General features: G+C 43.1%; 2 protein-coding genes across 6 annotated transcripts in view; both read right to left on the minus strand.

The window, feature by feature from the left end:
• Positions 1 to 39811: 39811 nt before the first annotated feature.
• Positions 39812 to 54372, minus strand: ZNF621 (zinc finger protein 621). 4 transcript variants are annotated; one of them, XM_082725212.1, is made up of 5 exons: positions 54217 to 54372; positions 53440 to 53525; positions 44040 to 44166; positions 43370 to 43474; positions 39812 to 41612 (listed from the first exon to the last, which is right to left on the minus strand). In XM_082725212.1, the coding sequence occupies exons 2-5, from the start codon at positions 53461 to 53463 to the stop codon at positions 40552 to 40554; spliced, it is 1317 nt and encodes a 438-aa protein (XP_082581338.1). In that variant the 5' UTR covers positions 53464 to 53525; positions 54217 to 54372; the 3' UTR covers positions 39812 to 40551. The 4 variants fall into 4 exon arrangements, with proteins under 4 accessions (XP_082581338.1, XP_082581337.1, XP_082581336.1 ...); XM_082725211.1 differs by having other exon boundaries at positions 53915 to 54372; XM_082725210.1 differs by having other exon boundaries at positions 53804 to 54372.
• Positions 54373 to 59860: 5488 nt separating this feature from the next.
• The window catches only part of ZNF620 (zinc finger protein 620), a 13733-nt gene continuing 1504 nt past the window's right edge, over positions 59861 to 72089 (minus strand). Inside the window, exons 2-4 of one of the 2 annotated variants that reach the window (XM_082725220.1) lie at positions 65284 to 65410; positions 64685 to 64763; positions 59861 to 62433 (exon numbers count right to left, since the gene is read on the minus strand). In XM_082725220.1, coding sequence (XP_082581346.1) covers positions 61439 to 62433; positions 64685 to 64763; positions 65284 to 65304 — 1095 coding nt within the window. In that variant the 5' untranslated portion in view covers positions 65305 to 65410 and the 3' untranslated portion in view covers positions 59861 to 61438. Of the gene's footprint in view, positions 62434 to 64684; positions 64799 to 65283; positions 65411 to 72089 lie in introns of both variants that reach the window. The other variant, XM_082725219.1, reaches the window with a different exon arrangement.

A 72089-nucleotide genomic window follows, 5' to 3' on the forward strand; every position in this document is an offset into this window, starting at 1 on the left:
GGGGGCTGGGGTAACGGCCTGATAGTATTAAGGAGGGCATGTGTGGTGGTGAGCACTGGGTGTTATTCACAACTAATGAATCATTGAACCATGCATCAAAACCTAATGACATACTACATGCTGGCTAATTGAACATAATAATAAAGAAATTTAAAAGTAAGAGTCCTTATATTTTAGAGGTTTATATCATCATCCTATTTATCCATGGATTCTATATTTGCAGATCACCCCTACTCAATAAAATTTATTTGTAACCCCCAAATCAGTGATGCTGGTTTTTTTATGGTCAATCATGGACATGGGCAGAGCAGCAAAAGTCTGAGTCACCTGACATGCACTTTCCCAGCTCAGGTTGGACAAAGGGATGCTCTGCCTTCTTATTTTAGTTCTCATACTGTAAACAAATACTCTTTCTGTGGTCTATTTAACGTCACATTTTTTTATGACTTTTTTTCTTTTTGTAATTTCCTGTTTAAAATGGTTACGTTAAGTGCTGGTGTATAATCTAGTGCTCCCAAGTGTAAAATGCTGTGATGTGCCACATGAAGAAAACACACCTGTTTGGTAAGTCTCATTGAGGCTCAAGGTATAGTGCTGCTGTCCATGAGTTCAGTGTCAATGAATCAATAATCTATATTAAATACAGTGTCTTTAAACAAAAGCACATGTAAAACAAGGTTATATATTTACTGGTTGAAGAAAATGTGTCAGAGGCTTGCAAGAACCTTGTGGACACGAAGGTATCACACACCTTCAGTACTCAGAAAGACAATATAGAACATAACAAATAACAAGAATTGACCTACTAAAATAGTAGATTAGGGCAATATAGGGCAAGAATACTGTGCAGTGAGAGTAAGATATGTCTCCTGGACCGGATTAGGTTTACCAGACCCAGTTCTTTGTCTCTGGTCTCTTTCCCTTCCCTTAAATAGTGCACAGAACAGAATCTTTTCCCTTTCCATCATTCCCCGATTGACAGACATTTGAGTTGCTTCCAGTTTTTCACTGTTAGGATCAGGACTTCAGTGAACATCTGCACAGGTGCAGAAGTTTCTCTTGAGAAGACGTGAAGAAGTATAATTGCTGAATCACAGGGTATGCACATTTTCCATTTTAAAAGACGCTGCCAATTTGCTTTCAAAGTGACTGTACCAATTAATACTCCCACCAACAGTGTTTGCAAGTCTGGGTTTCCCACAGTCTTGCCAACGCTTAATTCCATGAGTATTTTTGGAATCTGGACCCTGTGTGAGGCACTAATGAGGTTATGGGGGGTGGAGAGGAAGCAAAGCAGCATACAAGCTGCAGGAGACGTGATGTCCCAGCACCAAAGACAAACTGCTCATCCTCCCCCAAGGGCACAGAACAGCACGATGGAAACAAAAAGCAAGCAGAGAATTTTCAAATCTCATCCAGTGGCTCACTTACCTTAAACAATAATCCACAAAAATTACTTGATTAGCTTTGGGGTGATAATTTGTACTATAATATGACAGGTAGGTCTAGGTCCAGCCCAAGACCATATCAAGGGCAAATCCTGTCAGCTTAATTTTACAAATAAATTACATTTTTTCCTTAGAATAAAGATGTGGATATATATTTGGCTGTGTGCATCCAAAAAATAAATAAGTAAGTAACCCTTAAAATGTCCATGCTATTTAACCAAGCAATTATTTTCGGCATATTATCTTAGGGAAATTAATCTGAAGAATTTACAAAAATGTAAGTGGAAGAATAGTTATTCCCAGCATTGTTTAATATCCCCACAAAAGAGAAAACTACCCAACTGTTCAAAAATAAGGAATGAAATAGTTAAATATTTTGAAGATAAAATGTTCAATAAATTGAACCATTGGGAACTCTTATGCGACGCTCAGAAATGATTTATTTGTCGTTATGGAAAGACATTTGGAAAGTAGTATTGTTAAAAAAAAAAAAAAAGGCCGCCAGCATGCGCACATTTGTTCATTCTCTCACCAGATATGTGCCGTGCACCTACTGTGTGCCAAGCACTATGCAGACAAAGTCATAACAACTGCAGACGGAGTCCCTGCTCTCCAAACTGAGCTGTCTTTTGCTTCTCTTGCCTGTTTTGTGGACTGCATAGACAGGTTTCTCCAGCCTGGATCTGAGCAAACTACTAATTGTTTAAGCTCCTTGTGATTTCACAAGTACTGATGGATTGCTTCTGATTCTTACACCATGTAGGACAATGCCCCATTTCGTTAAAGGGTCTTTTTTATAATATCATCATATATAGACCAGTGGGAAGAGAGTCTATCTTACCCACAGAATAGCAGAGTATCTGATTCCTCTTCCCAATGCCATCCTCTGAGGGAAGGTTCTAGAACACTGGAAATACCGTGGCTCGGCAATGTCACAGTGCTGACTCAGGATCCCTGTTTTGCTTTTCTGGCACCTGACTCAACATCTTCTGGCTTCAGTGCACCCACCCATACGATGAATGCCACAGGTTTGATGTGAAGTGAGGCATGACCACAGGATGATGCCTGGTGCACAGTGGCACAGGCTCTTACCATCCTCTAGTCTCTTGTCAAAGATTGGTTTCTTTATGGAAGTCATTAGTATGAAAAGCAGAAGGATGCAGTACTTCAGCTGGGATGTTCATTTTCTTCTTTTTTTAAAAAAGATTCCTTTATTAGGATGCATGGGTGGCTCGGTCAGTTAAGCATCTGCCTTTGGCCTAGGTCATGATCCTAGGGCCCTGGGATCCAGCCCCCACTGGGCTCCTTCCTCAGCAGGGAGCCTGCTTCTCCCTCTGCCTGCCACTCCCACTACTTCTGCACTTGCTCTCTCTCACTCTCTCCGACAAAGAAATAAATAAAATATTTTTAAATGCATTTATTTAGTCATCTATACACCCTACATGGAGTTCGAACTCACAACCCCAAGATCAAGAGTCACACACTCCACTGACTGAGACAGCTAGGCACCCCTGTTCCTTTTCTTTCTATCTCATAACTTTGAGGGAGAGCAGTCTGGCTTATCCAGAGAGTCTCTGGAAATGTTCACCAATATGGTCTGATGGTTAGCAGGTGATCAGATTCTAGAGGGACAGATAAATTGAGCCTCCTTGGACCCTTCTACAAATAGACAGACACCAGCACATACACATGGGCAAGGGTCTGCCCTATCTGCTTTTAAAACTCAAAGCCCTTATCCCTGCTTTGGATCTCTCCAATAGAGACAGTGGAGTGAATGGGAGAAGTAGAACAGGGGTACAGAAGAAAAACTGAGGGAAACCACAGGCATGTGACCCAGGACTGGTCAATCAGACCCTCTTGTCCACCTGGCCTCAGTGGTGGCTCAGAGGGGTGAAACCCAGGCCAAAGGTTTCCAATTCTGCGATGTTCTTGAAACTATTCACAAAAATAATTTCTTTCTGCTCAAGTAGTATTTTTTTTATTTATTTAAGTCCTAGGTAGTTAACATACAGTCCAATATTGGTTTCAGGAGTAGAATCCAGTGATTCATCACTTACATACAATACCCAGTGCTGTGCTCACTTCGGCAGCACATATACTAAAATTGGAACAATACCCAGTACTCATCACAAGTGCTATCTTTAATACCCAACATCCATCTAGCCCATTCCCCACCCGTCTCTCTCCATCAATCCTCAGTTTGCTTTCTATAGCTAAGAGTCTGTTAGGGTGCCTGGGTGGTTCAGTTGGTTAAGCATCTGCTTTCAGCTCTGGTCATGGTCCCAGAGTCCTGGAATGGAGCCCTGCATTGGGCTCCCTGCTCAGCAAGGAGCCTGCTTTTTCTCCCTCTTCCCATGCTCATGCTCTCTCTTTCTCACTCTGCTCTCTCTCTCAAACAAATAAACAAAATCTTGTAAAAACAACAACAAAAGCAAACAAACAGAACAAGGGGTGCCTGGGCAGCTCAGGTGGTTAAGAGTCTGCCTTCATCTCAGATCATGATCCCAGAGTTCTGGGATCAAGCCTGGTGTCAGGCTCCCTGCTGAGTAGGGAGCCTGCTTCTCCTTCTCCCTCTGTTCCTCCCCCTGCTTTTGCCCTCCCTCTCCCTCTCTCTCATTCTCTCTCAAATAAATAAATAAAAATCTTTTTATTTTTAAGTCTGTTTTATGGTTTGACATCTCTTCTTTTCTGTTCATCTGTTTCATTTCTTAAATTCCACATATGAGTGGAAACATATGGTGTTTGTCTTTCTCCGACTGGCTTATTTCACTTAGCATAATATTCTCTAGATCCACCCACATCATTGCAAATGGCAAGATTCCATTCTTCTTGATAGCTGAGTAATATTCCGTTGACTATATACACCACATCTTCTTTATCCATTCATCAGTTGATGGACATTGGTCTCTTTCCCTAGTTTGGGTATTGTTTATAATGTTGCAATAAACAACAGGGTGCATGTACCCTTTGAATCTGTATTTTTGTATTCTTTGGGTAAATACTTGGTAGGGCAATTTTGGATGGTAAGAGAGGTCTATTTTAAGATTTATTTGATTATTTTAGAGAGAGAGTTGGGGGGCAGAGGGAGAGGAAAAGAAACAGACTCCCCACTGAACACAGAGCCCAGCAGGGGATAATGAGATCACAACTTGAGCCAAAACCAGCTACACCACCCAGGGACCCCAGGGTAATTCCATTTTTAACTTTTTGAGGACCCCCAAAGTGTTTTCCAGGGTGGCTTCACCAGTCTGCATTTCTACCAACAGTCCACTGAGGTGTTCTAGTTGGGAGAATGTACTCCTGGGTGTATTGGGAGCATTGTGCTGAGAAATTCTGCCTGGGGAGAAAGCCCAGCCCCGTGACAGGAAGAGAGACCAAGTCCTAATGGTATGGAATGAGTGCACTAGGTCCAACCTTACCTGAAACCAAATCTATGCCTGGATTCCAGTTATATGAGGCTAAATCAACATTCACAGCCCCCCTCTCTCCTTCCTCTTCATTTGAGGTTACTGCTAAAGAAGACCCTGAAATAAGGATTCATGTGCAATAAAGAGTTAATGTGAGAAGCAATCCCAGAAAACACCCGCAGGGCAATGGGGAGGTAAAACCAAGAAGAAAAGGTACATTACTGAGCAGATAACCACTAAAGGCCAACTTGGGCTGAGTCCCACTCAGGAACTCCAGGACATTTTTTTTAAGTATTTTATTTCATTTTTAAAGATTTTATTTATTTATTTGTGAGAGAGAGAGCACAAAAGCTGGGGAAGTGGGGAAAGGAGAGGGAGAAATAGGCTCCCCATTGAGCAGGGAGCCTGACATGGGGCTCGATCCCAGGACCCTGGGATCATGACCTGAGCTGAAGGCAAATGTTCAATGGACTGAGCCACCCAGACACAGCAGGAACTCCAGGAACACCTTGTGGAGCACACATTTCAGAGTCATCCTGCCCAAGGGGCAAGGTAGCTGGGATATTGACACCCCCCCCACCCCCACCCCACCTCTCCTCCCCCCTACCACTGTGTCAGGTTACTCCCACAAGGCATCAATAACCCTTCACTTTCAGCCCACCATGAGAATGTACAAAGCAGACCCTGGCGGGGGAGGGGGTAGGGTGTTGCTGGCTGTCTGCAAACTGCTGTGTGCTGCACCAAGGGGCAATGAGGGAGATACAGTGCTCTTGTATTTTTTTTTTTAAGATTTTATTTATTTATTTGACAGACAGAGATCACAAGCAGGCAGACAGGCAGGCAGAGAGAGGGAGAGGAGGAAGCAGGCTCCCTGCAGAGCAGAGAGCCCGATGCGGGACTTCATCCCAGGTCCCTGAGATCATGACCTGAGCCGAAGGCAGCGGCTTAACCCTCTGAGCCACCCAGGCGCCCCTCTTGTATCTTTTTTTTTTTTCCCTGCAAGGGTTGCTGAGGTCAGGGGCAGATTAAGCTAGACTTCCTGCCATTTGCAAAGAAAAATATCCTGACTAATATATGTGACCCTTCCACCCAGGTCAAAGGAATCCTAGAAAGTGGGATGAAGTAGCCCCAGATCCCTTCCTTCACTTAACCCCATCCCAGACGTGACACCACCCTGGTTACAGAAGGAAGATCTTACCAATGATAACACTGATGACCTGAACCCACACTGGCATGGCCAGCATGTCCCCTGAGACACGACAGAGTGGTAGAAGTGGGTTAACCGCGTACACTTCCAGAGTGAGCAGGCCCTCAGGGAAATTGTACCATGTCCCGTGGTTCTCTGCTGCATCGGATATCCTATATACCAGGCCCGGACCCCAGCTCGGGTGACCACCCTCAGTTCCCCTAACAGGCCCCTAGCAGGCCCAGCAGCCCCTTGGCAGCTGCCCAGAGCAGCTGTCATGAGCTTATATCTTCAACATGCTTCCCACCAAGAGAGCCAGAGAAACCCAGGCTCCCAGCCCTTCTGTGGCAAAGGTTGGAGGGTGAGAGCCAGGAACCCAAGCTGTAGTCATATCAGGCCTCTCCTCCAACACAGAGGGACGCCTGGGAGGAGGGAGGAAAAGGTAGCACATGTGTCTTCTCCTATCAGTTTGCTTCACGGTGATAAATACCTTTTGTTTCTATTGTGAACAAGATCTTTCTTTTCCATTATTTTTTTCTAAGTGGTTACTGTTGGAAATAGGAAAGCTATTGATTTTTGTACATTTATTTTGTGACTGGCTGCCTTACTGAACTCTCATTATTTCTAATAGTTTTTCAGTTCAATTCTCCCAAAGGAGAAAAAAAAAAAATGTAGACGATGTGACAAAACTGACAAAAAACGTGTGAAATCGGCCACCATTCTATTTGTTCTGAGACACATAAAAAAATCTAGGTAGAAGCAAATTCCCACTAGTGCTACACAAGAGTCATGTGTTCCCCCTCCCCCCAGCCTCCCCTACCATTCCAGTGCCCCTCTACCTCTCCACCCCTGGGGAGAGGCCACACTCTCCTGTGTGATGACAGTCTTTGAAAATCAGACTCAGAAAAGCCCTTTTTTGGGGCAAATGGCCAAACCCCATGCCTGCCTGGGCTGTCAGCCAGGGGCAGGTGTCCTAGCTTTGGGGAGAGGCCCAGGACAGGGCTGGCTCTCTCAGACTGCCCCTAGGCCGGGGTCCCTCACTCCAGCCCCTTGCCCAGCTTCTACTCAGCCCCCCTGCAAGCAGCCCTCAGCCCTAACTGAGCAACTACTATGTGCCATGTCTGGGAATGTCTGCGGACACAAGGTTTAGTCACTTCCTCAGCTCTTCCAACTATAGAATATCCTGGAAGATGCCCCAGTTTCGTTTTACCAGATTGACCCGGGTACTCTTGGAGAGACATTTTATTATCAACTCGGGTTTGCCTGTCTGGGATGTAGCGACACAGCCAATGCCTTGCCAAGTTGGCCTGCCATCCGTTTTACACAGGCTGTGCGGCCCTCCACTGGCTTCTGTGTGATCTCGCTTCCAGAGGACTGCCCTCAGGCGACCAGAGCCGCTTGCCCACACCAGCAGAGATTGGAAATGTCTGGGAGTTAGCATTGCCCCAAGGCAGCCCTTAGCCAGTGCCTGACAGGTGCAGAGTCTCAGCCTCCCTGAGCTGCCCTGTGGGGGCAGGAGGAAGCCAGCCCTGGGGAGCTGCTTCTGGTCTCTGCCTTGCCCCTCATGGACTGCCTTGCCTCCCTGACCAATCCCCCACAAAGCATTTCTTCAGTGTTTCCCACACGCAATGTCCTCACTTTAGGGTTTGTTCTGGGGAACCAAACCCAAGACACAGTGTGAGCCTCTGACCCCCATTTCCTCATCTGTCAGGTTGGTCTAATTAGAAAGTCTCCTGAGAAAGTGAGTAAGATTTTGTCAGGGACTGAATTGTGTCTGCCCACCGCCCCCATACACACACACAATTCCTATGTTGAATCCCCAACCCCCAATGTGACTCTATCTGAGACAGGGCCTTTAAGGAGGTAATCAGGGCTGAATGAGGTCATACAAGTGGAGCCTGATCCAAAGGGTTTAGTGTCCTTAGAAAAAGAGACAGCAGAGAGTTCACACACGCTCTCTCTGCCCTCCGAGCACCAGGCACCGAGGATAGGCTGGGTGAGGGCACAGAAGTGGCAGCTGCCCACAGCAGGTAAGGAGGCCTCGGACGAAATCTGATGTGACCAGCATTTTGATCATGGAATTCTAGCCTCCGGAGCTGTGAGAAAATAAATACCTACTGTTTATCTGTTGTTTAAACCACCCAGTCTGTGGTATTTGGTTATGGCAGCTCAAGCTGACTAAGAGATTTCTTCAGTGCGATCTGGCCGGGAGGCTGAAACAGCCTCCAGCCCCTCATTCAAGTGACCCGTCACCAAGAAACAAAATTACAACCACTCTGGGAACAGCACTGTCTCACTCCAAGGAAAATGAAATGAAACTGAAGCCATAGACTAGAGCCTGGCACATTCCTCCTGTAAAGAGCCGGAGAGTAAAGACCTTGGGTGTCAGAACTACTCACTTCTGCGTGGCAGCGAGGAAGCAGCCACAGACGGTATGTAAACAGTGGGTTTGCTGCGTGCCAGTAAAACTTTATTTAGGAAAAGCAGAGCACTCGAGGGGCAGCAGTTGAGCTGGGAGTCCAGCAAACCTTGGATCCAACCCCAGGTTGTAAAGACAAGGACAAAGGCAGAAGGTGGAAAGGACTTGCCCGAGATCCCACAGGGAGTGAGCGGCGGGCAGACCCCAGAGAGATACCCTGCCCCCTGTGTCCTTTCTGTTGTTCGGAATGGAAGATTACATGGGTAATCCCAAGGGCGTCTACAAATGTCGGTAACCGAAGGTGCCCCAGGAGGAGAAGGGAAGTGTGCCTGTCACCAGAAAGCCAGGAGCAGAGGCAGCCAACAGCCATCCTGCCTGTGGATGGGCCTCGGAGACAGTCCAGTGAGGTACAGGGTCGCTGGACCACCAAGAGGCCTTGAGGGTGATCCTGATCCAGGAGGTCCTTACCCCATTGCTCTTCAAAGGAAGGTGAAAGTCTGGCACCTCTCACTGTCAAGTCCAGGGTGAAGGGACGCGAGAAACGTCCCACTGGCTGAGCACTGCAGAGCCATGGGTAAGGAGAGGCTCCAGTTCACATCACCATGACTAGAGGCTTACCTGCACAGCTGGACTCACTTCATCCCCTCCCAGGCCTCCACTTTAGGCGGGAAGCGGTGGACCTACTTTGAGAAACCAGCGGCAAACTCCAACCCATCGCTTTACATTTCACAGCGATAGCATTGCGCTTGCAGCCTCAAGAAGCAGGGCCAGGGGCCCTGGGGTTAAAGAGACTTGGCAGTATCAGGATCTGTGGCCTCCTCCCTCTGTCTACATCTGTGACCTCTCTCCCCCTCCCTGTCTCCCCCTGTATCTCCTTCATGGCCACCGACCACTGGCCTCAGATGAGAGCATCTCAACAGATGCAGGGAAGGGAGCAGCTGGCTCATAGCAATGACCTTCCCAGAGCCCTAAGACTCCCTGCAGAGCCCCAGCGGTTCCTTGAGCCCCACTCAGCAGCCTCCGGCCATAAAATCACCAAGTCAAAGCCTCAGGTTGTAAAGAAAGAAATTTTCCGATTTGGAAAGAGAAGGGAAAGGGGGCATTTGGGGCCTTGCAGAGGACTGACCCTATTTGGGATTCTGTTTGACCATCTCAACACCAAGGAAAAGTGAACCAAACATACCACCGGCACTCAAGAAGCAGATTTTTTAGAATCTTCCTATCAACAAGATTTCAGTCTTCAATCATCTCAAATTAAATAAAACCTATGTGCAAGATAAAGAAAGAAGGGGGCGTTGCGGGAGGGGGGGGGGCTTTGTGTCACATGACTTTTATGCAGCAGAAACTTAATGAGAAACACACCACATTTCCAGAACCCTCTTTCTAGTCAGAGCTCCCGCTGAGATAAAAGGTCACAAGAAGAGAAGGAGGGAGAGCCGGTGGCAGAGCAGGGAGGCACTTTTACTGGAAAGATGGGCCCAAATTTCACACAAGCTGCTATCAGGCCCGAGAGTCTAGACCGATGATTTTCTTTGAATGCCAGATGTGAAGCGCTTTCATAAAGGAATCTCAGACATCACCCATTTAAAAACAAATCGACCCAAGCTGCATTCACTGATGCAAAGGAGAACTTTATCCCAGGCTGCAAGGGAAAGCCAGCTGGCCCGCCTGGGGGGGGGTGGCCCAGCCTCGGTTTCATGTCCCGTTGCTGCCCCCTGCAGGCCCTGAGCTGCAGAGCTGCCGATGCGGGTCGAGGCTGGGTCCGCCAACTCAGCCAGGTCTCTGCCAGCCAGTGGGTGGAGGCTCTCTGTCCCTCTGACCCAGGGTGGCAGGAGAATGGTCCTCTATGCCATGCCAGATCACAAGTGGAAGGACTGAGCTGGCCTTGGGCAGCGTTACCCATATCGTCTTACTCAGCCTTTAGCCCTGCAAGGTGGAGATACAGACCCTTTCCTTTTTTTTTTTTTTTTTTAAGATTTTATTTATTTATTTGCCAGAGAGAGGACAAGCAGAGGGAGAAGTAGTCTCCCCGCAGAACAGGGAGGCCGACGTGGGACTCAAACCCAGGACTCCGAGAACATGACCCAAGCCAAAAGCAAATGCTCAATCTTTCTACAGGTGAAAAATCACAGGTCACAAGAAGCCCAGTGCCTTGCACAGTAAATGCAACTGGTTGAATCAAGGTCCTTTATGCTATGGCCACCAACACCAGGATTCCCATCTCAGAGAAAATGAAATGGTATCTCCAGACCAGAACAGAAAGGAGGAAGCTGTGCCTGTGGGCCCACAGGGCCTAGGGGGATGTCTTCACATCCCTGTGGCCTCAGGCTGGGAGTGACCAGGGTGATGTACCGGCTGCCAGGCTGGAGGGAGGCTCCATAATTCCCACCCCCCACCCCAGGCTCAGAGCTTCGTAGACCAAGGAGCAGCGTGGCCACTCTGGCCGCTGGAATCTCCTGCCAGCCCTGTATTTCTCCCCGTGTTGTAGCTGCCTTGGGCTGCAACCCTCCTTAACAGGGACTGAATCTGTAAAAATCACTCTGAGATGACCAGAGACCTCGCACTTGGCAGTAGGTACAAATCACAATGCCAGACGCTCAGGACCAGTGACCTTTAGAAGGAGCCGGGCATGGCAAGGAGCCCCTAAGTGATTCATGTCTAATCTGGTGTGAGAGGACCTCTGCCCCCACTCCTCGGGGCACCCCAGGCCTTCTCTGCACCCTCTGGCCTGCCTGCTCTCGGCTGTCATAGGGACCATTCTGGCGTGCTGGAGAGCATCAGTTCTCTGCCAGTGCTGTTGACTTGAGACTCTATAGTGTACCCTTGGGCTTTCCTTCCATTTCTGAACCCTTCTAAAGGGGCCCGCTCACCTCTCTGACCCCATCTCTCTCCAGGGCTCCTTCTCCTACAAGGCCAAGCGGTTTGCCTCGCCCAGGGCATGCCCCATTTTCTTCCACCTCCGGGGTCTGCCTGGAAGCCCTCTCTGCCCCTCCATTATTTGCCTGATTCTGACTCAGCACCATGTGAGTATCTTACGGCTGCAAACAGTTCTTCCCACTTCCTCCCCTTCCCATGCCATTTCTCTGATAGCAACGTCACCATGTGGTCATTTGACCACCGGTTCATCTACCTGAGTAGGCTCTGACTGGAAAGCACTTAGCAAATATTTCACTGTTCCCCTAATCTCTTTGTATCTGGATGTGACTCCCCTGTGGGACCACACATGCGGAATTGGAAGCTGGGACATGGGATCTGACCACAGGACAAAATATTTGCCTCTGGGGTTGTCCTGGGAAGAGAAAAGATTTCCTCGGGTCCCCACTCCCTCTGCAGGGCCCCCAGGCAGCAGGGAGATGAGCCAACTTTGTCATTCCTGTGTGAGTTGGCCAGAGGTGCCGTCAAGGTCAGGGAAGCTGCCAATCCGGGGAGGAGTCACTGAGCCACGGTTCCAGGTCCATCCCTAGCCTATCACCCACTGGAGGCACCTCCCCTGCAAGGGTTGGCTGAAATGACAGCTGGGATCTGAAGAAGGAGCTTCCCACAGTGGTTCAACTCCTTTTGTGAGCTCCTGGAACTACTCTCTGGAGAATCTGGCTGAAAGAAACCTTGTTTAATAGTTCCTGTGTAAAAGCTAAGGATAATTGCATCATGTATCAGTCATTTACACTTTAATAGAAACCAATGACTACAATCTGGTCATTGAATCTCAGCATCTTAGGAGGACCAGGGGCCTTAACCACCAGCACCCTTCAGCCAAGCTGACCTCATTCCTTCCGGTCAGTGCTGCTGCTATAGCTTGATACATTTACAAAACATCCCCTATCCCCCTCTCCTCACACCCTCACTCTTAATGAATTTAAGTTCAAATGCTAACCGTGAACCTCTTAAAACAGGCATGCCTCCATGAAATTGCAAAAACCAAAAAGACACCAGGTCCGACGCCCATCTGGTACAGACCTTCCCTCAGCTCCTAAATGCCACCTGTGACCTGGCAGGCTCCCGATCCCCTGGAGCCTTTGAGAGAAGAGAAGGGAGAGAAGGTCCATCACAGACCGCCTCACTGGTCCCAGGTAGAAGGTAACAGATCTGAGGTGATGAGGAGGCTGGCAGCCCAAAGAAAAATGTCTTGTATTCTCCAATTCTGATGCTGAGTGTGATGCCAGTCAACAGGGCCAGAAGAAGACAATGATAATCCTTCCCCAGAAGTGTTACTCTTCCTAACAGCAACCAAACAGAGTAGGGGGACTCCTCAATTTGCCCACCTTCTCCACAGCAGGACCCAAAGAGCAGAGCACCGCCATCCAGCTTTTCTAGTTCTCCCCCTCAAATGCCCTCCCCTCTTCCAGTCCACCCCAGAAGGGAGAAGTAGCTGAGGAGTAAAGGACAGCTGGACACAAAGAGGAGCCTCAAGGTCGCAGGTGTGTATAACAGAGGTGAAAACCACAACGAAAGGACTTCTAAGTCTCCATCTTGTCATAAATGAAATATGGAAAATAAGGCACATAATTTTCCATGGCAGTAATTTCTCTTTGATCAGGAGAGGCCATCTGGAGAAGTGGTGCGAGGTTAAGTTTTGAAGCAACAACTTGGGTTTAAAGTCCCCCTCTGTCACTAACTAGCCTGGTGGGGCTACAGAAGCACCGCCATACAGGGCATAGGGAGATGTTTGAATGATGAAGCACTTTGAACCTTGCCTGACACATGATAAATGCTACCCTGGAGTGGGAAAAGAAGAAATAGCAAGCGATAAGAATAGTGCTCCAATGATGGAGCCACAAAGAGCATAAAGAGAGCCCTTTAGGGTTTGCAAAGCTCTCTGGGTTCTGTTCTTTCATGTGTTGCTCATAACAGCCCTAGGAGGTGCACGCTGTAATTGTCCCCACAACACAGATGAGAAAACTGAGGTTTCTAAGTGCCAAGAGGCTGACTTATCATCCACACAGATTTCCCAATGGATAGCAAAGCAGAACACAGGAAATGAAGAATAGGTCTGCTGTGGCCATTTGGAAGTTTGCCATCAGGAAACCTAGAGAGATCATCCTTGCTGATTTTATAAGCAAACACGTCTGGGTCTTGTGGGCACAGGATTGTGTCTTACACATGTGGGGGAGTCCAGCTGCTTGTGGTCCCCATGGGTAAACGCAGACAGGGCAAGGATGAGAGCCCACAGCCCCTACTCCCAATCTCCTTGCTAGTTTCAGGACATAGAGATCTCGCGAGGCCATCACGGACATTCAGCCTCGAAGCTTGTAAATGGACGAAGGCAGATTTGGGCAATCCCACAAGGGGAGATGGTCACCCTGTGTGTGGTGTGTGTACCCAAGTCTCCCTGCCACCTCCGGATGTCTTTTCTTTTTTTTTTTTTTTTTTTTTACATTTCTTTGATTACATATTACGATTTTTTAATTTTTTTTATTGTGTTATGTTAGTCATATGTTAGTCATCGTAGTTTTTGATGCAGTGCTCCAAGATTCATTGTTTATGTACAACACTCAGTGTTCCATTAACGAGGGCATTATTCCTGCAGATTTCTGTTACAGATTTCAGCGCCTTCCCCTACCCTCTGTGCTGATGCAGCCAAGGCAAAAGCCTCCAGTGGCCTGTTTGCGCCTGCCTCTGAGCTCCACCTAGCGGCAGGTGTGGGGCATGACGTCCTAGTGCACGTTTCCTTCCAAAGCCACCTTCATACATTTAGCCATTTAGTGTAAAGTAAAATGAACACTATGCTCTCAGCATACTTGTGCCCTGGTCCTCAATAACCATGTCCTAAAATCTGCTGGTGTGTCAGTCCCTTAGGTTTAACCATGCTAGGCAGACGGAAGGCGCAAACTGGCTCATTGTAAACCTGGCCCACAGCTGCTTGGAACATCTTTGAAAGGCCCTTATTTTCAAAGCATACAAGGTTCTCTGATGTCCCAAAAGCTTGGCCAGGGATGAACGGGCAACCACTTGGTGTAGTGGAAAGAATGCAAAAGTAGACATCCAAGGACCTGAATTCAAATTCCACCATCCCCCCCAGGGGCACTAGGTGGACGTGGATAATCACCCAGGGGCTTCAAATCCACCTGTCCCCATTTGGGCAATGAGGATCAGACCCATCCTGGATGTCCCAGCACATCGTGGTGAATGTGCTAAACAAACAAGTGATATTTTTCTGCAAGAATCTGGCAAATAAATCAAGAGAATTTCTACACACTGTCCTTGTGCCCTGCTTTTCCTTGCCTGTGTACATGCTGGTTTCCCTGCATGGCATGCTCTTTCCCCAATTCCTCCTGGGTAACTCCTCCCTCATACACCATCACCTACTCTAGAAGGCCCTCTCTACTCCCATCCCAGACTGAACTGGGCCCTCCCATGTCTGGGCCCACACACACATTGCTATGGCTCTCATCACACTTTGGTGTTGTTCCTTGTCTCTTTCCCCAGCTCAGCTGTGTGCTCTTTGAGGACAGGGACTGGGTCTTTTTGGCTCTTTTATCCCTGCTGCCCAGCACAGAGTCTGGTACCCAGTAGGTTCTCCATCCTGCTTTGTGTTGCATGATTAAAACCAAATGAACTAAATAAACTAGTGTTACTCTAGGTCATAAGGAGGTTTTCCTCTGTATTCTTTCAGAGGCCTTCTGAAATCCACCTGTATTATTGTGTATGCCTGAGGTAGAGGTGAGGATAGGCTCTTTTCCCATTCTCATAGGTAGTTGACCCAATGCCTTTATTTAAAAGGACCATCCTGTCCCCCCTACACTGCAGGGTTACATTTGTCATAACTCAGGTGACTATATATGCATGTATATGTCAGTTTCTAGACTCTCTTCTGTTCCATTGGTCAATTCATCTTCCAACTTCCTGAGCCAAAGACCCACTTACTGTATGAGAGTTAGAGACTTACTGTATGCAAATAAATAACAAAATTTCAGCCAATAACAGCTACAAGCAGCACCACACCCACTTGAGAGCCTGAGCCATGAGCAGAGCCAGAGTGAGTGACCAGGCTGTGTGCTGGGGCTGCCCTCAGGGAGCTGCAGGTGAGCAGGATGCCAGAAGAACTTTCTCAAGGAAGGAAAAGTTACACCAGCCCCGAGAGTCTGTGCACCTCGCGGGACCAAACAAGGGGTGGACTGTCCCAGTAACAAGCACAGAAGCAGAAAGGCAGCCAGGAAACCAAGTCAGGAGGAAGCCAGGCATTGCCTAAAGTCCGTGACAAGAGCTAAGGGAACGTAGGCACCGCCCTGAGCTGAATTCACTGGTACCTGCTGCTGTGGCATCTGGCTCCTAGCCCTGCAGGCATCTCAGGCATCTAGAGGCTTCTGACAGCTGGGGCTGGGGAAAGCAGAGAATCCAAGGAAGAGAGACGAGAAATCCCCCAGTTCCTCTTTGCCTTCGGTTAGGCAACTCAAATGAGTGAAGAGACCCCCTATGGGAACAGTGGGGATCTGACATGTGGCCCTCCCAAAGGGCCCCAAGTGCTGGCCACAGACAATGTGGCCCAGAGTTGCCAGCTCCTCCAGTTTTCCAAGAGAAGCTGCAAATCCAAATTCGTATGCAAGAGGTCTAAGTATTGGTAGCTAATTTTTGAAAATTATAAACACTATAGACCACATCTATAGGCCATATCCGGCCATATCTGATTTAATATCTGATCATTATCTGATTAGTATCTTTGGAATCAATAGAGGAAGAAACAAATCATTTTGCCCTTGAGTCCTGGGTGTTGTTCTGATATTAAGAGGAGAGTATGGTGGGGACGTCCCCCATACACATAAAGAAAAATCTATTGTGAAAAGGAGAAAAAAAGAAACATGGCCCCCTGCTGGGTTACTTTTCCAAGCCTAATTGCATTTTAATAATCTGGAGCTAATTCTGAAGGTAATAATTGTTTGGTTCTCACATTGGGTTTGTGTTGATTATTTTGGAAAATGTGTTGAAGCTTATTTTATTTTCCAATCTTGTACTACTTTAATGAAAATTCATTACCGACAGAGCTTTCTGAACTGGAAAGGAAGAAATTGAAAACAGTCATCTGTACATAAATAAAGTAAACAGGCATGCTAAATAAATTCTTTTTACATGAGGTATCTGGCCCATACTGATGAAATACGAATAAGGGGATATTTGAGACCTAGAAAGAGAATAAAAAACTAGAGTGAGTAAGTAAACGAAACAACATTATTTCAAGGATCACTTGGCACATCATGGGGGGGGGGCAGAACCATTATGTGTGGAATCATAAGATCTGCCTGGAAGTCCAGATTCGGCTCTTTCAGGTAGTTTAACCTCTGATGATAGGATTATATATCCTTGCCCTCTGAGTCATTATTTTGGTCAAAGAAAGAGAAAAATGAATACATTACACGTAAGTGAACTTGTTCAAGATTGCCAAGCTTTCTTTTCCCTCAGACACAGTGATCGGCAACATCCCAAGTGGTGGATACTTTGTCACCCAGAGTTCTATAATGAAAACAACAAGGATGTGGAACAGAGTCACAGAACAATGCACTGAAGATATGCAAATAAGCAAGAAATAAACCTTTATAATTTTAAGCCGTTAAAACATGGTGGGGCTGCTTGTTACTGCAGCAGCGCCCAGCCCATCTCAACTAATACCAGTCTGGAAGCCTGAGTCCTTATCTTAAAACCTCCAAGAACTCACCTTACAGTGTGTTGGTGCATGTTACCTCCACCAGCAATAAGTACACCAAATTACTCAATTTTCTCCCCATACCACATACCTTATGTCCTCTATTCCCCATTGTACTTTCACATGTAATTCCATGCTGATGTTTTCTATATTATATTATATATATTATTATAAGTTTCCTAAAAATAGGAACCCTGTCTTTTCACTTGTATATCTCCCATAATAACAACAAACAAGATTTATTTCTTGGAAGAGAAATTAAATTTGAACAGGGTGCTTAACTGGTTAAAACAGTTTTATTTTTCACTACTCATCAAGTAAATACAAATTAAAAACCACAATGAGAAGTAATTGCATGCCCATTAGAATGGAAAATCAAAAAGGTTGGTGACAAAACATCACTGACTGAGGCTGTGGAGCAGACAGAACTTGCACCAGCTCATGAGATTGTCAAATATACAACCACTTGGGGGGTGCCTGGGTGGCTAAGTCATTAAGCGTCTGCTTTTGGCTCAGGTCCTAATCTCAGAGTCCTGGGATCAAGCCCTGTAACAGGCTGCTCTGCCTCTCCCCTCTGCTCGTGCTCTCTCTCTCTCTCTCTGTCAAATACATAATGAAATCTTAAAAATAAAAAAAAATTTTAAAAAGAAAGAAAGTTCAATGTACACCCACCATGGGATCTAGGCATTCCACTTACAGATATTTATCCAAGAGAAATAAGAGCATATGCCTACTCTGTTAGATATCTATTGCTGTGTAATATTACCACCAATTTAACAGCTCAAACAGTACATATTCATTATCTCACAGCTTCTGTGGGTCAGGAGTCTGGCCACAGCTTAGCTGGGTCTTCTGCTTCAGCATGTCTCACAAGACTGCCATCAAGGGACCCGCCTGGTGCTCGGATCTCATCTGAAGTTTGACTGGGGAAATACCCTGTTCTGAGCTCATGGGGTTGTTGGCCAGATTCAGTTCCTTGCAGGCCCCCAAGTGGCACCTCAGTTTCCTACTGGTTATTGGCCAGAGTCAGCCCACAATTCCTTGCCACATGGGCCTCCTCATAAAGCACTTCCTTCATCAAAACCAGCAAGAAAGTCAATAGAGTGTGCAAGCAAAATGGAAGATACAATAATTCATAATGTAATCACAGAAGCAATATCCCATCCCCTTCGCCATAATCTGTGGGTCGGAGGAAAATCACCAGTCCCGCTCACACCCAAGGGAAGGAGCCTATATGGATGTGAACACCAGGAAGGCCCGTCGGGAGCCATTTTAGCATCTTCTGCCACACTTGAGCAAAGACTCATCCACAAGTGTTCATAGCTACTTTATTCAAGATAGTACCCACAATGCAAGAACCCATCAACAGGGGAATGGAAAAACACACTGTGTAAGTATACAAGAGTTACTACTATTCAGCTGTGACAGGGAACGGGCTGTCGATATAAAACGAATGGATCTCAGAGACATGCTAAGTCTCAAAAAGAAAAGGAGAGCCAGACACAAAATCACACATACTGCATCTACACAATGGTCAAAAATAGGCAAAACTAATCTATGGCGATAGAAGTCAAGACAGTGGCTGCCTCTGGGTGCGAGGAATTGACCAGAAGGGGCGGGCAGGAACAATCCAACAGATGGAAACAGTCAGTACCTTGTTTTGGTGGTGGTACATGGGTGTACACAATTGTCAAAACGCATCAAATGCTTAAAGTATATGCATTTTAATGTGTGCTGTTTATATTTCAATAAAAGCTTTAGTCTCTTACTGTCATAATAGTTGGGGTTTTTTTTAAGCTTGAAGAACACGTACCCTAGTCATCAGCTATAACAATTGTAATTTTTAAATTTTCACTCCTATGGGGGGGGGATGATACAAAATGTGATAGCAAATGGAAAAAATGTTAGGTGAACAGAAAAGAATATTCACAAAGACATTTTGCAATATAATCAATAGACCTTTTGGAATAGTACTGCAAAATAATGGCCAAGGGAGAGGGCTGTGCTCAAAGATGGCCCTAAAAGTATGTGGCTTTTTCGAGCATCATCATTATTATTAAATACAGAGCACAGACAGCATTTCAAGTTGGTATGGGCTTTTCCACTCAAAGCAAAATATATCATTCGAGGCACGGTAAAAGACATCCTAAGCTCATCCTCCTGCTACAGAAAGCGACAGCATTTGGTGGGGGCTGGAAAGAGTCCAATCGCTGAACAGCCCAACCGCAGTGCAGAACCACAGCCCAGCGTGCAGGGCCAGATGCGAAGGGTAGGCCAAAATGAAAGCTATCAACAGAATAAAAGAACACACAGGCACGAAAACAGCAGGAGGGCACCAGAAACAGAGGCAAGCACAGGGAAATATACCAAGAACATGAAATGTGCTGTTACTGATTTGCATGCGGAATTGGGCTGATACACACCATTTTTGGAATAGGAAATTAAAATGGGAAAGAACTGGCTTTAATGAACAAGAAAAGACAGTAGGCAGGCACAGTCACAATAATCTCGGAGAAGAAACCTATCTCTTCCCGTCAAATTAAATTCCAACAAAAAGAGGGGGTGGGTATGTGAATAAGACTTTGTTTTAAATAAAGGGGGAAAGAAAGCTATTTGGGGTTGAGAGATATTGTATGTACTGAGACAGGCTAGTTGAATCTTTAACCATAATAGACACACTTAAGGGGAATAAATGCTTCTTAAGGTATATGGCTTGGCAGCCAGAAATCCAAAAATAAAAGGCAAAGGAGTAGAGAACAGGGTATCTTGCCATCCAAGGTCACTGATGTTATCACTCATTTATTCCATGTACATTTAGCAAGCTCCCATACCTCCATGTTCCTGACCCATCCTGACCGCAGAATTATGTCATTCTCCTCCTTCTTTCTCTGTGACTTTCCCTTCCCCAGCACCCCACTAAGGGTTCATAAATGCTTTTGTCCCACTCTATACCCCTCTGCCATAGCAAGCTCCCAATTCCCTGCATTTCAGATCCAGCCTGAACCAAAGCCCCCAACATCCCCTCCAGACAAAGAATCAGAACTATATTAGAGCATTTGTGGTAATTTCTTTTAGATGTGATAATTTAGGGTCTTTTGAAACTACTTGTCTTTTAGAGTTACCAACTGAAATATTTATGAATTGAATGATAGGATGTCTGGAACTTGCTTCAAAATAATATTGGGAGATAATACAAAGCAATTTAAGAAAGTAATTAAAACTAGATAGATAAATCTCACAATGTTGAGTGAAGAAAGCAGACCCCAAAAGAATACATGCTATATGATGCCGTTTGATTAAGAGCAAAGAGAAAACCAACTTTTCAAGATACAGGTTAGAATAATGGATACCTGGAAGGGGAAAGTTGTGATAAATATCAGAATAGTGGCTGCTTCTGTGTATTCACTGGAAGGGGACAGGAGGGAAATTTCTGGAATGACTGAAATGTCCTATGCCTTGGTTTAGTGATGGTACGTGGGTATATACAATTGTCAAAACTCAGTAAAGGCTTCAGATACATACAGTTCATTGCATAATAATTATATTTCAATAAAAGCTAGGTTTTGTCTCTTGCCATCATGGTAGTTATTTTTTTTAGCCTAAGAAACATTTATCCTGGTCATCAGTTTTCTTTATGACTAATGTTATGGAAACTCTCCTTGTACGTAAATCTTCATGCAACCCCATAGGCATTAATTCTCCTTGCCAGTGAAGAAATGAATGAAAACAACTGTCCCATTATTTAACTGTGAGAATAATTCCAACCTAGAGCCACAGATACTTAGAAAAGCCCAGCAGGACTTCGTCACTGACAAATCACCCAATTTCGGATCTTTCTGAATCACCATTTTTTCATATGATGTATGTTAAGGAGCCAATGAATTTAAAACAAGTGTTCTCATCTGAGAGCAGTAAATGCACCGTACACAGTGAGCCAGAAAAAGCCTTAACCCAGCTCTCCGGTTAAGGCCAGGCACCTCTCTGCCCTTCAATGTCTGGCATTGGAGGGACACCAGGGTTGGCATGGCCACACAGCTCCCTTACAAGTCTAAAGGTTCTTCATGAAGAACTGAGCATCTCCCTAAGAAAGAACCTCAGCCTTGGAAACTAAGTACATTTTTAAATAACCATTCAGTAAGTCAACAGAGGGAAAAAGGGTCTTCCCAGTCCAAAGAATAGTGGATCACCTAGAGGGTCACCCTTGTCAAGGTGTACCTGGTTCCAAGCAGCAGGAAAATCGCCACCCGAAGAGTTAGAGGTTCCGGTCTCAGCTGAAATTTATTCTTTTTCACCCTGGTGTTGTTTATAGTCTGTTTAAAAATATCTGGCAGGTTTCACCTGATTGGCTTATTTGTCAATCTGCTGAGTAAATAGTCTGAAGTTTGCTTCAGAAATGGCATTCGGCAGCCATTTCACCTGCCAAAGATAATTTAATAGAATTATAAAACTTGATTAAAGTTCTGTCTTATGCTCCACAGACTATACAGACAGGCATATATCATCTATATTTAAAAACCAGGGTGATGATTCAGACAAGAATAGGTGAAAGTTTGGTAAGGAGCAGGATATTTGCATAAACCCTAAATATCTCCCATTAAAGTACTTATTAAATACAAAAGGAAAAAAAGGTACTTTAACAGTAGAAAGATCCAAGGGACATCACCTTAACAAATGCCTGATGTTTGTATCAATAATTAAATCAACCCATGATGTATGCCTCACGATAAGGTGCACTGAGAAGGACACAATATCACTTCTGGGGTATTCTGGCCAAAATGCATAATCAGAGTCTAATAATGAGAAAACTGCAGAGAAACCCAAGCTATGTCAAATGTCAAAGTCATGAAAGACAAAGAAAGGAGGGGTAAGTGTTCCAAATTTAAAAACCCCAGAGAGATGGTGCACTGGGGTAGCTCAGTCACTGGGCGTCTGCCTTTGGCTCGGGTCATGATCCCAGTGTCCTGGGATCGAGCCCCACATCAGGCTTCCTGCTCCACAGGAAGCCTGCTTCTTCCTCTCCCACTCCCTCTGCTGGTGTTCCCTCTCTCACTGTGTCTCTCTCTGTAAAATAAATATATAAAATCTTAAAAAAAAAAATTAAAACCCTAGAAAGTGTGATCCTGGGTTAGAAATAAAAATATCTTCAAACAACTCTAATGAAATAACTGGTGAAATTGGGAAGTAGAAAACAAATTAGAAAATAGTATTGGCTCAATGTTCAATTTCCTGAATTTGACAGCTATGTTGAGATTACATAAGAAAGTGTTTTTGTTCTTGGATATACCCATGCAAGTATTGAAGGGTAAAGGGATGTAATGTCTGCAACTTACTCTCAAATGTTTCAAGGAAAAAAAAAAACACTGTGGTTGTATATATGTATATGTCTCTCTATTTAGAAAGAGAATAATCAAATATGGAAGCTGTTAACTGTTGAATCTGTATGCAACTCATTTCAAGCAGGGTAAAAATGAGGATGGAGATCTGAGCGAGAGTCAATCCCCTTTCTGAATGCTCACATACCAGAAAAGTCAGAGGACCTCACAGTTGATCCTGGAACAAACTGAACTATTTTGTGGTCTGTGTGTGTCCAGCGGGATGAACTGAGATGACTCAAATCATCTTTACTTTTTTCCCCTTTATTTCTATAACTAATGTTGTGCCCACTCACATGCCAATACCACTTTTTCTTAGAAATGTTGCTTGCTTAAAATCTGGGTGCAGATAAAATAAAGTTGTACAATGCCTAATATTGCCCTTGTTCCCACCAATAAAGAAAGAATAAACTCGGGGCACCTGGGTGACTCAGTTGGTTAAGATCAGACTCAGTCATGGCCTCAGAGTGATGAGATCGAGCCCCACATCAGGCTCTACACTGGGCATGGAGCCTGCTTAAAATGATTCTCTCTTTCCTTCTTCCCCTCTCCCCAATTCATGCCTTTGAACTCCCTCTCTTTCTCTCTCTCTCTCAAATAAATAAATAAATCTTTAAAAAAGTAAACCCGCTGCTTCGCACCCTATTTATTTCCCCTGTGCTAATGACATTTGTCTACCAATATACATTTCCTTGATGCTTTAAGATAATTTTTGCTCCATTTTCTGAAAGTAATCCTATCATTATGGGAATAGTTCATTCAATTTTAAAACAACTAGGCTCTGTAGATGTCATTTATTTGTATTTTAATATGTCATGAGGCCTGTTTTATAATTTATAGCTCATGAATCTCTGTATATTTACTGCTTAGCCTTCTGGTGACATTAAGTTACAGCATGAATTATGATGAAGGCAATAACTATTTGTACAATGATGCTTTCATAATTTATTTATTCAAAAAGTACTTATTGAAAGCCTTCAACACGTCAGGCACTGTGTTATTTGGAATGAGAGAGCTGTATGAATTAGATATGTCAGATAATCATAGTTTGTTTACTCTTTTCTTACACTAAAAACAGCAGTAACAAATACAAAAAAACATGATGACTACAAGTTCAAATGAAAACCAACAGTCAATGCCTCTTGGTCACTATCTTTTAGCACTAAAATCACAGGATCACTTACTCAGTTTAGGTTTCCACTCGAAGAGAGAGTTGGAAAGGCAGGTAAAAAGTCCAATAGCCCCACACCCATGAACTAGACTAAACGTATCAAAGCCCAACTTTGCACAATCCATGTTCAAGATAACACAAGACATCTAGTTCCCAGCTCTTGGTTTTTAAATACCTTTTCCCATACCAGAACTGCTTGGGAAAATAGTTGATGTCTGGGCTGGAGCTGGAAAGATAAAGCATCTCCATGAAGTTTTTTGTTTTGTTGTTTTAAGTAAACTCTACACCACACATGGCGCTCAAGAGTCACATTCCCTACCAACTGAGACAGACATGTGCCCAGCATGAAGTGTTTTTATCAGAGATGTTACCAGAACCTAATCAAACCTCTAAACAAACTTTAAGGATACAGGAAATACCGAGAAGGAAGAAAAAAGTTACCATACAAATCAACACTGGGGGACAACCACCTTTTGGAGGGGAGCCATTAACTAAAATTTTATTAGCACAAAACAACATTTTTTGTGTTTGTGTTTTCACAATATATGTAAATAAAATCATCACACTGTACACCTTAAACTTATACAGTGATCTATGTCAATTTCTTCTTAAAACTGGAAAAAAAATAAATTAAGTTTAAAAAATTAACAATAACAACAATTAAAAAAAAAAAAAAAACACTAACCCAGCAACCTGAGGGCCTGAGAATAAATTAAGGCACAGTGCAGGTAAGGGGTGATTTTCCAAGGCCCAGGTAATGAGTCAAGGGCCCATGTGCCCCAAATTTCCTGAGCAAACTTCAAAGGGGACTGGGGAATCAAAGGTCCTGGAAGATTTTCTAAGGATGAGGGAAATGGAGTGTGGTATGGTTCCTAGGAGCAACTCCTGCAGACACAAGTAGGCCACACTGTTTCAAGATGTTAATTGTAAAACTTAGGACAACCATATTAAAAAAAAAAATTCCAAAAAATCTGTTTTAAAAAACAAAGAAATGTAAACAGTACACTAAAAATATCTAAGTGACATAAAAGAAGTCAGAAAGGGAGGAACACATGAACAAAAAATACATAAGACATATGGAAAACCAAGAGCAAATTAGCAGATATAAATTGTACCCATAACAGTAATTACACCAAATGAAAATAAACATTCCTATCATAAGGCAGAGTTAGCAGAATGGATTTTTTTAAATGACCAAACTACATGCTGCTTTAAGAGACACAATTTAGGTCCAGCGACACAAATGGACAGAAAGTAAAAGGATTGTAAGATGTGCTGTGGCAAACAGTAACCATACAGAGTTGAAGTAGCTATTGAATGTCAAAGAGGCTTCAAGATTTTTAAAAATGTAATTTGTGACAAAAAGATGTTTTATAATGATAAAAAGCTCAATTTAGCAGAAAAATAACAATTATACATAAATATGTACCTAACAACAGAGTCCCAAAATAAAAACTGACAGAATCAAAAGAGAAAGAGACAATTCAATCATTGGAAACTTCAATATTCCACCCTCAATAATTGATAGAAAACCAGAGAAAAAATAAGCAAGGACACAGAAGAACTGAACAACACTATGAACCAACTTGACCTAAAGACATCTATCCAACACTCCACTCAACAAGAGCATAATGCACATTCTTTTAAAGCACATATGGAATATTCAGTATGATAGGCCATATGCTAAGCCAATGTTTTACAATTATCTTAATGAATTTAAAGTATTTTAAATTATGCAGAGTTTGTTCTCCAACCATAATGGAGCTCAATGAGAAATCAATGACAAAAGGGAATTTTGGAAAAACAAAAATAGTTTGGAAATTAATGAACACATATTCTAACCCATGGTTTAAAGAAGAAATCACAAGTGAAATAAAAACACAACACATGGGGCATCTAGGTGGCTCAGTGGGTTAAAGCCCCTGCTTTCAGCTCAGGTCATGAGATCAAGCCCCACACTGGGCTCTCTGTTCCGCAGGGAGTGTGCTTCCCCCTCTCTCTCTGCCTGCCTCTCTGCCTACTTGTGATCTCTCTCTGTCAAATGAGTAAATAAAATCTTTAAACACACACACACAACATATAAAAATGTATGGGATCCAGCTAAAGTGGTGCTTAGAAAGAAATAGTTCTAAATGCCCATATTAGAAAAGAAAGAAAATGCCTGTATTAGAAAAGATCTCAAATCATTAATCTAATCTTTCATTTTAAAAATAAAGAAAAAAAGACACCTGGGTAGCTCAGTCAGTTGGGTGTCTCACTCTTGATTTTGGCTCTAGCTGTGATCTCGATGTTCTGGGATGGAGCTCTGTGTAAGGCTCCGTGCTCAGAGGGGAGTCTGCTTCTCCCTTTCCCTCTGCTCCTCCCTGTGCTCAAGCACATGCATGTTCTCATTCTGTCTCAAATAAATAAATAAATCTTTAAAATTAATTAATTGGTTAATTAATTAAACATCTAGAAAAAGAGCAAAAGAATGGAAGGTAAGCATAAGGAAGAAAGCAATAAATAGTAGAGCAGAAATTAATTAAATAGAAAACAAAAAATAGAGAAAATTAATGAAACCAACACTGATTCTTTGAAAAGATCAATGAAATCAGAAATCTTTACCAATCTTTACCTGCATCGAGAAACTGAGATGATACAGATAACAAAAATTAGTAATGAAAGAGGGGGCATTTCTGCTGACCCCTCAGAAGTTAAAGGGAATACTACAAATGACTTAATGTTTACAAATTAGATAACTTAGGAGAAATTTGTCCAAATACCTAAGAAATTACAAAATACAAAAACTGACTCACGAAAAAAATAAAACATCTGAATAGTAAAGACAATGAATTGCCACTCAAAATCTTTCCATGCACACAAAAAATTCCAGATGGCTTTCACTGATGAAATTCATACTTATATTCTACAAATTCGGAAAATAAAAGACAAGGGAACTTCCTAATTCATTCTATTGAGGCTAAGATCATTTTATACCAAAATCAGACAAAGACATCACTAGAAAAGAAAACTATAAACCAGTGTCCCTCATGAATATGGATGAATATGGATGTAAGTCAACAAAGATTAATAAGCTGAATCTAACAACATATGTGAAAATATATACCATGACCAAGTGGGATTTATCCCACAAATACAGGGTCCATTAGCATCCAAAAATCAATACTAATAACACCATATTATATGTCTTAATATTACATGTTATAATTAACACAATATTAATAAAACAAAAGACAAAAAAATAAGACATCTCAATAGACACAGAAAAAAATATTTGAAAAAATCAACCACCTATTCTCGATAAAAACTCTTAACAACCTAGGAAAGGAAAGGAACTTCCTCAACCTGATATAGAATATCTACGCAAAGCCTACATGGATTTCACTCAAATTAACTAAAACTGGACCAGTTACTTAAATGTAAGAGCTAGAGCAATAAAGCTTATAGAAGGAAACATAGTAGTAAATTTTCAAGATTAGGAAAAAATTAAGAATTAGGAAAAGATTTCATAGATACAACACCAAAATCATAATCATATAGGAAAAAATGATAAATGTTTTAAAAGATTTTATTTATTTATTTGACAGACAAAGATCACAAATAGAGAGGCAGGCAAAAAGAGAGAGGGGGAAGCAGGCTCCCTGCTGTGCAGAGAACCTGATGTGGGGCTCGATTCCAGAACCCCAAGATCATGACCTGAGCCCAAGGCGAGGCTTAACCCACTGAGCCACCCACATGCCCCCCAAAATGATAAATTAAACCTCACCAAAATTCAAAGCTTTTGTACTTGAAAGGACACCATTAAGAAAGTGAAAGGACAAGCAACAAACGGGGAGAAAAAGATTTGCAAAACATGTATCCAATAAAAGACTTGTACCCAGAATACACAAAGAACTCCTACAACTCAATCAGACAAATGACCCAGTCCAAAAATGGGCAAAAAATATGAACAGACATTTCACCAAAATAGATATACATATGACCAATGAACACATGATAAGATGTTTAACATCAGTCACTAGAGAAATAGAAATTAAACTCATATGAGATACCCTTCCCCACCTGCTACAATGAGTAGAATGAAAAAGACAAATAACAGAAGTTGTCAAGCATATGGCAAAACAGGAGCCCCCAGACATTACTGGTAGAAATGTTAGTTGGTGCAGCCACTTTGGGAAAGATCTTGGCAGCCTCTCAAAAATGTAAGTCTAAAACTAGCATCAGAACTAGCAATTCTATTCCTAGGGATTTATCCAAGAAAAATGAAAACATACATCCAAAGACTTACATATGAATATTCATAGCAGTTTTATTCATAATAGCCAAAAACTGGAAAGAACTCAAATGTCCATCAGCTAGCGAGTGGATAAAATTTGGTACATTCATACAATGGAATATTAATCCAACAATAAGAATGAATGAACTACTGACACATGCTGCATCATGGATAACGTTATGCTCAGTGGAAGAAGCCCGATATACAGGAAGTGTTCATAAAAAGCAAATTTACGGAGACAGAAAGTAGATTAGTGGTTGCTTGGGCATGAGGGGTCTTTTTGGCAGGAGGAAAGCATCGTCAAACTGATTAAAGTTCACGTTTTCAGCTCTCAGTGAAGTTTTGAAAAATCATTGAGCTGTAGAGTGAAATTGGTGAATTACGTAATGTGAAATAGACCTCAGTAAAGCAGTGTTTAAAAATCAGTATTTGTTGAATCACTGTATTGTACACCTGGAAATAATACAACATCGCATGTTAAATATACTGAAATCTAAAATAAAGTAAAAATTTTAAAAAAGTCAGTATCAGGGCGCCTGGGTGGCTCAGTGGGTTAAGCCGCTGCCTTCGGCTCAGGTCATGATCTCAGGGTCCTGGGATAGAGTCCCACATCGGGCTCTCTGTTTGGTGGGGAGCCTGCTTCCTTCTCTCTCTCTCTGCCTGCCTCTCTGTCTACTGTGATCTCTCTCTCTGTCAAATAAATAAATCTTTAAAAAAAAAAAAAAAAGTCAGTATCACTTTTTTTTTTTTTTTTTAAGGAGAAGACTATTCCAGAAGAGATATAGCCACCAAATCCATGCAAAAACCTAATTGGGTCCTGGATTGGAGGAAAAAAGAAAAAAAATCTTCAAAAACACATTTGGGGGAGGGGTGCCTGGCTGGCTTTGTCACTAGAGTGTGTGACTCTTGATCTCAGTGTTGTGAGTTCAAGCCCCATGTTGGCTATAGAGATTACTTAAAAGTTTTTTAAAAAAATTGAATTGTTTAAAGACAAACACACACTTGGGGGAAATTTTTCAATAGACTATAAAGTAGATGATACTACCAAATTGTTGGTAGATTTTTTTGGGTGTGAGAATGATATTGTGGTTTGGTAGAATGTCCTTAAATTCTAGGGAGATAAGCTGAAGAAGTCAGGAGTGAAACATGATGTCTACAACTTACTTTCAAATGACTTAGGAAAATAGATACATAGATATGTATGAAGATAGACAATATGAATGTGAAAAAAATGTTAACAATTATTGACTAGATGGATGGTATACAAGTATTCATTGTACCATTCTCTCAAATTTTCTAGAGCTTTAACAATTTTCAAAATAAAATGTGTGAATAAAAATAGTCCAGGCACCACACTTGTCTGCTTTAGGGTAGACCTTCAAAAAATATTTACTTAATAAGCAAGTTGGACTAGTAAAATGACTCTATAATTTGTGCTTCCTCCATCCCTCATGTATTACCCCAGTCACACTAGATTTCCTTCAGTATTTCAAATGAATTTGAATTTTTTTTAAGTTTTATATATTTAAGTAATCTTTGAACCCATCATGGGGCTCTAACTCACAACCCCAAGATCAAGTTCATGTTCTCTAAGCCAGCCAGGGACCTCTCAAATGAATTTGAATTTCATGTGCCTTCCTAGCTCAGGTTCTCCTCTCCCCTGGCTTCTCTCACAATACCATGTACCTTTCCTTCAAATGCTTATCAAAATTATAATAATTTGTTCAATTATTTGTCCCATGATCTGTCTCCCACAAAGGATTATAACATTCAGGAGGGTGAGTACTTGTCCACAGCATGTCTCCAGTCCTGTGCAGGGCTTTGTACATAGTAAGGACCCAAAAAATATTTTTAAGAGAATGTATGAATGAATTTAATAAATCTCCCAATGTGCCATTTCCTGTCAGGAATCTCACTAGTGTTAGGGAAGCAACACTGTATCTTAAAACAGGTCCGTCTCTCAGGAACCGTTATCGTTTTAGATCCAGTTGGGTTGTTATTCCCTGGAGTTCTCTGCCAACCTGTTTCTCACTATCTCGATAATGGACCTCCATTTGGGAGTAGGTAGAAAATCAAACAGACCAAGCGTACAGTCATTTGGCGGGGGAAGTATGTTGTAAAGAACATGATAAATCAGTCAAGGACAAGGCAGAAAACATTACTCAAAGGCTCCTCCGATGACATATCAGAGTTTACTGCAGCATCTGGCGTGTCGCGGATGTGGCGGGCTGATTAAAAAAGTGGCTTGTGATTTGTTTTCTCGGTTTTGCTGCTGTCAATCATCAAGGAGTCAACATTTTTTTCCTCTCCCAGGAGAGTAGCTAGGTATCTTGGATACTAAAATCTGAATTTTCCTCTCCCTGTAGAGGCAGTTAATAAGTGCTTATTTCTTTCAAAAGAAAAAAAAAAAAGATGCAGCAAATTGGACTCTACTGCCACAGAAAACAATACCTTTGTTTAGCAGCAGGGATTTGCTATTAATTTTTTTAAAGATTTTCTTTATTTTTTTTGAGAGGAGAGCACAAGAAGAGGAGGGAAGAGAAGCAGATAGGGCTGAGCAGGGAGCCCTATGTGGGACTCAGTCCCAGGATGCTGGGATCATGACCCAAGCTGAAGGCAGGCGCTTAACCAACTGAGCTATGCAGGCACCCAGAGATTTGCTATCAAAAGTATAAATATATTGATATAATTAACTAAACTGGGGAGAGGATGCAATGCAGGCCTTTTTGTTTTTCTGGATGAAAGGGAAGGTTCTAGAATGAAGACAGCTGTTCCCCTATGAACAGGAAGAGAAGTGGGAGGGATAGGGATGTGAGTCATGCATATTCAGAGTGTCTGAGGTGACAGAACTCCAGATAACTTGTCCACCAGTGCTTAGGGAGACTGAGGCTTAACCCACTGAGCCACACAGGCACCTCTATGGGGTTGATTTTATATATTACATCTTGCCATTTCTAAGGACAGCACCTAATAATCTGTGTTTAAAAAGTCCTCCAGAGGGGCGCCTGGGGTGCTCAGTGGGTTAAAGCCTCTGCCTTCAGCTCAGGTCATGATCCCAGGGTCCTGGGATCGAGCCCGGCATTGGGCTTCTGCTCAGCAGGGAACCTGCTCCCTCCACCCAACTCTCTGCCTGCCTCTCTGCCTACTTGTGATCTTTGTCTGTCAAATAAATGAATAAATCTTTAAAAAAAAAAAAAAAGTCCTCCAGACCCAAAAATCAAATAATCCAATTAAAAAAGGGGCAGATGACCTGAGCAGACATCTCTCCAAAGAAGACATCTATATGGCCAACAGACATATAAAAAGATGCTCAATGTCACTCATTATTGGGGAAATGCAAATCAGAGCTACATTGAGGTATCACCTCATTTCTGTCAGAATGGCTGAAATCAACAACATAAGAAACAGCAGGTGAGGGGCACCTGAGTAGCTCAGTTAGTTGAGCATCAGGTCATGATCTCAGGGTCCTGGGATGGAGCCCATCCTCAGTCTCCCTGCTCAGCACAGAGTCTGCTTCTCCCTCTGCTCCTTTTATCTTCCCCACTGCTCATTCTCTCTCTCAAATAAATAAATAAATAAAATCTTAAACATACACACAGCTGGCATTAGCAAAGATGTGGAGAAAAAGGAAGTTCACGCACTCTTGGGAATGCAAGCTGGTACAGTCACTGTGGAAAACAGTATGGAGGTTCCTCAGAAAGTTAAGAATAGAACTACCTTATGATCTAGTAATCATACCACTGGGTATTTACTCAAAGAATACAAAAATACTAATTCAAAGGGATATATGTACCTCAATGCTTATAGCAGCAGCATCAACAATAGCCAAACTATGGAAAGAGCCCAAATGTTGCCCATTGATGGGTGAATGAATAAAGATGTGCACACACACACACACGCATGCTATGGAATATTATTCAGCCATAAAAACAATGAAATCTTGCCATTTTCAACAACATGGATGGAGCTAGAGTATAATGCTAAATGAAATAAGTCAGAGAAAGACGAATAAATACCATATGATTTCACTCATATGTGCAGTTTAAGAACAAAACAAATGAGCAAAGTGGAAAAAAGAGAGAGATGAACCAAGAAACAGACTCTTAACTATAGACTGGTGGTTACCAGAGGGCAGCTGGGTGGGAGGATGGGTGAAATAGGTGATGGGAATGAAGGAGAGTGCTTAAAATAAGCACCAGGGGATTTTAAAAAGCCCTCCAGATAGGGGCGCCTGGGTGGCTCAGTGGGTTAAGCCTCTGCCTTCTGCTCAGGTCCTGATCTCAGGGTCTTGGGTTGGGAGCTCTGCTCGGCAGGGAGCCTGCTTCCTCCTCTCTCTCTACCTGCCTCTCTGCTTATTTGTGATCTCTGTCAAATAAAAAAAAAAGTCCTCCAGATAATTCTTAAGCACATTCGAGATTGGACAAGTGCTGAGCTATAGTATGATTCCACTGGGAATTATAAAAAATTGTATATGTGTATGTGTACATACACATGCGTGCATATATTTTAAAATTATATACACAGAGAGAGACCTGAATAATGTACACTCTGTTCACAGTAATGTCTGGATGAAGAATTCAGATGTCAATGAGTAGTTTTCTATTTTTTAACCTTATGTTAATTTTAACTTTAAAAATATTTCCAAAAGAAAATATAAAGTGTAGTGTGGTCAGGACTCTACTTCTCTAGGACTCTCTGAGCTCAGCCCTGTCACCTTATCTGAATTCCCACTGGCTCAGGAGATGGCTATGGGAGTTCTGAATACCACAGCCAGACATGACAATGCTTAAAGGCCACTTAGTTGTGTCTCTTTTCTAAGAGTAAAACTCCTTTTTGAATAGAATGTACTCTCAGCTTTAACTCGTGCTTCCTTGTGGATTCAGCATATTCAATCCATGATAGAATACTCATAACAGAGAACATAATTTCCATTGACCCCTCATTAGTGGTGGTATTTTTTTTAAAGATTTTATTTATTCATTTATGTATTTGAGAGAAAGAAAAAGAGAGAGCATGAGGTGGGGGGCAGGGGAGAGGGAGAAGTAGACTCTCTGCTGAGCAAGAAGCCAGCCAAAACACAGGGCTCATCCCAGGACCCTGGGATCATGACCTGAGCCAAAAGCAGACACCTAACCAACTGAGTCCCCAGGCACCCTTGTTGGTAGTAATTTTGATCATCCAGTCAAGGTGTTGTACAGTTTCTAGACTCTTCTGTGCTTTCTCTTGCAACTTATAATTTCCATGGTTAAACATCTTAAGACTATACAAACATTCTAATCTCCATTATATCTCCCCACTGAAGATTCTTAACTGAACCTATCTTTATTATAATGATTGTAATAGGATTTTCCAACTTCACTTATTTTTTTAAGTAAGCTCTACACCCAACAAGTGGCTTAAACTTATGACTCCACGATCAAGAATTGCATGCTTGGGCGCCTGGGTGGCTCAGTGGGTTAAGCCGCTGCCTTCGGCTCAGGTCATGATCTCAGGGTCCTGGGATCGAGTCCCGCATCGGGCTCTCTGCTCAGCAGGGAGCCTGCTTCCCTCTCTCTCTCTGCCTGCCTCTCCGTCTACTTGTGATTTCTCTCTGTCAAATAAATAAGTAAAATCTTTAAAAAAAAAAAAAAAAAGAATTGCATGCTCTACCAACTGAGCCAGCCAGGTGCCCCCTATTAATTTACTTTTGATGAATAGTTTTGCTAAGAATGGAATTCTAGGTTGAACATAATTTTCTTCAAATTTAAACGAATTGCTCCACTATCTTGGATCGTCCCATATTGCTAATGCAGAATCTGATGTCCTCCTGATTCCAGTTCCTTGATGTATGGCCTATTCCCCATCACTTCCCACCCCCAGAAGTCCAAAGGATCTTTTCTTTATCCTTGGCATTCTAACAGTGTATAAAGATGGGACTGGAATAAAGATTTTTTTTTTCCTTTTTTCCTAGAGGCCTCACAATTTTTCATCATCCTATTCAAATTTGAACTGGTTGGTGCCTAAGACCAATGTCTTCCCAGCCCTTCACTACTTTATGAATGTTGGCTCCTCCATTCCCTAGACTCTAAATATTTTTTTAGATTTTATGTATGTATGTATGTATTTAAAAAGAGAGAGGACACACAAGTGAGGAGAGAGACAGAGGGAAGGGAGAGGGAGAGAAAGAATCTGAAGCAGACTTGTGCTAAGCAGGGAACCTGACATGGGGCTCAAATTCATGACGATGATATTATGACCTGAGCTGAAACCACAACTCAGATATTTAACTGACTGAGCCCCCATGGTGCCTCTAAATATTTCTTTCGGTTCACTCCCTCATTTTGCTGAGTCTTCTAGCAGTATCACTGAAGCATAATGTGAAGAGAAAAAAGGCAAGTTGCTGAGAGACTAACAACCCACCAAGACAAACAGAGGAGCACGTATGTAGTTGTACATCGCATAACTATCTCTAGTGCCCCTGGGACACTGACACCTACATCAACTTTTTTAAATGTGTGAAAGATTGCCATTCATTATTCCTAGTTTAACTCTGGAGAAATAATAGAAGAGGCAAATAAGAAAGAGAAGAACAAAAGGGAGACCTACTTTATTGAAAATATTCCATTTATTGTCAAAAAGTCTGCAGAAATAAAAAGATAATGACTATAGCAACTATGTACATACTAGATGTTCATCAAAGTATTTAATAAATTCAAAATGGAATTATCTTACATGGTCAATAATAATAGGTTATGTAAAGAATATAAACCCATGTAATGGAATATTATGCAGCTAATACATATAATATTAATTGTTGACTAGGACAGCACATGATATTCTGCTAACTGAAAAAAGGAGTCTACGATAGAATGTGCATACTATAATTATGTATGCATACACGTGTGTGGGCATGATTGTGTAATCAGGTGCATATTTGTACGTATACCAAAGTATTAAAAGTGATGAAATTCAGGACGAGTTGCTTTGCTAGGTAAGATTTTGGCTTTAGTATGTACTTCTTCTATAACTAGAAAAACGGTGATTTTATTTTTAAGGACTGCTTTACATGCAGGGCACCTTGCTGGCTCAGTCAATGAGCACAGCATGTGACACTTGACCTCAGAGTCGTGAGTTCAAGCCTTATGTTGGATACAAAGCTTGCTTTAAAAAAAAAAAAAGTGTTAAAAAAGGAGCTGCTTTACGTGATCAAGAAGTTAAAAGTGGACAATTTATACAAATGATGGAAACCCTCAGTGTTTGTAAAACGACTAGCCATCCTGCTAATGGAAAATAAGAAACCTGAGAAGTACAGGAAAACTGGCCTGTTCCCAGAACATCACACCTGTAAAGAGAACCTCTCTTCTCAAGAACAGGTGCAATGTAGCTTCATATTTCTGCTGCCACAAAGGCTGCAATTCATTATTTACACTTTGACAGTCTAATGGACATTGCTCCTGCAATTAATTAAGCGATCTGCTAGTAGTAGTCACTGACAACAAACAAAAACTGAACTGAACTGCTGAGATGGCCCTACAAAACAAGGGCAAGAAAAAAACCTCTGCCCTGTAACAATCTCTCAGTAGACATAAAATCGCTATATTTGTGACGTTTCCTTCAAAAGTTAACATCAAGAACTGAAAGTGGGCATCAAAATATTTCACGTCTGTCCCCAACGACTATGACCTTGAGAAAGGTCCTTTACCATCTCTGGAGCTTCTTTTTATACAAACCTAAGACAGGAAATCTCACATGCAATGTACTGTGCTTAAATATTAAACAGTAAACCAGGAAAGTATCTATTTTTATCATTATTAAAATCCAAGGTGTCCTTGTAAAAGTAGCAAAAAGGAGTAGATTCGAACTTTTGGGCCAATTAAAATTTCCTCTAACATCATAAATTCACTGTAATTAGCAAGTAGATCAGCAGAAATAAAGTTATAACATTGATTACCGATTCTGGGCCCAATTTGGCTCTACCTATCTTCTCCATGTGTCGCTCAGGCTTTCTGAAGCCTAACTGCTCTCCCAGCAGAGGGCAGAAATGATCATCCGCTGAGCCGGAGGACTGAGAAGGAGACGCCACAGAGTTGAGAAGAAAGAAGCTAGGAAACAGCAGTCTACGGGAGTGGGGGAGTGACATGGACCCTAGAAATGTAGTATGACTGTCGGGAAGCATCAAGGGCCCACTTGCAGTTACTAGTCATGAACACAATTGAGCACAGTAGTGTGTTTTCCTGATTGCTTTCGGTAGTGAAGGTGCAGGTCCTGAGAAGGCAAAGAACTGCGTTTAATCTGAGGTGGGGTTTTGCCAAGTCAACATGATGACAAGGGAGTTGAGGAAGACCTAAGGGGCTGTTACAGTAATTGAGCATAGAATTCGTGCTGGGCGAAGGAGAAGGGCACGCAGGAAGGAAGTGAAGGACGGTTAGCTCAGGATTCTAAAGAGAATGAAAAGAGCTAAGAGGGCAGGATATGTAAAGTGCTGAGTCACAGAGGAGATGAGGTACTTGGTAGCAACAAGATCTAGGGTCTGATCAGAGGAGAGGCTGGGGTAAGATGGAGGACCAGGAAGGAAACGAGAGGGCGAGGTACTGAAAGGATCAGGTATTGAAATTACCAAGAATCCTAACAAGAATAATGTTGAAGACAATGACAGCAGGCCAGGAACTAAAAGCTTCCAGAAATAGAGGGGTATGGCCCTGAAGCCCAGCAGTACAGCCTGATGACCTGAGATTCAAAGGTTGTTTTTTGGAAAAGGGAAGAGGGAGCAGAATGGTCTGGAAATGGCAACAAGAAACAAAGAGGACCCACGCTGAATGATATCAGCACTGTGTGAGAGAGGGGACTACCCTGTCAGAGGGCTCTAGGGTAGCAGTATCTTCAAGGGACAGACAGGTTCTGATTAGAGCACAAAGATAAAGGCAATGCTGAGAGGTTCGGCACACAGGCGACTTGCTACGAGTGGACTGGCCATTTCAGAGAGCAGAGGGAAGAAAAGCTTTCAGGAGCTGAAGAGGTAAAAGATGAAGACAAAGGGGGAAAGCAGAGATGTGGAGGATTCAGTTGATTCAATCTGCAGGAGACGGGCACTATCCTGGGAGGTCAAAGCCCGGTGCATGCAGAGGCTGCCCTAAGGCTCCAGAGTAGAAGGCTGGGCAGGCTGAGTTTCGAGCACAGTAGGTTGGGGAATGGATCTGGAGTCTCTCTTTATTCCTGCCAGGAGGGACACAGAGGCCTGAAGTGGGGTAACTTTACTCCAAGTACTTAACACGTGCTCATGAAGGCCAAGAACCCTAGGCTTCCATTCTGGGAAATCGCCTGGCAGCATTTCTTTTGATGATTTGTTTCTCTGTTCCCCTCTAACGTCGGTTAGGTCACCTACACTACATCTCTTTTTGCTTTCACCTCTTTTTGCTATGCTTTCTAGGTGATTCCCTTGCTCACTCTAAGTCTCATTTTTGATACCAACTTTAAGTTTTCAAGAGTTTTTTTTTTTTTTAATTGTTGTTCTCTGAATTTTCCTTTTTTGGATCAGCCTTTATGTGAACCTCTTCTCTAACCTCAAAATAAATTCTTCCTGCCATAGTTTCTTTCAAGTGGGCTTTCTTTTTTCTTGTTCCAGCCTCCTGCATATCCTTGGCTATTTGTTTATATCTCAGAATGGAGCATTAAAAGGCTGGCTAAGGGAGGGGCACCTGAGTGGCTCAGCCGTCTGAGCATCCAACTCTTGATTTTGGGTCAGATGATGGTGTCCAGCCCCACATAGGGCCTGGCACTCAGCAGGGAATCTGCTTTGGATTCTCTGTCTCCCTCTTCCTCTGTCCCTCCCCCATCATTCACATGTTCTCACAAAATAAAAATCTTTTTTAAAAAAATTTTTAATTACAATAATAAAAGGCTGGCTAAAGTGAGGGGGGTGGTGGGGTGTGGCCTGGCTAAGAAGCTCTCTGTGCATAGTTGGAAGATTTCTGGAGAGCCATTTCACTGAGGAATCTGAGATGTATTATCTTTCTTTTCTCTTGATTCACCTGATCTCCCAAAGAAGTTCTTCTGACTTCTAGCTGAGAAGGCACACAAGTCTAGCTGGCAGCATTGTGGAACAGAAGTAGGGGCAGAAGGGTGAGAGAGAAGGACCTGATGTTCAGCATGGTACCCCTGACCTCCAAAACTTTTGTTTTACTACTCCAGTGAACAGAGTGCTAGGGGAGATGAACTGAGACTCTAAATGCTTTGTAAAAACCTAGCAAATTCTCTTATTTTAGCTCCACCAGCATCCTCTACATCCTCCACAGAAACCTACATCTTCAACTCCTAAGCCTCTGTGGGAAATCTGCCACATAGGCAGCTCAGCTTCCCCCAGGAGCTATTCAAAGTACTAACTCTTCACCCATCTTCCAGCTTCCAAGCTCTTCCCATCATATTTTCCTTGTCCTTGTAAATTGGTGCCTTTTAATTTTTAATCTTTTGCTGTTTTAGTGGGGTTTCAGGAGGGCATGAGTGCTAACATGTCCAACCACCATTTTCCCCAAACACTCCGTGGCAGTATCTTGTTTTTGCCAACTGTGTTTTCAATTTTTTCTGATCTGTTTGTTTTCTTTAGTTTGTGGTTGATTTGTTTCCCACAACTAGACACCATCCCTGACTTGCTGAACTGCAAGGGTTAAGCTCATTTTCTAAAGGATGCATCCAAGTTTGTCAATATTGCTCTGAGTACAGCATTTTGCCATTTTCCAGCCCATGCTGCATCCTGTTCTTACCGTTGTTCAGTTCTCGATCACCCACAGCATCCAAGCACCATATGTACTCACTTTAATCAAAGAGTTCCTTGGAGGGGTATTAACTAATACGAATATGTTTCTTCATTATTTTAGCCAGCAAGCAAATAGCAAAAGGTAGCCAACGTCAACCCCCAAGCCACTGGCAGTGGAGAACTTTAGAACACCTCATGGCTACCTCAGACCTCTTTGCCCCTTTCTTTTGTTCTCTACCGCTATGTTTTCATTGCTTTTCTCTCTTCTTCGAAACCAACGGGATCCACCCTGCTCTTAGAGGTCTCTGCCTTGAAGACCCACCCTGCAGGAAGGCAGTCCCTCCCAAACCCTTATCAACACACATCTCCAACGGCCAACAGCACTTTGTGCTCAGGGCTGCTCTCTCACTGTATGTCTAGCCATCACCACAGATATCCAAAAACAGAAGTTCTGGGAGTTAGGCCAGAAAATTACTCTTCTCAGACCAGGTTATTCAGACCACACGGGAAAGTGTAAGAAAAGAACCACTAATTTAAAGGTTTTTCTGTGAACTGCCGTGGAGAAACATCGAGGTAGCAAAAGCAACTTAGGGGGCTCAGTGCCTTCGGCTCGGGTCATCATCCCAGGGTCCGGGGATTGAGCCCCGCATTGGGCTCTCTGCCCAGCGGAGAGCCTACTTCCTCCTCTCTCTGCCTGCCTCTCTGCCTGCTTGTGATCTCTGTCAAATAAATAAATAAAATCTTAAAAAAATAAAAAAGCAAGTTAGAAGAATAAAACGTATGGCCCCTTTCATCAATGTTTAAGGAGTTAATTTATATTAATGCCAATAATTCTTTTTCCAGAAATTGCTTCACATAGTCCTCCACGGAGCTGTAAAAGATCCCCATCAAGGTCAAAACCAAGAGCAATCCAAAATTCCACTTCACTGACCTAGCACAGAAGTTTAGCCACTCGCCCACCAGACAGCTCCCTCTGTTCCTAAAAAATACTTTAGGAGACTTATTCATATTTCCCCCAAGCTGGCTTAACACTGACGCTATTTCTTTCATAATTCACCAAATTCATGTTTGCAGTTCATGCTATCTGGAGAACATAAAACGCAGAAGCCAATGCTTGCCAACAGAACGCCATGGAGAAAAATGTATACAACAGTGGAACAAAGATGAGTACTTTGGTGTGTATTTACTTACAAAACCAAAGTTAAAGAGAAGTATCTAGACATTAAGAGCAAAACTAAAGAAATAAAACACAAAACACACTTTGTGTTTACAGACATGATTGCTATCACTCACATAAATGACTGTGATCACTGCACACATTAGGTTTTCACTGGTCATTTCACATGATCTTTTGCATAGACATAGGAGATCCCCAGTGATCGTGCCAAGGGCAACCTGATTTCAATTGTGTTGATGGACCGACCGCCTTAGCCCACTGAACAAGCTGCATTAATTTCTGAGTCTGTGGCTGGAAGGGGATTTCAGTGCTTCCCCGCTCCCCCCATCCTGCCCTCAGTTCCTGTGCCCTCATCTGCTTCCCCCAAGCCAACTGGCTCTAACCACAATGGCCCAGCACAGGGGCGGCCTCACTCCCAGACACTCGAATGCAACCAAGTGTCCTGCCAGCACTTCCAACATTCCCGCCCCCACAGGGCAGATACAGCCTTTACTGTTCAAGCCTGAAAGAGACCAGTGCAAAAGTCAGGTAGTTTCACTTTCTACCTGGAAGAAAATAAGAAACACAGTCTTCCCATATAATACAGATTAAAATGGAGTTTATGCTGAAACAATTGTAATGCATGTAAAGTTAAAAAAAAAAAACACACACACGCACACATATACAAATAAAACTCAAGTGAAGCTGAGGGTCTGCTGGACCCAAGAGCCAGAAGAGTGCTGAGATAAAGTTCATGAGGTGTGAGGGGAAGGGGCCAGAATAACCGGCAATGGCTTCACAGTGGAAGGAAGGCCCTGGAAGACATGCACTATTTGGACAGGTGAAGAAGGCATTCCAGGTGCAGGCAGTAGCATGAACAAAGGCCCGGAGGTAGGAATGAGCACAGCACATGGAAAGGTCAGTGAAGGCACGGCCACCATGGCAGCAGAGCATGGGCCCTGGACAGGAACAGCAGAGAAGGCTGAAGAGGTGCACGGGGGACTCATCAGGGATGGCCCAAGGACCTTGGCAGGCTTCTTTTCCATAGGGTGCAATTTCTGGTGCTGAACAAAGCTGCCATACCATTTGAATGCTTTGCCACACACCTTGCACTCATAGGGCTTCTCGCCGGTGTGCACTCTCTGATGCTGGATGGAAGCTATCTTCTGAGTGAAGGCTTTGCCACACTCCTTGCACTGGTAGGGCTTCTCCCCTGTATGAATCCTCTGATGGACAATAAAAAGTGACCTACACCCAAAAGCTTTCCGACATTCCTTGCATTTATAGAGCTTCTCTCCCGTGTGCAGTCTCTGATGCTGAAGATAAGCTGCGCTCCTTCGGAAGGCCTTCCCACACTCCTTACACTCGTATGGCTTCTCTCCAGTGTGGATCCTCTGGTGCTGAGTCAAGGCCGTGTTGGAACTCAAACCTTTGCCGCACTCCTTACATTCGTAGGGCCCTTCTCCAATGTGGTTCTTCTCGTGTACGATGCAGTCATAGCTGGACTTAAAAGCTTTACCACACTCCTTACATTTGAAGGGCTTCTCCCCAGTGTGACTCATCTGGTGCCGAAGCAGCTTTGAGTTGTATCTGAAGATTTTCCCACATTCTTTACATTCGTAAAACTTCATTCCACCCCGAAGTATCAGATTCGGATTCAGACTGAAAGTCTGCCATGTCGCCTTGCTTTTAAAGTCAAAGTGCTGGGAGACGTTTCTGAGCAGTCTTCCTCTGGGCATTCTGGACAATTCTGGCTGCTCAGAGGCTTCCTGCTTTACAGCTGGCTCCTCCTCCTTCATCCAGGACTCACCACCTGTCCAAAGAAACCAAAAGTGTTCGGAGTTACTGAGCTGGGAGGGCAAAAGGATCCAGGGCTCCTGTTTTCTCTTACAGAATCTGATTTTGAAAAACACACTCAGAAAGTGGCTACAGACATCCCTACAGGAGGGTAAGAGAGAGAAAGAAAAATGATAATCTACTATCTGGAGGGCAGATGGCACTGGAAACAGCGGGAAGTGCCTCCTATGAGGAAGGCTGGGAAGTGGACTAAGACAAGTGAAAGGAGCACAGTGAGACCTTCCAGAATGAAAAGGGGAAAAGGCAGGCAGGAAGGAAAAGAGAAAAAAAGATGTGAGACCTAAGAGGATCAGCAAGAAATGGAAAATTTTTGAGAGAGAGAGAAAGAGACCCCAAAAAGGGAAGGAAATTCACGCTCTTGGGGAGAAGAGTCGGAAAGCTCTCACATTAGCAGGGATCTTGCAAGCTGCAAACCAAACTCAAAAACACTTTATTTCAATGTCCCCACCTGCAAGCCAGAAAACCATCCTAAATTCCAAATAATGGCCCAATGATTTTATTCTTAAATATTCCACATGGGGCGCCTGGGTGGCACAGTCGGTTAAAAGTATCCAACTCTTGATTTCTGCTCAGGTCTGATCTCTGGGTTGTGGGATCAAACACTGCCTCAGGCTCTGTGCTCAGCATGGAGTCTGCTTAAGGATTCTCTCCCCATCTCATTCTCTCTCTCTCTCTCTCTAAAATAAATAAATCTTATTATTGTTTTTTTAAAGATTTTATTAATGACAGACAGACACAATGAGAGAGGGAACACAACTATGGGGGAGCTGGATAGGGAGAAGCACGCTTCCCGCCGAGCAGGGAGCCCAATATTGGGCTCGATACCAGGACGCTGGGATAATGACCTGAGCTGAAGGTAGATGCTCAACGACTGAAGCCACCCAGGCACCCCTCTAAAATAAACAAATCCTAAAATAAATAAATAAGTAACATTCCACATAATCTTCTAGGATAAAAGATTCAGGAAATCAGCTAGAACACAAATTGAACTGGAGAGCTGTAGGCCACAGGCATATTTCTGCTAAAAGAACTAAAATTTACAAAATCACAGCATATATGGAAACTTTCTCCAAAAGGAAGAAAACCCAGGGAATCAAGAGCTCCGAGGACTGGTGAGCAGTCTCAGGGAAATTTTACGCTGTGTGCATGTGTGTTCATGTGTGCACGCACATGTGTGTGTATGTGTTGGGGTCTGTGTGTGTGTGTGTTGGGCGCAGTGGTGGGACAACAGCCCCTGCCTCCCCCTCTACAGCTGTATATAAGACAAATATAATATAGACCTAAGGATTCTGGCATATAGAACCTGTCGGTGACTTAAATAGTAAAAAGGCAAATTAAAGGCATTTATTTCATTGCTAAAGACCTAAAAACAACATTCATAGCTGTGGCACAAATAACTCAGTCTGACCCACGGAATCATACTTTCCTCAAAGTACAGCTGAAACCCACTCCTTTGTATAAAGCTGGTTTAAAATTAAGTATTTCCACTGTTGAGAAAAGAAGTGGTTTAAGAGCTACTGGGTCAGAGCTTTTCTGTGGGAGTTGAGTGGCCACACACTACTGGGGACTGGTCTTCCAAGGCACAGGGCTGAACTGGGCAGAGGTCAGAGAGTGTACTGAGTATTGCCTTATAAATGTCTTCTCTGCTGCAAAAGAAACACTTCTAATAAACTGGGAAGGCAAAACCAGAAACCACTAGGTTCTCTTACTCACCTGGACAGATGCCTCTCAAAAGCTCTGCTTCCCAGGGATCTGGGCCCCATGGTGCTTCACCGCTCTCCAGCTGGGAGATCAGATCAGGTTTGGGGAATGGAAATGCTACTCAAACAAGAAAAAGGAAAAACAAGTTGAGGGAGGACTTCCAGAGCTTTCCTGAGATCTCGCTAGGCCCACCTCACAACAGGCTGACACAGGGAGGGAGGAAGGGATGGGATGAAATGCCCAAGAGTACAAGTGAGCTATCAAGGGGTTCTGAGGAAGAACTTCAAACCATGCTCCAAGGCAAGGCCAAGGAGATAGCCATTGTCCTCAGGAAGAAACTGCAGTCTCACCCTGACCTAAAGGAAGAGCTCCCCTCAGGAAGAACATAGGTATTGATTCCCATGGCGGGAGGACCCACATCTCCAGAACACTGGCAGCATGGAGAAACCTAGTGCATCAGGAAGCGGCCTCTCCCTCAGGGCCCAGAACCAGCCCCTTCCCAGGATGTAGGGAAGTCTGATTTCAAAACCAGAGAATCAGGGATTTCCTCAGCCAGCATCTCCAGAGACTGGCAACTACAGAACTAACCTCTAGGGCCATCTAACCTAACGACTTCTAGAAGCCCCAAAACGTCTTAGGAAGATGTCAAACTATCACAAAGGACCAGGGTGAGAGTCCTTACCCAGCGAAGCCACATTCGTATAATTCTCCAGCATCACCTCCCGGTACAAAGCCCTCTGTGTGGGGTCCAGGTTGGCCCACTGATTCTGGGTGAAGTACACGGCCACGTCCTCAAAGGTCACTGGCTCCTGAAAAAACAGGCTCCTGCTAAGGCTCTCAGTGAAGGCAGAAGAGAGGGCTGACTGCAGAGAAGAGGTGGACCTGCCAGGGTCTGCAACTCTGAGCCTCCTGGAAGATCTGCTCTAGTGAGAAGAACACTTAGCACCCCAAAGGGGCAAGCCCTCAGCCAATGCTCCAAATGGAGAACCCCAACACACTCCCATGCACACAGCTTTGAGGCCACAAACTGTCATCTCCCTCTCACAGCCTGGCAGCCAGGGCTCTCTGCCTGGTCACTATATCAATCCCCATGTTCCTGACTCTGTCCCTCCTGCACCACAACCCTGTCACCCTGTTTTCTAAACACCAGCCACTGCAGGCTACTGCCACTCACTATGTCTCTGCCCATCTAGAGTATACACGCACACCCTGTTTGTTCCCTGCACCCAGCATCTCCTGGGTCTTCCCCAACATTCCACCAGTGCAGAGGACCCACTCCTTAAAGGTATTTCCATCCAGCATTCTTTAAATTTCTTTTCATTCTTTCTTACCTTATCAGAATGCTCCCTTGAAGGAAACCTGCAGCCTGCCTGTTCTGGTCTTTTCTCTGCCTCACCCACCTTCAAAGAAAGTTAGCAGTGCCTTGTCTCTGGACACAGATCCATCCCCCAGTCTTGAGCTCCATCCCACCTGCCTCCCCCTGGAGCTATCCATGTTCCCACACATGAAGGGAATTCATACTTGTTAATTAAGACCCTAGGCACCAAGCTCTTAGGAGTGTGTACCTTTAGGACATGTATTTCATTTAATCTTTTTTTAAAGATTTATTTATTTGAGAGAGAAACAGAGAGAGAAACAGAGAGCATTCAAGCACAAACATCAGGAGGGCAGAGGGAGAGGAAGAGAATCTTTTTTTTTTTTTTTTAAAGATTTATTTATTTATTTGACAGAGAGAGATTACAAGTAGGCAGAGAGGCAGGCAGAGAGAGAGAGGAGGAAGCAGGCTCCCTGCTGAGCAGAGAGCCCGATGCGGGACTCGATCCCAGGACCCTGAGATCATGACCTGAGCCGAAGGCAGCGGCTTAACCCACTGAGCCACCCAGGCTCCCGAGAGGAAGAGAATCTTAAGCTGAGTCTCTGCTAAGCACAGAGCCCAACACAGATCTCAATCTCAAGACCCTGAGATCATGATGTGAGCTGAAATCAGGAGTCAGACGCTTAACTGATTGAGCCACCCAGGCACCCCGTATTTCCTTTAATCTTAAAAACATTTATATGGGGGCACCTGGATGGCGCAGTGGGTTAAGCCACTGCCTTCAACTCAGGTCATGATCTCAGGGTCCTGGGATCGAGCCCCGCATTGGCCTCTCTGCTCAGCAGGGAGCCTGCTTCCTCCTCTCTCTCTGCCTCCCTCTCTGCCTGCTTGTCATCTCTCTCTCTGTCAAATAAATAGAAATTACTACTCCCATTTTCACCTGATGAAACTAAGATTCAGAAAAATTAATTACTTTGCCCAAGACCATACAGACAGGAACTGGTTGAGCTGGGATTTCAGCCCATATCCATCAAAGAGCAAACCTGGGCTCTTCCCACACACCAAGCTACCTCCCATACCAGGCTTATGAGCTTCCCCTAAAACATGGCTCACCCCTGATCCTCATCATTACCTGGTGCTGTCCCATCTTTGAAACTCCTAATCCCCAACAGCACCCATCAATCCGTCTTTACCATGCTCCCTCCAAGCCACAGGGACTCCCTCTCTGAGTGTAGACTGGTGTGTGTGTGTGTGTGGGGGGGGGGGTTCAGCTCTTTCAAAGCCTCACACACCACCCTGGGAGCCACAGACTCTGAATCGCCCAAAAGCAATCCCTAATGGTGTCACTGGCTACCTTCTCTGCTTCTACAGTCAGGACAGTACAAACCACAGAAACTAGATTCTCACATGGGAGGTTTCATGATTTCTGTACCTTCTCACCTTGATGCCCCCACCCCCAGAGTCTACATCCTAGGAGATATTCAGTACCCTATGCAGTCAGTTTTGTTCTTCCAGTCACCAAAAACGAAAACACTTACCAAGAGGGGTTCATTCAGCTAAGCCCCTAACTCTATGTGCCCGTCTCTTGGGGTAGCAGCCTTGTGCTGAGGACAGCACCAGGGCCAGGGAGAAGGGAAGGCTACTGCAACCACTCTTGGAGGAAGCCCAGAAGAAATGTATCCCAAGGATAAATGCTGGCATTCACAATGTTCATGGCCGCTCTACACTAAGGTCCTTGTGAGGGTGCCCTCTTATTTTATTTTTTTAGAGAGAGAGAGAGCAAGAGTGTGAGTGGGGATTGGGGCTGGGGAGGGGAAAACAGAAGAGAGAGAATCCTAAGCAGGCTCCACACTCACTGTGGTACCCAACAATGGGCTTGATCTCATAACCCTGAGATCATGACCTCCAAAATCACGACCTGAGCTGAAACCAGACGCTTAACCCACTGAGCCACCCAGGCACCCTAAGGGTGTCCTTTTTAAACAACAATTAGGGAACCCAGTTCAAAAGGAGACAGTGAAAGAAAAAGAACAAATGTGGAAACTACTCAAGGCAAGAGTTGGCCTTTAAACTGGGCAATGACAAGGTCTAAAGGGCCCCGAAAATAACCTGAGCCAAAAAAAATATCCCAACAGCAGACAGAACCGCAAAGCAATAAGGCCTCTGAGGACACCAACCACAGGCTCACAGGCGAACCAAAGTTCACATCCACTCAGAGCAAGTCAGACCTCGCTTCCTCTCATCTTCAGGGCTGCTCTCATAATCTCCTACTCCTCATCCCAGTCTGCCACCCCAATCTCTTTCTCCCCCACAGTCCCTCCCACCTGCCACCAAATATCACCATGATTCTGGAGTCTGGAAAAAGGAAAACTTACTGCAAGGTAAGTAGCTGGGTTGTGGATATACCTTTTTTTCTCCCATGATGGTCCCTATGTACCTCACCTTATTTTTCTCCACCACCTTTCTCATCATCCAACAAATTAGATTGTTCATTAACGACCTGCCTCCAACAGAACACAGGTCGATAAGACAAGGACCCCGTTTTGTTCATAACCAGTTCACTACCACACAGTCCAGTGCCTGACAGATCTAGATGCTTAATATAAATTTGCTAAATGAATGTCAAAAATCATTTGACCATAAATCTTTTTAAAACTTATGAAGAAGGTCAGAAAACAGCAGCATATACCTCCCTGAGTAAAATGCCAGAGCATATACACTCAAACTAATGGCTGGTGCTTTACCAAGAGCAGAGATCCTCCTTTCTGCAAGACTAAAAAAGGAGCATAAATGCAGGAAATGAGCCTAAACATCTTTGCTTGCAGATGAAGTAACTATCTGCCTAAAAATACTCAAGAGCCAAGGAAATAAATGGGAAATAGTTAGAACCGACAAAAATAACTCATTAAATTGGCTATATATAGGGTAAGGAAACCAGAATCACTAGCTTTCCTAATACTGTAACAATTAGAAGATAAAATGTGTGTGTGGGGGGATGGCTGGCTCAGTTGGTAGAGTATGTGACTCTCAGGGTTGTAAGTTCTGGGCCCCTGATGAGTGTAGAAATTAGATAAAAATAAAATCTTTAAAAAAAAAAAAAGATAAAATGGGAGAAAATAGATGCCATTTATATACAAATAGTTAAGACTAGACCTAACAAAAATATGCAAGACCAAGATGAAGACAACGGAAATAAAGGAGAAACAGTGTTTCTAAGTGGGAAGAATCAAATTTGTAAACAATTATAGCCAATTGTGCCTAAGAATTCAATAAAACCCACACTCCCATCTAAAAAGTCAATGACATCTGTGCAGAGAAAAGATATCATTTAAAGTCATCTAAGGGGCACCTCGCTGGCTCAGTCCATACAGCATGGGACTTTTGATCTCAGGATTATGAGTTCAAGCCCCACACTGGATGTGGAGGTTACTTCTAAAAATAATAATAGGGACTCCTGGGTGACTCAGTCGGTTAAGCATCTCCTTTCAATCAGGTCATGATCCCAGGGTCCTGGGATTGAGTCCCACATCGAGCTCCTTGCTCATCAGAGAGCCTGCTTCTCCCTCTCTGCCTGCCATTCCCCCTGCTTGTGCTTTCTCTCTCTGACAAATAGGTAAAATCTTAAAAATAAATAATAGTAGTAATATAATAATAACAGTGTCACCTGAAAAGTAAGTACGGAGGACTACCTAAAATGTTTTGAAGAAAAGAAGTTATGGAAGAAAAGAAGTTATGAAAGAAAAGATGAGCAGGAATTAAACCCTACACTGAAAGGCCAATACTTCAGGGGTGAATGAGTGGGTCAGTCAGTTAAGCATCCGCCTTCAGCTCAGGTCATGATCCCAGGGTCCTAGCCTCACATCAGGTTCCCTGCTCAGTGGTGAGTCTGCTTCTCCCTCTCCCTCTGTGATCTCTTTTGCTTCCACTCTCTCTCAAATGAAGAAATAAAAATCTTTAAAAATAACAATAATAAAATAAAGTTAATGGGGAAAATTGGAGATACTTTAGGATTTTGGTGTCGGGTGTCTGTATGAAATTCTGAGGCCTTCATTTAAATCTTTCACTGTATTGTGATTTCCTTTTAGGTGTATTGCACTAAATGAAACTTGTCAAATACATCTTCCTTTTAAAAACTGAAAGAGGGTAGCTGGGTGGCTCAGTCGATTAAGCATATGCCTTCGGCGTGGCTTGGGTCATGGTCCCAGGGTGCTGGGGATGGAGCCCACATCTGGCCCCCTGCTCAGCAAGGAGCCTGCTTCTCCCTCTCCCTCTGCTCCCACTGCTTGTACTCTCTCTCTCTGTCAACCAAATAAATAAAATCTTTAAAATAAATAAATAAAACTGGAAAAAAATTGGATATAAGAAAATGAGAAGGGGAGCCTGGGTGGCTTAGTCAGTTAAGCATCTGCTTGTGGCTCAGGTCATGATCCCAGGGTTCTGGGATCAAGTCCCACATTGGGCTCCCTGCTCAGCCAAGAGTCTGCTTCTCCCTCAGCCTGCCATTTCCCTTGCTTGTGCATAAGCACGTGCTCTCTCTCACTCTCTGACAAATAAATAAAATCTTTTTTAATCTTTTTTTTTTTTTAATGAGAAAACAAGCCACCACAGGGAAAAAATAGTTGAAAAGGCCTATCGGATAAATGACTTAACCAAAGTATACAAAGAACTCTTTAATCTCAAAAGTAACAAAGACCAGAAGCGACACCTCACGAAGCAGATGTACAGATGGCATACAGGTATATGAAAATACATCATACATCAATAGGAAAAGATAAATTAAAACACTGAGGTACCACTAGAATGGCCAAAACTAGAACGCTGAAAACACCTAATGCCGGTGAGGATTTGGAGCAACAGGAAATCTCATTTATTGCAGACAGGAATGCAAAATGGCACAGCCACTCTGGAAGGCAGTTTGGTAGTTTCTTACAAAACTAAACTAAACTCTCTGTTAAATAAATGTTAAATATGATCCAACAATCATGCTCCTTGGTATCTTCCCAAACAAGCTGAAAACTTATATACATATAAAAATCTGCACACACATGTTTCTAACTACTTTATTCATAATTGCCAAAACATAGAAGCAACCAAGATACCCTTCAATAGAGGGGAATGAATAAACTGTGGTACATCCAGACTATGGAATGTTATTCAGCACTAAAAAGAATTCACTCTCAAGCCAAGAGAAGTCAGAGAGGAAACTTAAACACATATAATCAAGTGAAAGAAACCAATCTGAAAAATCCACATACTATATGATTCTAACTAAAACAAAACTATAAAGATAGGGATGTACAGGTACAACACAGAGGATTTTTATGACCATGAAAATACCCTGTATGATACTATAATAATACTCTGTACGATACTGTAATGATGAATACATGTCCTTATACATTTGTAACCCACAGAATGCTCAACACCAAGAGTGAACCCTACTGTAAACCACGAACTTTGGGTGATTGTCATTTGTCACTGTAGGTTCATCAACTGTAACAAAAGTAGCACTCTGGTGAGGGATGTTGATTATAGGGGAGGCTAAAAATAGCCAAAGCAATCTTGAGAAGGAAAAACAAAGCTGGAGGTATCACAAATCCAGATCTCAAGGTAGACTACTAAATTGTAGTATCAAAACAGTATGGTACTGGCACAAAATAGACACACAGATCAGTGCAATAAATAGAGTCCAGAAATAAATCCACACTTATATGGCCGATTAATCTGTGGCAAAGGAGGCAAGAATATACACTGGGGAAAAGACAGTCACTTCAATAAATGGTGCTGGACAGCTACATGCAAAAGACTGAAACTGGACCACTTCCTTACACCACACACAAAAACAAACTCAAAGTGGATGAAATACCTAAAAGTGAGACCTTGGGGGCACCTGGGTGGCTCAATCGTTAAGCTTCAGCCTTCAGCTCAGGTCATGATCCCAGGATCCTGGGATCAAGCCCTACATCAGGCTCCCTGCTCAGTAGGAAGCTTGCTTCTCTCTCCTCCACTCTCCCTGCTTGTGTTCCCTCTCTCACTGTCTCTCTCTGTTAAATAAATAAATAAAATATCTAAATAAATAAATAAATAATAAAGGTGAGACCTGAAACCATATAAATCTTTAGAGAGAACACAGACAGTAATTTCTCTGACATTAGCCACCGCAACATTTTTCTAGATGTGTCATCTAGACACATCTAGATGTGTCACCGTCAGGGAAATGCAAAACCACAATGAGGTATCACCTCACACCTGTCAGAAGAGCTAAAATCAAAAAGACAATAACAAGTGTGGGTGACGATGTGGAAAAAAGGGAACACATGCCCACCGTGTGAGGGAATGTAAACTGGTAGAGCCACTGTGTAAAACGTCACAGAAGTTCCTCAAAATATTAAAGACAAGAGTACCATGTGATCCAGTAATTCCACTACTGGGCTAATTCAAAAAGATACATGTGTCCTTATGTTTAATGCAGCATTATTTAAATAGCCGCAATATGGATTCAACCTAAGTGTCCATCAATAGACAAACGGATAAGGAAGATGTGAGATACACACATACACACACACAGACACTGAAATATTTTGCAGCCATAAAAAAGGATGAGATTATGTCATTTGTTTTTTGTTTTTTTAAGATTTTATTTGAGAGAGAGTGAGAGAACCCAAAATTTCCCTGAAAATAAAGCCTATATATATATATTTTTTTTTTAATATTTTTTTATTTATTTGACAGAGAGAAATCACAACTAGGCAGAGAGGCAGGAGGAAGCAGGCTCCCTGTGGAGCAGAGAGCCTGATGCGGGGCTCCATCCAGGACCCTGGGATCACGACCTGAGCCGAAGGCAGAGGCCCTAACCCACTGAGCCACCCAGGCGCCCCAAGCCTGTATTTTTTTAAGAAAAAAAAAAAGGACAATATTTATCTCTTATCTGGACTACAATATGCTTCTTACTGACTCAAACCCTTCTACAACTAACATACCACCAGGGCTGGAAAAATCATTTTTTAAAAAGAAATCTTTTTTTTTTTTTTTTAATCTCTACACTCAACATGGGGCCATGGGACTTGAGCTCATGATGCTGAGATCAACAGTCACATGCTCCACCAACTAAGTCAGACAAAGTCTGCTGGAAAATCTTTTTAATACCCAACAAGGTGCCTGGGTGTCTCAGTTGGTTAAGTGGCTGCCTTCAGCCCAGGTCATGATCCCAGTATCCTGGGATCAAGCCCTGCATCTGGCTCCCTGCTCAGCAGGAGCCTGCTTCTCCCTCTCCAAGTGCTTGCCACTCCTCCTGCTTATGCTATCTCTCTCTGTCAGATAAATAAATAAAAATCTTAAAAAAAAAATACATATATCCAACCATGTCACCTACCATGCTTAATAATCCTTCAGTGCCTTCCCAATGAACTCGGAATAGAAATCAAAGTCTTGACAGTGTCCTACAAGACATGTGCCTACTTCTCCCACCACACAGTGAACTACTTTCCCTGACCTCGCCCTATTTCCAGAGCACACCCAGCTTTCTCCCCAACTGTAGGGCCTCTGCATTTGACATTCTTCTCTTCAGAAAGCTCTTTTTTAGCTCTCTCTTCAGCGATTCCCAAAACTGTTTCTAGCTCATTCTTGGGATCTCAACCCCATGCTATTACCTCTATGAGGGCTTTCCTGACCACTACCTTGAGAGGGAGCTTCAAGGCTTCTCAGATTTGCAAAGGTACAGGCATTAAGAATCATCTGAACAGCAGCACCTGGGTAGCTCAGTCAGTTAGGGATCTGCCTTCCAGCTCAAGTCATGGTTCTGGGCTCCTGGGATCGAGGCCCTGGGAGGCTCCCTGCTCACCGGGGAGGTCTGCTTCTCCCTCTGCCCTTCCCCCTGCTCATGCTCGCGCTCTCTCTCTCTCTCTCAAATAATTTTTTTTTTTTTTTTAAATCACCTGAAGAGCTTGTTACAACAAATTCCTGGACTCCTCAGTCTGATTCTGGGTCTAGGGTGGAACCCAAGAATTTGCAATTCTAATGACCTGCCAGGTGATGTGGATGCTGCCCACATGGGTACCACATTTCTGACCACACTTTAGCAATATGTAATTAACTTACTAGTTGGTTTATAAACTATCTACTTTGCTAAAGGTGCCTTTCATGAGAAAAGGAGACTTATCTACATTACCAATACTGTATACCCATCACTTACAAAGTGCATAGGGAAAGAACAATGCTGGTCTCCCTGCAATACATCTGCAATTTGAGGAACAATGTCTTCAATACAGAATTTCTCTGATCTTGAGGCGCCTAGGTGGCTCAGTGAGTTAAGCCTCTGCCTTCAGCTCAGGTCATGATCCCAGGGTCCTGGTATCTGGAGCCCTGCATCAGGCTCTCTGCTCAGCAGGGAGCCTGCTTCCCCCCTCTCTCTCTCTGCCTGCCTCTCTGCCTACTTGTGATCTTTCTCTCTCTGTCAAATAAATAAAATCTTAAAAAAAAAATTTCTCTGACCTCAGTAGGCAAATTTTATATGAAGAACATGATTTGGATTTCCACATTCAGGGAGAATTTCTTAGCTTGGGTGCCTCTATTCCCACTTAACCCTACACATCCACACTCATCACTCTCATACACACAACTTATCTCCTCCACCATTATTTAGAGCCCTGGCTGTGGGGATAAACTTAAGGGGGAAATGGGAGCATGGCCAAGTCAGGCCTTCTTGGTCTTTTCCTGATTACCTGATAGCTAACTTAATTTTAAAAGACTGAAAGGAAGCTCAGCTCACCTGAGGCCAAGATGTTTGGAGCATGGCTGATGTCCCCTGGCTTCGTGCACTGTCTTCTTGATTTGGAAAAGCAAAAACCTTAGGAGCTAAGAGAAGAAGAGCCGTGAGTGCAATGCACCCTGACCTCCAACACTCACAGCCGCCCATAGCCTTCCCAGTCTCCTCGTTTCCAGCACTGGGAAGAGACTCTCTCAGACCCACCCTGCAGCTGATGGCCCTAACAACCTCATGAACTGCTCTGCCTGGTCCTCAGGACAATCCCCATCACCTGCTCAGTCCAAGAGTGTTCCTGAGCCCATTCACACGCAGCGGACTGAGAGATCCAAGACAAATCCTATCCCTACAATGTTGGGTCTGAACACACCTAAAAACGCGCTTACAGGAACCATGACGTTGACCCAAAAGCGTTGTCAATGGAAAGGAGGCACAGAGATGGCAAAATGCGTATTAACAGTAAAATACTCATGATGCTGACCAGAGACCCGACCGGGATCTCCACCCAGGGCCTCCGAGACCCCAAATAGAAACGTCAGTCGTGGGCGCGGGAAGCTGCTGAGCCAAGTTCCTGAGGGCAGAAAAGAGGATCACGCCTCGGCGGAGGGCAAGGGGTAGGACCAGGCTGCAGAAGGCCGCTCGGCCACCTCGGGCGGCTTCCGCGAGGCCCAAGCGCCGGAGCCCCGAGTCAGGGGAGGGGGTGAGTCCGCACTGGGCCCGAGCTCAGGGGAGGGGGGCGCTGACGAGCCGCTAGGGAAAACGAGGAAGCCGACGCCGGCGGACCTTACACGTAGAACTCGCTGGAACCCACGCTCTCCCTCTCCGAACACCAAAAAGCTGAGAGAGGCAAGCCGACGCGGAAGCGAGCGCGAGCCCCCAATGCCCCTCTAGGCCGCACGGAGGCTGCTCATCTCTGTGGTCCCCGCGGTGCGGCCCACGTGACTCCGCCAGCCGCTCGGAAGAGGAGGGGTTGCGGGCCGGCCTCGGCAGGCGTGGTCATTAACTGGTGCCTCCCCCGGCTGCGGCGGCTGCCTCCTAGCGGGGTCCGGGACGTATAGGCTCAGGTACCCCGTCTAGACCCATGTGGGGTCCAGGTTAACTCGATGCCGGTCAGCGGTGGGTCGCCTTTACTCGGAGCGTCACTCGGGCTGTGCTAGTGTGAGGAGAAAGGCTCCCGGTGCTTCACATCTTGGAGGCCCAAACCAAGGACACTCCTTGGGTCCCCAGCTGGGTCGCCCTTAAGAAAACGAAGTTTTCTATCCACTCCTGTGAAGCCCTCTCCCTCTCTAGGACCTGCACGTGTGGAGGTGCCTTTTCCGTCAGGCTCATTTAGCTACCAAAAGAATGGTGACTGAAGTTGCCAGGCATCCTGTATATATAGGACATGTCCTATGTTAGACGATCTTGTAATGTATTTACTTAAATGTCTTCTGTTTAGATTTTCCCGACAATTTTACCAACAAATCAGTAGTTTAGAGCTATTTTTCCACCGAGTAACTGCTACTACAATACAATATCAACACTGGCTGGGGAAAAAAAAATCATACCTTCCATAAATAAAGATCTGGATAATCCCGTAAGTCTCTCCTGCCGGTTTGGCTGTGTGAAGTTAAAACAATTAACATTAAAACTACGTTTTTCAGGGCACCTGGGTGGTTCAGTTGGTTAGGCAACTTCCAGCTGGAGTCATGATCCCGGGGTACCAGGATGGAGTCCCACATCGGGGGACTTCTCCCTCTGACCTTCTCCCCTCTCATGCTCTCTCTCACTCTCTCTCAAATAAATAAAATATATTTTTTTAAATGCTTTTCATAGTCAAGTAATTGCCATTAATTTGACTCAGGTCAGTACACGTGTTCTGCAAATCAGCCAATAAAGTGATAGCCTCACTTAGGTGGTCCCAATTCTGAAAGTTAGCAAAGCAATGACAGCCCAAGCTTCTGAATAGGAGCCAATCAGTGGCAAACACCCCTGAAAATCGGTCCCCTCAATACAGTGACCAAGACTTTGAAAGTCACTGGGTCCCCGTGTTCCAGTGACCAGGGTTGGTCAGCGTGGTTGCCAGCAGGAACGAACTTTATTTCTGTTGAGTACATGTTCAGATACACGCCTCCTACTCACCAAGCACTTCGTTGCCATGGAGGGCACTGGGCCTCCCACTGCTAAAAGACAGAATGATCCTTGGTATCCGGATGTATGGATCTACCACAGGAGCTTCTATTCCTTTTGTTACCAAACCCATTTGGCTGCCTGCTAACTCAAAGATCACTTGAGAGGAGTTTTATTTGAAAAGGAATCTGAGCTTTATTCAGGAGGAAGGCAACCAAGAGAGAAGTTGGACTCTTGTCCAAAAGCCCCCTCTTGAGAGTTCTGCCTGGCCCAGTGGGGTTTAAAGCAGCTAATCAGCAAAGAGTATGCAGTGGCCCGTAGCATTTCTTCATCACATGTAGATTTGAGGCCAGCTAGAAATATTTTCAGTGCTGGGGTTTTGCATGGGGGTCCAGTTCTTGTTTCGTGATGTGCCCCAGTACTCTCTTCTTTCTGGAAAGCAGGGCAAGGTCTACAGATACAGAAAGGGAGTTAGTAAAATCATTCGTGTAACCTAAAAAAGAATATTTTGCTTAAAAAAAAAAATTGCCGGAGTGATCTGAAAGTCGAAGTAGCTTCAAACAGACTTGCTGGCCTCTGGGGCTTCGGAAGGTTCTGGCTCTTCACTTCTCAAGGTCAATGGTCTGCAAATTTCGAAGAAAGTAAAATAGTTCTGTTACAGACTGAGGCCTTAGGTCAGGAAGTAAGGAGTGTTAATGCTCCAGACCAGCGGGAGTGCTATTCCCCTTCCACAGGAATTAGACTGTCACTAACTATAGCTTAAAGTCCTGTCATGTAAAGTACAATAGGTAGCTCTTGCTGCATAATCATCCCAAAACTTTGTGGCTGAGAACAATATATTCATTCAACATGTTTCTTAAAGTTTCTGTAGACCAGGAATTCAGGAGTGGTTTGGCTGGAAGATCCCAGCTTGGGATCTCTCATGAAGTTCCATGCAGGAGTCACCTGGGGCTGCTTACATATAAACTTAAATTACTGGTTACTGCTGTGAAACTTCAGTCCCTTCCCACATGCGTTTCTGCACACAGTTGTGTCCTCACAATTTTCCTATAGGTTTCTACCTAAAGTAAGCAATCCAAAAGGCCAAGGCCAGGGGCACCTGGCTGCCTCAGTTGGTGGAGCATGTGACGCTTGATCTCAGGTCATGAGTTCAAGCCCCACATTGGGTGTACAGTTTATTTAAAAATTAGATAAAACCTTTCTTTAAATAAAAAAAAAATGTCAAGGCCAACTGCAGTGTGATGACATAGCTTTAGAAGTCATGCACCATCATCACCTCAATGTACTACCAAGACAGGCCTCTCATAATACAATATTAGATGAGATACACAAGGGCATGAATGCAAGAATTAGGATCACCAAGGACCAATCTCAGCCTAATGCTGAGATTTTTTCTACCACAGAAAACATATATTTTATAAAATTTCCTGTATTTTTATTGTAAAGCTTCTGTACAATTGTTTTAAGTAAATGAATTAGATTTCCAGGAACAACAGCATGATGAAGACCTCTATTTTCAAACTGCCTCTTCTCTAAGCTGATCAAAATGAACAACTAATTAATCTAGAAAGATGGGTGCACATATACACATATACATCACAAACCCTTAAGTGTTAGCCAGGGGTGCATGGGTGGCTCATTCAGTTAAGCATCTCTCTTTGGCTCAGGTCATGATCCCAGGGTCCTGGGGATGGAGCCTCACATGGGGATCCCTGCTCAGCGGAATCTGCTTCTCCCTCTCCCTCTGCTGCTTCCCCTGCTTATGATCACTTGCTCGCTTGCTCTCAAAGAAATAAAATCTTAGGGAAAAAAAAAGTATTAGCCAGTTATCACAATCAGATCTAACTTGAAGGGGGACAATACTGGGCATGGTATTCCTCTATCTAGTATTAGAGTGGAGGGAGAATAAATGAGAAAGTTTTGGTAGACCCAAACAAAAATCCCCAAGTTGTGAAAATGAGAATTGGAATCATGGGAATCAGAGGAGAAAACTGGGAGCATGCAAAAGTCCCATTCTTTCCCAGAACCACCTCACCAGAGGGACAGAGTATATAGGCAGTGCTGATGTACAGGCAGCTAGAAAGCACGGTGAACCAGGAGGTGGGAAACTTGAGTGCTTTTACAGCTATCAGGGAGCTTGCTCATATATCAGCAAAATTAAAAATCTGGGGCTGGATGTCCCTCACCTGGTCAATATCACAAGGACTGGCTCTCCCTAAAAACACACTATCCCCAAGCCACTAGTCAGTGCAATAAGGCAAGAAAAAAGATCCAGAATTGGAAAGAAGTAAAATGGTTATGAACATGATCAATGTTAAAAAATCCTACAGAATCTTAAAAATGTTATTAGAATAAGTGAGTTGTGCAATATTGCAGGATACAAGGTCAATACAAAAATCAATTGCATTTCTATATGCCATCAATGAACATTTAGAAATTTACTATTATAATAGCATCAAAAAAATAGACATGCTATCAGCATGTCTATAATAGACATATCTAGACAAATCTGACAAAAGGTGTGAAAGACCTATACATTAAAAATTACAAAACACTGCTCAAATAAAGATCCAAATGAGATATTTGCCATGTTTTTGAGTTAAGACTATACATTTGAGATGTGAATTCTCCCCAAAATTGATCTAAAGAGTCAGACAATCTCAACCGAAATCCCTAGATATGCTTTATAAAAATTTGCAAACTGATTCTAAAAATCCTATGAAGTGCAAAGGACCTAGAATGGCCAAAACAACTTTGGTAAAACACAATAGGAAAACTAACACTGTGTGACTTCAATACTTAGAAAAACTACAGTAATTAAGGCAATGGCATCAAGACAAACAGGCCAATGGAACAAATAGAATCTCAAAGTAGGCCCACACCTGTATGGACAACTAATTTGCAACAATGGTGCAAAGGCAATTCAGTGGAGGAGTCATTTTCAAAACTAGGATATGCACCTAAAAAGGCATGGAGAAGAGGAGAAAGGAAGGAACTTAGAGGCATACTTCATACCCTACACAAAATTTAAGACAAAAATAGATGACATAACATAAAATCTAAAATTACAAAACTTCTAGGAAGAAAAACGGGGGGAAACAATCTTGGGTAGGGCAAGAATTTCTTAAATATGACATGAAAGGCATAATCCATAAGTGAACAAACTGTTATATTGGACCTCATTAACAAGACTTCTGCTCTTCAAAAGATTAAGAGAATGAGGGACACCGGGGGAGCTCAGTTGGTTAAGCATCTAGCTTTCACTTGGGTCATGATCTCAAGGTTCTGGAATTGAGCCCCGCACCAGGCTCCCCATTTTACCTCTCTCCCTTAGTCCCTCCCACCAAACCCTGCTCATACTCAATCTCTCTCTCAAATACATAAAATCTTTAAAAAAAAAATTAAGAGAATGAAAAGCCCAGCCCCATGGGAGAAAATGTTCACAAATAATGTATCTGAAAAAGGACTTGTATCCACAATATATAAAGAACTCCCCATCTCAAAAAGACCTCCCAAATATTGGGGCGCCTGGGTGGCTCAGTGGGTTAAGCCTCTGCCTTCGGCTCAGGTCATGATCTGAGGGTCCTGGAATCGAGTCCCACATCGGGCTCTCTGCTCAGCAGGGAGCCTGCTTCCCTCTGTCTCTCTCTCTGCCTACTTGTGATCTGTCCGTTGAATAAGTAAATAAAATTAAAAAAAAAAAATTTTTAAAAAAAGACCTCCCAAATATCAATAAAAAGAAAACCCAATAAAAACATAGGCAAAAGATATGGTCATTTAACCTAAGACATATGGAAGGCAAATAAGCACATGAAAGTTTTCAACATCATTAGTCATTATGGAAATGCAAAGTAAAATTGTAAGAAGACAGCATTACACTTATTGTAAGAGCTAAAATTTAAAACAGTATTAAGCATAGCCAAAGATGAAGACATGAGAGTATAACTCTCCTACGTGCTGGTATGGATATAAAATGGTACAACTTCTTTATAGAAGTTTTGAAGATTCTTAAAAATGTAAATATATACTGAGGCACGCACCTGGATGGCTCAGTAAGTTAAGCATCTGACTTTGGCTCAGGTAATGATCTCAGGGTTCTGGGATCGAACCCCATGTTGGGGCATCCAGGCTCCCTGATCTGCAGGGAGTCTGCTTCTCCTTCCCCAACCTCCCACCCTGCTCCTATGAGGGCACATGCTCTCTCTCCCTCTTTGAATAAAATCTTTTTTCAAAATGTAAATATGTACCTACCTTATGACATAGGCATTCCATTCCTTATTTACCCAAGAGAAACAAAAGTATACACCATTACAAAGACTTAAACACAAATATTCATAGCAGCTTTATTCGTAATAACCAAAAATTGGAAACCCAAATGGCCATCAGGAGATGAATGAACAATTTTTGTTATTTCCATAGTGGAATACTGTTCAGCCACCCCTCCCCAAAAAGAACCACTGATATATAATGAAGATGTTATATAAATATCAAAATAATTTATGCTGAAAGACACCAGACCCCCCCCCCAAAAAAGTACACAAAATAGTCTTTTTGTAAAATCATAGAAAAGCAAAACTCATCCAATGTGAGAGCAGATCAGCACTTGCTGTGAAAAGCTATGAGAGGGATTACCAAGGGGCATAAGTAATTTTGGGGGGTGATGGCTCTGCTTATTATCTTGACTGTGGTGACTGTTTCACTGGTATATACATAAGTCATCACTTAGCAATGGTATTATAATAAATAACACTATTATTTACCAGGTTCTAGTCATTGTTCTAAGCACTCCTGCATGTATTAATGCAGTTAATCCTCAACACAAACATATGAGGTAGACCATCATCCAGATTTTACAGATAAGGAAATTAGTAGTGTCTGTAACTTAACCAAGGCGATACACCTGGGCTCACACCTGGCTCTGTGTTGTTATCCACTACTCTGCTTCCTGCAATGGGCAAAGTCAAGCAGCTTGCAAAAGAGGGATGCTAAAAACGGAACACATTTATATCTCCCCTCGTCTCCACTGGTAACAGATAATAACGGACGCTTCTTTCTGTGATAAGATAGAACGAAGTGAAGTTGCAAGGAAATGCTTCCTGCCGTGAGGTCACTTGGAAGAGCAATGAGATGGACGAATTTTTGATAAATAGGGCCTTGCATTTGACTCAAAGGGTATATATACCTCAACTTTTGCAAAGGCACAGACTACAACCGAGCATTGAGAAGTGACTATAGAGTAGTGGTGTGGGTGGGCACTGCACCTGAGGTAGGTCTCTGAAAACCTGTAGCCTACTAGGAATATCCTCCAAAATACAGATGGCTCCACAGGGATAAAGGCCCTCTGTTTCTGAGTTTAGGAGACTCCTAATATAGACTGTGATAGGGTGTTCACGTTATCTTTTTCTTTTCTGGCTGATCCCTTGTTTAGTGTTGCACACCTGAGAATGGATGCATGGGAGACAAAGGTTGAAAATCTACAAGTTTATACTCAATTCACATTTGAGGGTACTGAATAATGGGTGGAACTTATTTTCCCTTAGAATTTTGCAGGAATATACCACTGTCCTATAACTTTCAAGACTGCTGTTATGAAATCCAGTGCATTCTTATTCCTGAACTTTTGTTTTCTCTAGAACCTTTTTAAGATCTCCTCTTAAAACCTGGAGTTTTGGTAATTCACAGTGGTATTCTCTGACGTAGGTCCTCCCACCCATCCCTCATCCGTCCTGAGGGGCACTCAGGGACACCACAAAATCCAGAGTCACAGCCAGTTACATTTCTTTGTACATTTGAGTTTGGGGGTTTGTTTCTTCTTTTCTAACTGTAAAGAGTGTGCTAGTGAAGAACACGAAAGGGGAGAAACAAAGAGGCACAGCACGCCCAGCTGCAGACCACCTTACTCTTGCACAGGTATCTTCTGTGTGTGTAGTTTCCGATGCAGTGTAAATCGCCCACACCAGCTGAAGGTTTTCCCACACACCTCACACTCGTACGGTTTCTCACCGGTGTGAACTCGCTCATGCTGGACCAGGGTGATTTTCTGACTAAAGGCCTTCCCACACTCCTTACATTCAAAAGGTTTCTCCCCTGTGTGAATGCGCTGATGCTGAGTCAAGGCTGTGGGGGAGCTTAGCCGTTTCCCGCACTCTTTACATTCATAGTGTTTCTCCCCAGTGTGCACTCGTTGATGGACGATAAAGCTTGAGCTACAACTGAAAGTCTTCCAACATTCATTACATTCATAGAGTTTCTCCCCAGTGTGGAACCTCTGGTGCTGGAGGAAAACAGAACTGCTAATGAAGGCCTTGCCGCACTCCTTACATTCATAGGGCTTCTCTCCAGTGTGGATTCTCTGATGCTGAATCAAGGCCGTGTCTGAACTTAAACCTTTTCCACATTCTTTACATTTAAATGGTTTCTTTCCAGTGTGAATTACCTGATGTCGAATAAGTAATGAGTTGTATCTGAAGGCTTTTCCACATTCTTTGCATTTGAAAGACCTTTCACCAGTGTGACATCCCTGAAAATCTGCCATTCGACTAAAATATCTGCCACATTTTCTACATTCATATGATATCTGACCACTAGGAACTGTCTGATCCATGAGTTGTGTGCTAACATTAATGTTTTTCCCAGATTTCTCACAGTGCTCCTCACTCCCGACAGTGCAGTCGTTGAGATGGCTGGTTGGCCCAGCTGTGAAATCTCTCCTCTTTGACATGGTCTTCTTAGCTATCCAGTGACCATGCTGCTGCTCTAGGCTGCTCCCAAAGTCCAGGCGCTGGGGAACATTCCCTGGCAGCCCTCCTAATGTCAGTCTGTGGGACTCTATTTCTTTAGAAATGTGTTCCTTTGGAGTTGATTCTTCCTTCTCAGCTCTGGCCTCACCTCCTGACATCATGTGACGAAAAAAAAAAACAAAAAAAAAACACAAGTGTTAGCCTCTGACAGTGCTGAAGGGGAAAAGGATCAAGTTGTTCTCATCTGCTCTATGTGACTATTTTCCTACAGGTACACAAAATGGCTACCAAAGACAACACAGCAGAGCCCCACAAGTGAAAGATACTATGGGTGGAAGGCAAACAAGGCCAGGAGAGTGGCCTTATAAGAGTGTAAAGACTGGAAAACAGCAAAGACTGTTACCTACTAGGGTGGGAAGACCAACCACTTTCTCCTGAGTGAATGGGTGGGATAAGAATGTATGGACAAGTGATGAATAGAGACCCCAGGGTCAGAGGAAGACCACCAGATTGAAGAAGGGGCAGGTCAAGCAGCTCAAACTACAAAGGGTCCCACAACTGATTCCTTAAAAGCTGCTTATTTTTTACAACATTATCCATGTCATAATCTTTGAAAAGAGAATGGTCTCTGTCACCAGGCTGACACCAGTAAAGTGGCAGCCTCCTACGCAATGGCTAAGGGAACTATGGTGGGCTAACACACCATAGCTGGAAGGAAAGGGGAAGACACTGAGGCTGGCTTCTAAAATAAAAGAGCAAGGGTCCCTGGGCAGCTCAGTTGTTAAGCATCTGCCTTTGGCTCCTGGTATTGAGCCCCACATTAGGCTCCCTACTCAGCGGAGAGACTTTTTCTCCCTCTCTCCCTCACCCTCTGTCTACCACTTCCCCTCTCTGCTTGTGCACTCCCCATCTCTCTGTCAAATAAATAAAGTCTTTAAAAAACTAAAACAAAATAGCATGCACTGCACGTGTGAGGAACCCTTCCAAGAATAGACGTAAGCCTTAGGGAGGATCTGGTAATGACTCTGGTGCTTTTCCTACAGTACTGTACAAGCTGTGTATAGTTTACTATGATAGTGAGAATGTGAAACAGAGAAAACCAAAGGCAATTTTCCCTCTCCTATTAAGGCCTTTTGCAGGCTAATATAATCTTCAGCACTGGGCCAGGGCAACCTTGTGTGTTTACAAGCGAACTGTTTAAAAATGCTTTTTACACAGATAACCTGAAGTCCTGGGTGGGAGGGAGTTGGGAATTACTTATGGACATTCTCTGTGAAGAGTCTGAAGAGCACATGAAATTTTACAGGCAGAGCAGGGGTGAAAAAGAGTAACAAAGGCAGGAAAAAGTACACCGTGTTATTTTTCATTCACATATCAATCAAAATGAGGAAGCCATTCACCTTTCTGTTATACCAAGTTTTGTTTCAAAAGCTCAGCTGTTAAAATCTAAGTTTTTTTTAAGAGTCTGTAGGGGAAAAATGACAGGCTTCAGGTGGGTGTTGAGGAAAAGGAATCACGGGGTGTGCTGTGCTGGTGTCTGCGTATGTGGGAAAATTTCCATTGTGAAAAAGAATTTTTTATTTTTAAATAATTTTTTCAATTGTAAATTTTTTTTTTTTTTTTTTTTTTAAGTCAGTGTTTGGGAACTCGTAATTCAGTTTCCCAGAAAGAGGAGTTCAGCTGGATCAGTCAGTACAATATGCAACTCTTGATCTCAGGATTGTGAGTTTGAGCCCCATACAAGGGGTAGAGTTTACTTAAAAAAAAAAATGTTCCCATAGAAATAATGTACTGGGGGCACCTGGGTGGCTCACTGGGTTAAAGCCTCTGCCTTCAGCTCAGGTCATGATCCCAGGGTCCTGGGATCGTGCCCCGCATCAGGCTTTCTGCTAGCGGGGAGCCTGCTTCCTCCTCTCTCTCTGCCTGCTTCTCTGCCTACCTGCTATCTTTGTCAATCAAATAAATAAATAAAATCTTTAAAAAAAAAAAAAGAAAGAAAGAATATACGCTGTGAATATGTGGATGGCCAGATAGGCCCCAGAAGCCTATTTTCCTTCTAAGGTGGTTGACATCCTCATCTCTGTAACACAAACTGGTAGAAAAATAAACTTTCCACAAGACAGGTTTCAAAAGAGCCCTCATGCCTCAAGAGCTGCCCGCTCAGTCACATGGTGCCCCTTAACAGGTGGAGAGGTAGAAAGGCAAAGGTGAACATGCAGAGAAATCTTGCAGCCATGCCTTCCCTGGAAGAGACTGGCCCTTCCTCATTTGAGGGAGGCTACTACCATGAACACAGAATCACATATAATGATTCTAGAAGAAAGAAGTCTCACACACATTCAAATGTGAATATAGGAAAGCAGGCTAAGCAAAAAAGGCAGCTGGTAGGTTCTCGTGCTCACCTGGACAGATGCCTCTGAGAGCTTCCCTGTCCGCAGGCTCCCAGGGTTCCAGGCCCCATGGCAGCTCCCCTCGCTCTAGCTGGGAGACCAGAACAGGTCTGGTGAATAGAAAAGCTGCCCAGGAGAAAGAAACAGGAACAAAAAGTAAAGGGAATCAGGAAGCAAGGTCCCCTCTTGACTGTCTTTACTTTTCTTCACTGAGTCAGGGAGGGAAATGAAGAGAAGTTAGCCTGCGCTATCTTAGAAGAAAGAAAATTCCCACAAATGGGGGCAGAGTCCTGGAATAACCCCCCATTCACACGAGTGAGTCCCAGATCTTCTTCATAGAACTTGGAAGACAGAGACAAAGGGCTCTGCTGAGCTCCCAAGAGCTCTTCCTTTCCCTCCAAGCATGGGGCAGAGTCCCTCCCAGGGCCAGGGGGACAGCAGGTTTCAAAACCAGGGAACCTGAAACTCTCCCCAACCAGTAGCCTCTGAGAAGCTCAGCCTTTGGAGCAACTGCCCATAAGGGTTATCAGAGAGGACACGATGTCTAAAAGAAGAAGCCAGGATGCACAAAAGGCAGAGAAAGACAACAGAAGGGAGAAGGGAGTCCTTACCCAGGGAAGCCACATTTGCATAATTCTCCAGCATCACCTCTCGGTACAGGGCCCTCTGTGAAGGGTCCAGGATAACCCATTCATTCTGGGTGAAGTACACAGCCACGTCCTCAAAGGTCACTGGCTCCTGAAACAACAGGTTCCTGCTCAAACTCTGTGTGAAGGCAGAGGAGCCTAAGTATTGGGGCAGAGATCTACTGGATGTGGTGGTACTGCCAAGGACAGTTCTCCAGTGCCCTCTAATCCCCGTGGGGGCCAGCCCTCAGCTGGCATCACCCTCATCAACAGGAGAGTACCTCTGTGTGGTCATCCCCACAAACAGCCCCTCCTTCCCCTGCTGACCTCTGTGTTGACTCTGCCAGGCCCTGCTCTATGTGCCTATCCCTCTGGCTCCTTTCCAAGGGTTTTGTGTGCACATGCACAGAGAACATCTGTATAAACACAGCCCACAGCACTTCTGTACTGATCTCCACTCCCACCCTAATCCCACTAAAGTGACAGTAATATAATGGCCCACGAGGAGAAGAGTCTAAGGAGCAAGGATGTTAACAGAATTTTAGAAGACAGAAAGGATGAATGTACTAAATTAGAAGAGCAGAGAAAGCTGAATGTTAACTGCTGGCAGAGGGGGAAGCAAACAAAAAGGAGGCTGATCATCATATAAAACCAAGAATGAGTTTAGGATTTTTTTTAAGTGTGCTCTGCTTTTTTTTTTTTTTTTTAAGATTTTATTTATTTATTTGACAGAGAGAGAGAGATCACAAGTAGGTAGAGAGGCAGGGGGAAGAGAGAAAGGGGTAAGCAGTCTCCCAGTCAAGCAGAGAGCCCAATGTAGGGCTCGATCCCACAACCCTGAGGTCATGACCTAAGTCAAAGGCAGAGCTTAACCCACTGAGCCACCCAGGCGCCCTGTGCTCTGCTTTTTAAAAATTGGTAATTCTATCTGTTTAAAAGCACCAGGGAGGAGAGAGGACCAACAAGTACTCAGAGTAGTAAATGAAAAATACCTACACAAGATCACTGAGAAGTCTCAGAAAAATGAAAACATTAAAAAAAAAAAAAATCCTGGGTGCCTGGGTGGCTCAGTTGGTTAAGCAACTGCCTTCGCTCAGGTCATGATCCCAGAGTCCTGGAATCGAGTCTGGTATGGGGCTCCCACGTCCATGGGGAGTCGGCTTCTCCCTCTGACCTTCTCCCCCTTCATGCTTCTCTCACTCTCTCTCAAAGGGATAAATAAAATCTTAAAAAAAAAAATCCTAAAGGACTTCAGAGCAGGAAATACACATACATACACAAAGACTGTGGAGTAAAGATGGCAACAGACAATATGGCAAAAGTAAAGGGGAAATGTTTTTAAAAGTGCTGAGCGAAGGAGCCCCTGGGTGGCTCAGTCAGTTAAGCCTCAGACTCTTGATTTCTGCTGATTGTGATCTCAGCTTCATGAGATGGGCCCTGCATCAAGTTCCACACTCGGTATGGAGTCTGCCTGGGATTCTTTCTCCCCCTCTCCCCTTCTCCCAATCTCTCTCTCAAATGAATGAATTTTAAAAAATTAAAAATAAAAATGCTGAGAGAAAACCTCTGTTTTTCATTCAAATGGAGTCAAAGCGATTGGGTTTATCCTGCCTACACCAAAACAAGACAAATTACATAAAACAAGTTATCAGATACTAGGTGACAGCAATGGAGGATAACAATCCCAGAGGGACAGGAAATGACAAGGTGAGTCCTGTGAGTTGCCATGCTTACTACTATGAGTTTCCAGGCTGCAACACAGGGAGGAGGAAATGAGGCAAAGCTGAGCAGATTCCCTGGTAGCTTCTAAGGAGACCAAGACAGTGGAGTTTAGAGACAGAATACCATAGAGAAGAGAGCTGCACAGAGAAAAAAAAACAATTATCTGCAGAGGGTTCACTCGAGTGGGCACAGGTGTGTGGAAACTACTCAAAGCCAGAGAAAGGATCATTTGAAAGGACTGAAGGACACAATGTCTGGCATTCACACAGGGCCAGAAACAGTGCCTACTTCCACTATCCACATTGGAAACTTTCATAATTCATAGGCCACTAGATAGAGTTCTCGGGAAACTCTTGCCTCAGTAGCGGAGAATAATTACTCCTAGGCTGACCAGAATTCTACTTTCCAGATTCTACTAGCAAATAATAAATATCAGAACCAGAAAGAACCAAACTGTTTCCAAGTAACTGAACCTGATTCCAGAAAAGTCTGAAGAATATTTTGGGAAGGGGCGCCTGGCTGGCTCAGTGTATGCGACTCTTGATCTCAAGGTTTTAAGTTCAAGCCCCGTGTTGGATATAGGAATTACTTAAAAATAAAATCTTAAAAAAATATTTTTTTAAAGAAACTATTTTGGGGACTAAAAAAACCTAGAATCAAACAAGATAAAAGTTACAATATCTGGCATTCAATCATACGTTACTAGGCATTCAAAGAGGCAGGAATAGGTGACCTAACAAGACCAGGCAATCAAAATCAACCCAGAACTGGTAAATGTTAGCATTAGAGAGATGGACATTAAAGCAGTTATTATAAATGTATTCCAAATATTCAAAGTGAAATAGAAACAAGTTGTATGTATGTGTGTATATATATCTTTACATACATATTTCTTTATATCATATTTATAAAGAAATATGTATGTAAAGATTTCTTTATTTGAGAGAGAGAGCATGCACGTGTGAGCTGGGGGAGAGGGGCAGAGGGAGAAGAAGAGAATCTCATTCAAGCAGACTCCTCTTTGAGCATGGAGCTCTACACTTGGCTCGATCCTGATGCAGCTGGATCTCACCATCTTGAGATCACGACCTGAGCAGAAATCAAGAGTCTGACACTTAACCACCTGAGCCACACAGGCACCCCAAAGATATACTTTTATAAAGACCCAAATCAAACTTCTACATTTGAAAACTGCTATGTGTGAGATGAAAAATACAATTCATGGGATTGACAGCAAATTCGACACTGAAGAAAAAAAAAAAAAACTTGTGAACTTGAAGGCATAGCAATAAAAACTAACCAAAAAGGAAACAGAAAAAGATTGAAGGCAAAAAGAACAGAGCCATCAGGGAGTAGTGAGAGAACCTCAAAAAGCCTAAAGGACAAGAAATTGAAGGTAAACTGTGATAAACTAAAGATGCATACTACAAACCCTACAGCAATTTCTAATAGTAACACAGTTATAGTTTATATATAGCCAACAAAAAGGAAAACATGGAGTAAAACACACTATTAATCCTAAAGAAGGTGGAAAATCAAGAGAAAAGGGAACAAAGAACAGACAGGACAATTAGAAAACAATTAGGAAGATGACAGATTCAAATCTAACCATACCAATAATTATGCCAAATATACATAATCTAAACATCCTAACCAGTAAACACTATCAGATTAGATTTTCTAAAAAGCAAGGGCCTACTATGTGCTGCCTTCAAGAAATGCATATTACATGTAAAGACAAGAAAAAGTTAAAAGCAAAAAGATGTAAAACATATATATACTAATCAAAAAAAGCTGGGAATGGCTCTATTGACTTAAGGCAATGTATTTTTCAGAGCAAATAATATTTTTTTAAAGATTAATTAATTTATTTTGGGGAGGAAAAAGGGAGAGAATCCTCAAGCAGACTCCCCTCTGAGCTCAGAGCCCAACACAGAGCTAGGTCCCAGGAACCCGAGATCATGACTTAAGCCGAAGTCAGAGGCTTACCCCACTAAGCCACCCAGATGCCCCAGAGCAAAGAATATTAAGAGATAAAGAAAGCCATTTATGACCATAAAGGGATTAGGTCATCATGAAGACATAACAATTCTACATGTTTATGCAGTTAGTAACAAAGCTTCAAAATACATAAAGCAAACTGAAAAAACTGCAAGAGAAATAGAGAAATCCCTAATTATAGATGGAAATTTCAATAACCCTTCTCAACAAGGATTTAGCAAACATAAATAATATATTACCCAACCTGACTTAATGGACATTTACAGAACACTCCACCCCAAAACAGCAGAATACTATCTTCTCAGGTGTCCAAGAAACATTTTGTAAAGTAGACCATATTCTGGACCATAAAAGAAAAAGAAATCAAGTCATGCAAAGAATGTTCACTAACCACAACAGAATTAAATTAAAAGTAACAGGGGCACCTGGGTGGCTCAGTGGGTTAAGGCCTCTGCCTTTGGCTCATGTCATCGTCTCAGGGTCCTGGGATGGAGCCCTGCATCGGGCTCTCTGCTCAGCAGGGACCTGCTTCCTCCTCTCTCTCTGCCTGCCTCTCTGACTACTTGTGATAAGTCTGTCAAATAAATAAATAATAAATAAAAATATTTAAAAAAAAAATTAGAAGTAACAGACAGACACATGGAACATTCCCAAATATTTATGAACTAAATAACACCCTTCTAAATAACACACAGATGAAAGAATAAAACATAAAAGAATGCAGAAAGTGTTTTGAACTCAAGGAAAATGAAAACACAATGTACCAAAATGAGGGATGCGCTAAAGCAGTACTTAGGAAGACATTTATAATATTAAATGCCTGTGTTACAAAATTTAAAAAGGAGAGAAGGTCTTGAATCACTGACCTCAGATTCACCTTTAGAATCTAGAAAAACAGCAAATTTAACACAAACTAAGTAGAACAAACAAAATAAAGATCCAAGTGGAGATCCAATGTAAAACTGACAAAAAACAATAAAAAAAATTAGCAAAAGCAAAAACTGGTATTTTGTGAAGATCAATGCAACTTATAAATCTCTGGTTAGATCAATCAGAAATAAAAGAGAAAAAATAAATTGGCAATATTAATTCAAAAAAACTGCAGATAATAAAAGGATAAGAAAATATTATTAACAACTTTATGCCATTAATGTCTATAGCCTAGATAAAAATTGACAAATTTCTTCAAAGAGACAAATTAACAACACTCATTAAGGAGAAGAACTGAAACTGTATTCTAAAAGTTATCACCGGGGCGCCTGGGTGTCTCCGTGGGTTAAAAAGACTCTGCCTTCGGCTCAGGTCATAATCCCAGGGTCCTGGGATCTGGCCCGGTATTGGGCTCTCTGCTAGGTGGGGAGCTTGCTTCCCCCTCCCGCTCTCTGCCTGCCTCTGCCTACTTGTGATCTATCTGTCAAATAAATAAAAATAAAATCTTAAAAAAAATAAAAATTAAAAATAAAAGTTATCATGGGCGCCTGGGTGGCTCAGTGGGTTAAGCCTCAGCTTTCCGCTCAGGTCATGATCTCAGGGTTCTGGGATCAAGTTCCACGTAAGGCTCTCTGCTCTGTTGGCAGGGAGCCTGTTTCCTTCTCTCTCTCTCTTTGCCTGCCTCTCTACCTACTTGTGATTTTTCTCTGTCAAATAAATAAATAAAATCTTTAATAAATAAATTAATTAATTAATAAAAGTTATTAGAAAGAAAACTCTACACCTAAGTGGCTTCACTGGTGAATTCTACCAAATATTTAAGGAAGAAATATTTAAGGAAGAAATTCTACCAAATACTTCTACACAAATTCTTCCTAAATACTCAAGAGGGCAGAATACTTTCCAACTTATTTAATCAATGGGCAGTCACGACAAGAAAATTGCAGATCGATACCCCTTACAAACATAGTGCAAAAGTTCTAAACAAAATTTTAACAAAAGAGAATCCAAAATACAGTAAAAGAATAATACAAATGACCAAATGGTTTTTATTTAAGGAATGCAAAGTTGGTTGAACATTTGAAAAATTAATGTAATTCACCATATTAAGAAACTAAAATAGAAAAACCATAAAGTCCTCTAAAACAACATAGAAAAAGCATTTGTCACGCAGCAAATGCACTACTGGGTATTTACCCCAAAGACACAGATACAGTGAAAAGAGCCATACGTACCCCTATGTTCATAGCAGCAATGTCCACAATAGTCAAACTGTGGAAGGAGCCAAGATGCCCTTCAACAGAGTAATGGATAAAGAAAATGTGGTTGGTTCATATACACATGGAATTTTACTCAGTCATCAGAAAGGATGAATTTCCAAATTTTGTATCAACATGGACAGGACTGGAAGAGATTATGCTAAGCAAACTAAGTCAAGCAGAGAAAGTCAATTATCATAGGGTTTCACTTGTGGAACATAAGGAATAGCATGGAGGACATTAGAAGGAAAAGAAAAATGAAGGGGGACGTGGAAATCAGAGGGGGAGATGAACCATGACATGACATGGGCTCTGAGAAACAAACTGAGGATTTAGGAGGGGAGGGGGGTGGGGGGAATGGGTGAGCCTGGTGGTGGGTATTAGGGAGGGCACATACTGCATGGAGCACTGGGTGTGGTGCATAAACAATCTTGAACACTGCATCAAAAACTAACGATGTATTTTATGGTAACTAACATAACACAACAGAAAAAGAAAAGGAAAGAAAGCATTTGTCAAAATCCAGCACCCACTCTTGATAAAAATTCTCAACAAGCAAGGCACAGAACATGATCAATGTAATATGGGGCATTTACAAAACAAAACAAAACCTATGTCGGCTTTAACTGAGAAATATTGAATGCTTTCACTTGAGATCACAAATAAGACAAGGGTATCTGCCCTCACCACCTGTACTCAACATTAAATGCCAGTGAAGTTAGGCAAGAAAAAGAAAGAAAAGGTATCCAGACAGGAAAGAAAAAAGTAAAACCGTCTTTATTTGTAGATGACATGTCTACGTAAAAATCCAATGGAATCTATCAAAACAAAAACAAATACAACAACAACAACAAAAACTAGAATTACTTTGTCCAAGGG

This window comes from Mustela nivalis (assembly GCF_964662115.1).
Source record: "Mustela nivalis genome assembly, chromosome: 1".
In the NCBI taxonomy this organism is placed as follows: Eukaryota; Metazoa; Chordata; class Mammalia; order Carnivora; family Mustelidae; genus Mustela; species Mustela nivalis.

What these genes read in the sequence shown, in the direction of transcription:
- ZNF621 (XM_082725210.1), bottom strand. Translation starts at nt 53,828, where the DNA reads ATGGTTCCTGTAAGCGCGTTTTTAG. An exon ending in TCCAAACATCTTGGCCTCAG is followed by an intron (nt 44,167 to 53,439) that starts GTGAGCTGAGCT and finishes CTGTTTTTTCAG; the next exon opens with GAGCCAGTGACCTTTGAGGA. An exon ending in TACGAATGTGGCTTCGCTGG is followed by an intron (nt 43,475 to 44,039) that starts GTAAGGACTCTC and finishes TTGTTTGAGTAG; the next exon opens with CATTTCCATTCCCCAAACCT.